The sequence below is a fragment of the Castanea sativa genome, chromosome 9 (assembly GCF_040712315.1).
Source record: "Castanea sativa cultivar Marrone di Chiusa Pesio chromosome 9, ASM4071231v1".
NCBI classification, from domain to species: Eukaryota; Viridiplantae; Streptophyta; class Magnoliopsida; order Fagales; family Fagaceae; genus Castanea; species Castanea sativa.
In genome coordinates, this window is record NC_134021.1 from 37,987,780 (window position 1) to 38,042,869 (window position 55,090).

Below are 55,090 nucleotides of genomic sequence, written 5' to 3' on the forward strand. Positions count from 1 at the left end.
TTTCACAACAAATTTAAACTTCAACTTCTAATAAATCAAAATAAAATAAGATTAAGTTTCAATCCACAACTCAAAATAAGATTGGTGTAAATATATTGTGAGATTTCATGGTGCCCAAAGACTTTTGTCTTCTAGTAATTTTAGTCCACAAACTTAAACAGCATTTTCTTTTCTATAAATAAAAAAAAATAAAAAAAGATACCTTGGTTCTAGATGGGCAATTTTAATCAGACCTAACGGTCTAGTGCTCTTTTTGTATTAGACCCAAGCTAAGTTTATTCGAAATTAAATACATGTGAGAATAACTTCTTAATAAAGAAATTTTTTTCCAAATAAATAGTTTTAATTATTAACGGGTGTTTGGAAGAGGAGTTTGAATTTTGTTATTTGAGTGTTTTTAATATACATATAAGTAAAAAATTGTGTAAAAAAATATGTAATGTTATTTAAAATATGTAAAAATGTGTTACAATTAGCTTGTCAAACCCTTAAGCTTCCTTAAAATATTTTTAAAAAACAAAGTCATTGTAGAATTTGGCATTGCAAAATAGAAAGATGAGGCTAATCCTTTCCCACGTGTATAGAAAGAAGAAATAATATATAGCATTGAATTTGGGTTGGTGTTGCAACTAGTAATCTCTGACAAAATGCAGCTTATTATGGTGGAGTTGATGAGTATAGGAGTACTCTCTCTCTCTCTCTCTCTCTCTCTGTCTATGAGATAGAGCCAACTAGCTAGGACCAGTGTCGAAGCCGCCGAGTACAGACAAGCCCAGCTCATCAGCCCCGGTTCTTACTTCTTACCATAAAGTATCTTGACGTCATCATACCACCTTGTCATGACGTCACGACATCTAACCGGGCTTTCGGCGATGGGCACGTGGATGGATTATTGATGCAAAGGTAATATTAGAGATCAGCTCTGCCCCCACCTCTTCCACTCTCCCCCTTTTCCGCGTGCATTACACGACCATAAAAAATTGCTTACTAATTAAAAAAAAAAAAATTGGAGTCTTTTGAGTAAATATTGCAAAAAATTGAGTTTTTTGTTATTATAGGCACTGTTCCAAGTTATTTAAGGAAATGAGGAGAGAGTGAATTTCGGCAACATTGTTGCCGAAATTCTAACAAAAGTATGAGAGCAAAAAAGAAAAAGTGAGAGAGAAATTTTGAAATTTCAGCAACACTATTACCGAAATTCTTTCTGCCCAGCCCCTGCCTGAGTGACTGTGTGCCCAATGCCTAAAGTGTGTGCCCAAAGCAAAAAAAAAAATTGTTTTGTGATAATCCCATTGCCGAAAATGGAGGGAAAAAGTAAAAAAAAAAAAAAAAAAAATTTTGGCAATGGTATTGCCGAAATAGGGGGAATATTTTTTTTTTTTTTTAAATTTCTCTTTTCCCCTAAGCAATACCATTGTCAATTTTTTTTTAAATTTCGGCAATACCTTTGCCAATTTTTTTTTCTTTTTCCCCCATATTTCGGCAATATCATTGCACAATTTTTTTTTAGAGATGCTATGTCCACAACATTTTTACAATATTTTCACAACAAATCATAGGTGGTTAGTTGTTATTGGTTCAAATTTGAACTTAACACGAAGATTACTTTTTTGCCCCAATAATAACAACCAGTAACAACCTATCACCTATGATTTGTTGTAAAAATGTTGTGGACATATTTTTTTTTTCTTTTTCCTCTTATTTCGGCAATACCATTGCCAAATTTATTATTATTTTTTTAAAAGTTTTTCCCTCCATTTTCGGTAATGGGATTGCCACAAAACTTTTTTTTTTTTTTGCTTCGGGCACGCGCTTTGGGCATTGGGCACGCACTCACTCACTCACTGAGGCAAGGGCTGGGGCAGAAGGAATTTCGGTAACAGTGTTGCTGAAATTCCAAAATTTCTCTCTCTTCCTTTTCCTTTTTCTCTCTCATACTTTTGTTAGAATTTCAGCAACACTGTTGCCAAAATTCACTCTCTCTCCTCATTCCCTAAATAACTTAGATCAGTGCCTATAACAACAAAAAACTCCATTTTTTGCAATATTTACCCAAAAGACTCAAAAAATTGCTTACTAATTAAAAAAAATTGCATTAAACATATTGTATTGCATGTGGCTGCTCGCTAAATAGTAAGATCTGTGCTTAATGATCACGTAAGATCGTGTTTAAGTAGTTATGGACTTATGAACTAGACTTAGTATTGGATAGATTAATAAAAAGTTTTGTATCTCAGTGATATTTTGTGCTCTTCTTCGTAAGAAGAATTAGAGGTTTAAATTTTCTTTTAGTCATTATCATAATTATTAAATTGTATAAAAAAAAATTATAAGAGGGATTAAGAATCGGAACTTTAAGGGTAATGATAGTAATTCTAGTTAAGTTCTAGTTAAAGATGTCCATAACCTTTCATCTATTTGAAAATATATCATAGGTTCTATGGTGGGACCTATGATATATCATAGTTTTTAGGCAATGGCTCAACCTTCCACTTGCGAACAATTACAACCTCATTAAGGTTTAGGCTCTTCAAGCATTGATTAGTAAATGGCTAAGAACTACTATGGTCATGCTCCAAGCCTCCAATAAGTGGTTGATTGCCCTCTTATATTTATTTGAAAAAATCTTATAAAATGCCTAGAATTTAGAACATGTTTTATATTCAGTCTCATGTTTTTAATATTAAAAATTAAAGTACCAAATTCCTGAAACTATTTTAATTTGAAACACCTATTCATCTCTATTATTCATTTTCATTATTATTAACTATAACAAAGTAGTGAATAATAATAATAATAATAAATTGATAAATTTATATGTTACAACTGAGTATAATAAACTTTGATTTTTAGGCCATCACTTTCTCATTCCACCATTTTTACTCAGGTTCTTTCAGATTGAGTTATATGAACAACTTCCAGATAAAACACAAAGTTGAATCAATAGTATCTTATACTTCTTTACTCCATTATTATCCAAGATAACAAAAATAAGTGACACGGATGGACAACCTTTAAATTAAAATGGTTTCATAAATTTTTTACTTTAACTTACAATTTGAAAAAGGGTATAAACTTTGTCCTTTTATGTAATTTTTTATTTCTATTTCTAATTATTTAAAAAGGCATAATCTAATGTTAAGGTAAACGTAAGAAACACGCGCCATGGTGGCGTATGGGAATAGGAAATCTACGCCATAACTTTCTTGTTAGTTTCCATTTGCTGTATCAAAGCTTAGCTAAAACTATCAATTGTTTTTACCTTCATTTCCTCTTTATCTTCTTTTCTCACCATTTCTTTTTTTCTTTCCAAGACTTCTTTTGCAGCCTCAAACACCATCCATCTTTTGCTCTCTCACCCAATAATCTACTCTACTTTCATGCAAAACATGTTATCTTTTTGAGCTCCTCAAAAAACCCCCCTCTTTTTTTTTTTATATCTCCAACTACCAAACATGGAAAACAACCTACTAACAAGTGTGCACCAAAGAAAACCAACCAAGAAAGCCAAGCAACCCAAGAAAAACAACAACAACAACCCCATCAAAGTTGTGTACATATCCAACCCTATGAAGGTCAAGACCAGTGCTTCACAATTCAGGGCCTTGGTTCAAGAACTCACTGGCCAAAATTCTGAATTGCCCGACCCCACAAAGTTTTCAAACAAATATGAACATGTCGGTGGCCACCAGCATCAAACGGCTCCCGATCCCATGATTAATGATGACAGTAAGATGGATGGTGGTGATGATGATGATGATGATCATTCACAACAAGAGGAGGTGCCTGCAGTGGATCCCAGTACTAGTCAAGAACAGCCCGAGAGTTCAAGCTCTCAGTTTGAGCCGTACGATGATGTTTTCACTCCCCAGATGATTGAAAATTTGTCTGGTTTGTTGCCCAATACTGTATTCTATATATGATTCTCCTCAAAACTCGATGTGCTTAGAAGGCTGGACACAGTACTGTAAAAATTGAGTAAGCTCTCTCAAGCTAAAGGCCTAAGGCCTAGAATCACTGTACGTTACATATCTATTGTATTTGTAATTTTCTATGTTTTGTTTTTTGTTTCTTAATTATTGAATTATATTAGTATTTTGAGACCCTTTAGGCTTTATCCCATAAATTTCATATTACTGCTGGGTCCAGTCTTGAACTTCTTCTTCTCTGAAAGGGAGGATCTAAAGGACTAGAACTATCCTATCCGTACGGTACGGTTATTGACATATATGATATTATTGTATGTAATTTGAACGTGTTATTTTGTTTCTTTTTGTATCAACTTTGTTTTATTAAATTCTAGGGTTGTAATTGTAAGTTTGTAATTAAGGATGTGCTTAATTTGAATAACTTTGATTTTGCACTTTTGATTGTGGTTAAGTAAGTGCTAAATTTGGGTTGGGGTTGAATTTGATAAGCAAGAAAAAGATGTGGAAAAAGTGTAGGAGGCAATATGGGTCCCAGCTTATTTACACTTGTTAGGTCAAGTACACATCATGGAGTGATGGGTGCAGTTTTTGTTGATGAAAAACCTAGTCATGAATCCAAACGCCATTTCTCTTCGAAGTTGATGGCAAAGAGCCATACTGTATGGTATGAAAATGTTCATGTTGACCAGTTGTCCGTGTGGAAAATGTGATTTGGAAAGTAAAGCAAAATTAGTGGTTCAAAATGATTCTCTCTTTTCCCAAGAGCAAGATTTTATAAAAAGGACGAACTTATTAACTGGAGGGTGACTTTAAGCATACCTTTATAATGGAATGGTAACACTTTTTTCTCTAGTAATTAAGAAGTGTGCAAGGTTATTCAATGAAATATAATGGAACCATTACTGAAATAGATCATGACAATCATAAAAAGAAAAAAATACATGAAAAACCAAAACTATTTGTTCATATAATAACTAATATTGTACATGTGTCTGGGATTTGGGTTGGTGTGTGTGTTTTCTTTTGGGTGGGGTGGTGTCCGCTAATTAATGTGTACTAAATGATTTTGTAAATGAAATGCAGATTTTTGGTGCCTAAATGCTTGTTTATTATTTGCTCAAATGTGACAATGCTAAATGGTGATTAAAAAGAAATACATGTTTTTAGTGCCCCTATGATACTAATGGAACTCATGTATGTAACTTAAGCTTCCCGTGAGTTAGTGCTATGGCTTTCCAGCTTGCAGTATATGTAGGAGATAAGAGGCTTTTGTATTTATAAGGTTTTGTCTTTTGTATTCTTTCTAGGGTTCATTTTCCAAGCTTTTGGCTTATTATGATGATATTATTGATTATCGGAAAAAAATTAGAGGGATGTCTTTCTCAGCCTTGTAGTCCCATGCATGATTTGAAAAGATGCTTTCCTTTATAGAAAGGATATGCATATTACAAAGGCCACCGGCTGCTAGTGGGCACGTGTATGTCTATATATATGCAATTCCATTTTTATATTTTAGTGATCACTCTATATAGGTGAGAATTATATTCAAAATTTGGATTTATTAGTTACTTCTCTGAAGAATAGGTACAAACATGGTCACCTTGAACTTATGATTGCTACATTGAATTTCTACATAAGAGTGGATTTATTATAAGAAGGTACTAGAGATGGTATCTTCTAAATGGAGGAGTTAGGCAATTCTCTTGAAAAGTTAATTACTAATTACTCAAATATATATATATATATATATATATATATATATATATATATATATATATATATTCAGATTTACAGTGCATATGCTGTGTGAGGTAAGGAAGAGAGAGAGGTAAATCAATTTTTCTACTATTCAAGTTCCTGAGAGAGAGATAGAAAGCTTCAGAACCCCTCTAGATGGATAGATAGAACCATTTATAACATAGGATAACAGGTTTAAGTAATTCCTTAAAATTCTTTAAAAAGAAAAAAAGATTTTCGTTCTCTTAGTGACCTAGCTAGTATTCATCCTCCGTTTGGCTCTAATTAGCTTTATAATATGATATATGGCAGATATATTAGAGTAGTTTTAGAGCTTCCTCGAAGCTCTCTCTTTGTCCATATGCATGCATGCATGCGTTTGCACCAGAGAAGATTGTCCATATGAGTCCACCATTTCATTCTCTTGACTTCATTGGTGGTTCCCCCGTAGAAAATAAGGTTAGAATGCAAGTCAAGTCTGCTGAGTTTGTATCTTACCACTACAAATACTTCCAGAGATTCAAGAAACCCTTGTGCTAGTGAAAGTAACAATATTCATTCTTGACAACTATTGTGCCAATAGTGACAGGTCCTTATACCAAAAAAAAAAAATAGTGACAGGTCCTCCAACAAATTGACCTTAGTTTTTATTTTATTTTATTGGAAACAATATTAGAGCTGAGGGTACTAGAATATTTGGGTTGGAGTTGAATATTTAACCACAATAAATCCTATTTTTTGTAAAGTGTGTAGCTATGAAAATCTTAGCAGATCAATGCATGGCTACCTCGTTGAATTCAACCAGTTGCCATTCATTGCATTCTTAATTAGTTTATTCTCATAATTGCTTATATAGCCTATTTTAACGTAGCAATCCACACGAGAAAAAACTATTCATGCCTGTGTGCTATGGCCTAGGATTCCTATGAGAAAAAACTATTCATGCCTGTGTGCTATAGCCTAGGAGCAGGGACGGGGCCAGGTGTTTGGGGGGGGGTTGTTTGGGGGCAAAGTATAAAGCAAGAAAAGGCACAAAAAATAATTTCCCAATAAATTTTAAAACAATCATTAATCGAAAATGAATTCAATATTCTTTTAAATTCTGAAAATAAATTATGATTGATTATATAGTAAACATAAATTTCCTTTTTAGTGTACAAAATCAAATAGCTTTTGATTTATTTATTTATTAAACTTAGTTTTGACAATATTTAAGACTAAATTTGCTCATCTTGTAGTTATAATTAGAAATTATATTCACTTTATAAACAAGTTAATAGAGTGTTTATCTTTTAATACTTAACGGCTGTTTGGCACCAATAATAAAAAGAAAAAAAAGTACTTCTAATCTACTACCGTCCCATCAAAATTTTGAAGGAGAAAAGAAAAAAAGAAAGAAACACGTGCGGACACCTTTACGCACATATGCAAGATTAAGAAACTAACTTAGAATAAAAATAAATAAACAATTTTACTTTAAGACCCTTAGTCTATTATTTCTTAATTTGTCCTTAATTTTCTACCTATTAATCTTTTTTTGCTTACCAAAGAATTTTAGTAGGAAAAAAAAAAGCGAAAAAATATCACAACAAGACCTTCAAACTGCAAGGTCTGTGACGTCTGTCTCATGCGGCCGGTAATAAGCAAGCTGGCAAGATGCATAAGTGAAAGTTCCTACCTTATAGCTAATTGTTTGCTTTATTGCTATGATTGTTACTTCACTAGAATCAATACACATGACTAAGAGAGTAAGAGTCATGCCTGAAGGGCAGTTGGCCGCCCACGTGAGTAGGGGAAATAATATTGTAACAATACTATTGTCGTTGTATGATCATTTTCATTTTCATTACTTAACGGCCTGTTTGGATTGAGGGAGGAGAGAGAGTAGAGGGAAGTAGAAAAAAATTGGCTAAAAATAGAATAATTTTAAGTCAATTTTACTTTACTTTACTCTACTTCCTTTCCTCTCCTTCAATTTAAACGGATCATAAAGAGAGAGGGAGGGGCGGAGCTCATTGGGCTAAGGGGGTTATGTTCCTCTGGCCATAACATGGCTCCGTCCCTGCCTAGAGGGCAAGTTAAGTTATGACTAGGGCGTTTAGTAAATGCTTATGTACTCCAATTCTTCTTAGTATATATTTGATGTGTGACTCAATAAACGCCCACACAATACACATTTATTTAATCTAAACCATATGATTTTGGGTCTCTTTATAGACACACCTTTATACATTTTCATGAACATTTGTGCTCTCTTTTTAAGGGTTAGGAACTAAGCTAGGAAAGTTTGAGTAAGACTATTTAGAGTATTCACATCAATCTGTGTATAATAGAAAAATATGTAAAATTTACACAATTTTATCTAAAAATGACCTACGTCAGTTCATGTATAATTGTGAATGACAATTAATGTGAGTGAAGAAAGTGAAATAATTAAAAAAAAATAAAAAATATATATTTTAATAAAATGTAATGTAAATAGTACGGATAAGTAGCATATGTATGCTGATTGACCTCTCACAGTAGACTTCTGGTATCTCAAATTTTGAATTCTTCTTAATTTCTCTTTTTCCCTGATCTTTTTGTGTGGCAATCAATGATTGAGTAAAGCCATTATCATGGGCTTTTTCATTAGCTCTGCCAATAAATAAACAGAAGATTCAGAGGTAAAATCAGACATGCGTCCTTGCATCCATAAAATAAAGAAAAATTATTGTATAATTCTGGATTATATTTCCTCAGAGGGTGGGTCCAATGGTGAATGGAACTCACCCTCAGTAAGAGGGGGAGTATATTTGGACTATGCAGTAAGAACATCATAACAATTGGTAAAAGTCAGGAAAGAAATTTTCAAATTCACTTTTACTCCCAGCCAAATTTGACAAAATTTCAATATTAGAGCATCCACAGTGGAGCTAAAATTTTAGCAATTTAGCTCTACAAAAAGTTACTTTATCTATTTTACCTATACATTTTACAAAACATGATGCAGCAGTGGATCTATTTTAACTTTCAACATACTAAAATAATATAAACATTACAATAAAATAATATTTCTATTACACTAAAATAATACACTCACAAAACAAAAAAACACCACAAGTCGGTGAAGATCGGCGAAGAGCAGGTCGGCGAAGAACAGGTCGACGAAGACCGGCGACGAACAGGCGAAGAACAGGTCGATGAAGATCGGCGAAGAACAGGTCGGTGAAGACCGGCGACGAACAGGCGAAGAACAGGTCGGCGAAGATCGGCGCAGAACAAGTCGGCGAAGATCGGCGACGAACAGGCGAAGAATAGGTCGGCGAAGATCGGCGAAGAACAAGTTGGCGAAGACCGGCGAAGAACAGGTCGGCGAGGACCGGCGAAGAACAGGTCGGCGAGGACCGGCGAAGAACAGATCGGCGAAGAACAGGCCGGCAAAGCAGAGAGTAGATGAGGGAGAGAAAAAAAAAAAAAAAAGAGAGACAGAAGGAAAAACGAAGAAGGAAGAGAAGCCGGAGAGAGTGAGAAAAAGAAAGAAAGAGAAAACATTTTTTAAATGAAAGAGAGAGAGAGAGAGAGAGAAATTTAATAAAATAATTTTTTTTTTTAAACTTTGAGCTACAGTGCACATCTAAAGATAGATGTGCACTGTAGCTGGAAGCAAAAAATTTTTTGCTATAACTCCACTACTGTATCATCAGTTTTAGTGGTTGAGAAGCTAAAATATAGCAATATAGCAATATACAACCACTGCTGTGAATGCTCTTAAATGGTAGTCAAATGACAGCACAACTTTGACTAAAAAACTATATATATATATATATATATATATATATATATATATAAAATATAATATCTTAGTTGATTAATTAATTTTCTTCCCCCAATATTTGAAGCCTCATCATTAGTCAAACAATGAGAGTACCATCCTTGATGAAGACAGGATTTAAAAACGCAGAATGATCGAGCTGAAACATTTAATGGTTGAAATGTTTATTATGCTTTATGAGTTTAATTTACTAAAAGATTTTTATTTTTATTTTTTATAAAGAATATATAATTTACCAAAAATTTGAGAGAGCTCATGGGAGCTCATTACAAGGAGAGCCCATTGCCGTTATCCTTTAGCTATATTGGAAAAAATTGGTGTTCTCTTTCAACTTTTCTTTTGTTGTTAAATTACTTTTCTGCAATCTGATTTTCATATGAAATGTAAGTCCACAACGAACATAATCTAGTGAATGCAACAAAATAATTAGTTTAAAATAGCATGTTGTATTGATCGCTCTTCCAATCAACGAATTGAATTTTAACTCTAATGGATTGGGCGGTAGAGTTTTTTTGTTTTGTTTTGTTTTTTTTGAGGGAATAATGGGCGGTAGAGTTAAATGATTAAAAGTCATTTAAAAAAAAAATTAGATGCAAGAAAAATGATTAATTTAATTATTGTATATCTATATATTATCTAAAAGCTGAGATCTAACATTTATTGTTACGTTTTTATTGAGCTACATTAATGACGATATTTTCTTTTTATCTTTTTTCCCCTGTTAGTCCACGGGTAAATATTGGGTACCTCCGGAGTACCATAAATACGTACTCCGTCCTCTCACATAACTGTGGGCCTCATTAATTAAATTTATGGTGAGATTCACAATTCATGTGAGATAGGGAGTACGCATTTATAGTACTTCCGGAGTATTTAATAATTTTTCTTAGTCCACACCCACCATTAGAGTATTCATTAGAGTATTCGTTAGAGTATTCATATCAGCTCGTGCAAAAATTTATGTCTATTTTAGCTTAAGAACCTACTTTTTATATTTTACACATTCACTTTTCAAAACAACTCATGTTAGATTATTTATATTACACTACATTTTACTCAAATATCAAATTTTCTTAATTTTTTTAATTGTTCATATTTTTTTTATATACAATAACCACTACCTACTTTCTTCTTTCATCATTGGGATATGTAAAAAAAGAATAAAATAATTAAATGAAAAAAAAAAGTCAGTATAAATTTAAACGGATACTGTAACAAACTTGCAAACTTGTAAATTTACACAATTATACACTTATTGACGTGGGTCATTTTAACTATGTAAATTTTACATATTTTTCTATTATTAGTTTACAATGACAAAAACCTGTAAACTAGCAATAAACATACTGATCACCTGGTCAGCTTAAGTGTTTATTTGCCATCGGGACTCTAATGTAAGTTGTATTATTAAATTATCAATTGTCTCAAAAACTTAAGTTATTAGGGAATATTGAATTTAATTATTTAACTATAGTTATAACCATGGGCAGAACCATAAATTTATGTTTAAAGGCTGAGCTATGTTACTGTTATAAACTCTAATAAGTATATAAAAGTTATCTAGTTTGATATTAAATATTTACACAAACAAAAGAAATAATATCTTTTATCAAAGGTATACTCGATAATGATATTTCATAGAGTAAATTTCAGCTATTATCATGCATATAATTTCATTTTCAATATAAACAATCAAATTGTCATGCAAAGTGATAACAAAATCACAATGGAATCAATTAAGTCTTCAAAACCACAAATAATCTAAAACTTTAGCAAATATAAGAATTAATTTTACAATAAAAATGAAAACAAGAAAACAAAAATAAATTGTCTCTATAACCACTAAGCTTATTAATTTTTTTAAAGAAGATCATGGGATATATTTTGAGGGCTCTATAACTGTACTACTAAGTCTATTACTTTATTTTTTTAAAGATCATAGGATATTTTTTGAGGGGCCAGGTCCTATTTTTCTAAGCCAATTCTTCCAAATGTTATATATATATATATATATTGTGGGGCCATGGTCCCCCAAAAGATACAAGTGGTTCCACCCGATCTAACACCTCCCCTTATATGTGAATGAGAGATTTTTAACATTTCAAATAGGAGGTAGAGTAAAGCTTGCTTTGATACTATATTAAATTACCGATTTTTTTTCAAACATTTAAGCTATTAGGAAATTGTGAATTTCATTATTTAACCATAATTTTAACATGTACTACTATCATAAGATGAAATATTATTATCATCATTATACGTGACAACTTTTATGATATTACCATATCAAGAAGACATACTTGCCTATTAATAAAAATCCAAATATATTCAGAAGCCACAACCAGCTAAAAAGGGATAAAATTGGAAGAAAAAAAAAAATTCATTTAGGAGTTTTCAAACATTTTTTGTAATGAAGCAAGAGTCATGGGAATTTTCAAGATTAATTTGCCCAATCTAAATCTCTATTACTTCAAATAAAGCCTAAGGGTACATTTGATACATTGAATATAGATTACATTAGAAATAGTAATCTTTATTACTAGAAATAGAAAACATTGTAATGAAATAACTATTACTATTCATAAGTTTGGTTGTTACATATGAAAAGCTTGTAAATGATGATGTATAAAGAAACTTTATATTTTTAGAAATATATTAATTTTAAAACCTATTATATGTACTAAGGAATAGCTATTACATCCATTTTAAAGAGGAATAGCTATTCTTCAATTTAAAGAATAGTTATTCCAATGTAATAACTAATATATGTCAAGTCTCCTGGGATATGAACCAACAACTCATCAAGGAATTTTCAAGGGAGGAAGTTGTGATTGCTGTTCAACAAATGCAACCCACCAAGTCCCTTGGACCAGACTGCATATCAGCCATCTTTTACCAAAAATATTGGAATATTGTAGGAAATAATGTTACCAACATTGTCCTTAATGTTCTAAATTCCAATATGTCCATGGCTGAGATTAATAGAACCAATATTACTCTTGTGCCGAAGGTAAAGCAACCCTCCAAAATGACTGAATTTAGACCAATCAGTCTTAGCAATGTGGCCTACAAGCTCATTGCAAAAGTCTTAGCAAATCAGCTTAAAGTTGTCCTGCCTTGTATTATATCTGAAAATCAAAGCACTTTTCTCTTTGAAAGACTTATTACAGACAATGTACTGGTTACCTTTGAAATCATGCATTACCTGAAAAACAAGAGAGATGGAAAAGACAATTTTATGTTTATAAAACTTGACATGAGTAAAGCTTTCGATAGGGTTGAGTGGGGTTTTGTTGAAGCTGTCATGGAAAAATTAGGCTTCCATGAAAAATGGATCAGCCTTGTCATGCATTGTATCACTACTGTCTCCTATTCTGTGATCATTAATGGTGTTGCTCATGGTTGTATTGTGCCCACAAGAGGATTGTGCCAGGGTGACCCTTTGTCCCCTTATCTCTTTATTATGTGTGCAGAAGGTCTTTCAGCGCTCATTAATGAAGCTGCCAAAAACCAAGCTCTCCATGGTAATCTTAATATGCCGAGGATGCCCAAGGGTAACTCATTTGTTGTTTGTTGATGACAGCCTCTTCTTCTGCCAAGCCAATGGGCAAGATTGTAGGAAACTTATTGAAATCCTTGACTTGTATGAAGCGCCATCTGGACAGATGATCAATACAGACATATGTTTAGTTTTTTTTAGCCAAAACACTTCTCAAGCCACAAAGGATGAGGTTCTACACATTCTTAGCCCAATGCAAGATACTACGCACACAAAGTACCTTGGTCTTCCCTCTTTTATTGGGAAATCCAAAACCCAAATCTTTGATGAAATCAAGGAAAGGGTTGGAAAAAAGCTCTCGGGTTGGAAAGAAAAATCCTCTTTATGGGAGGAAAAGAAATCTTGATTAAAGTTGTAGCCCCGACAATTTCCACATATTCCATGAGTTATTTCCAACTTCCAAAAGGCCTTTGTGAGGAACTAAGAGCATGACTAGAAGGTTTTGGTGGGGCCAGAAGTAGCAGGAAACAAAAATTGCTTGGATTTGGTGGAGAAAATTATGTCAACCAAAGCTCAAAGGAGGTATGGGATTCGGAAACTTCCAAGCTTTTAATCTAGCCATGCTAGCTAAGCAAGGATGGAGACTCCTCACCAACCAAAACTCCTTAATGGCAAAAATCTTCAAGGCAAAATACTTCCCCAATGGAGATGTTCTCAAAGCCAACCTTGGCAGCAACCCCTACAATGCCTGGAGAAGTATTTATAATAGCTTGGAGGTAATTCGAAGAGGCATAAGATGGAGAGTGGGAAATGGCAAAATGATCCACATTTGGGATGACAAGTGGCTGCCTACTCCAACCACCTACAAGGTAATTTCCCATCCAAAGGACTTTGATGACTATCCTATGGTTTCTTCCCTCATTAATGATGGTACTAAAAGTTGGAAAGTTAATCTAGTCAGAGAACTTTTCTTACCTTTTGAGGCTGAGACTATCCTAAGAATCCCTTTGAGCTATTCCCTTCCTGATGACAAAATTATTTGGGTGGGAAACAAAAGGGGAGAGTATTCTGTTAAAAGTGCTTATCACATTGCAGTTAACATTGTATGCACAAGTTGGTGGAGAAAGTTCCTCGAATGATGTGAGAGCTCCCCTTTAGAGAAAATTTTGGCACCTAAACCTCTCTGCTAAAATTAGAATCTTTGCATAGAGAGCTTGCATGAATGCCCTTCCAACTATGCAAAATCTTCAATCTAGAGGAATTGCTTTGGAGGAGATTTGCCCTCTTTGCAATCATAATAGTGAAAGCACCTCTAATGCCTTAATTCATTGTGATCTTGTTGCCAAGGTTTGGAGTAACTGGACTGAGTGCCTCATAAAGCTTCAGGATACTATTTTTGACATCTCTGATATTGCCCTTGAATTGCTCAACATTGGTACTGATCAGGACCTTGAAGTTTTGTTCTCTACAGCCTGGTTTATTTGGTATAATAGAAACCAAGTCATTCATGAGGCAATTTTTAGGCCTGCTCTTCAAATTTGGGAGTTGGCACAGAGGTTGTCTCAGGACTTTATTAATGCTAACTCCAACTGCCCTCAGCGAGTCTATCCAGGCCAACTAGGATGGACAACTCCTCTTTGTGGCTTCTATAAGGTAAATGTTGATGGTGCAACCTCTTATGACCACAGACCCTCAAGTATTGGTGTGATCATAAGAATCTCTAAGGGATTAGTTATTGTTGCCATAAGTAAAACTCTCCTTGTGCAGTACTCTGTGGAAGAAGTTGAAGGAATTGCTTTGGAAAATGGGGTACTTCTAGCCCAGGAAATGAACCTCACGGACATCATAATTGAATCAGATGTGCTTTCTGTTGTCCAATCCATCCAAAAGAAAGAGACAAATGGCTTTATTGGTCACATCCTTTAGGGGACTCTTTCAACTCTCTCTACCTTTCGTGGAAAATTCAGCACTTGAAAAGGGAGTCCAACAGGGCTGCTCATGAGCTTGCTCAACTAGCTAGAGCTAATGGGGTAACTTAGATTTGGAAAGGGATTGATCCTCCTTGTATTCAGTTTCTGCTCAGGCAGGAATGCCTTTAATTGTCTTTTTCCCTTGTACATCTCTCCCTGTTGTACTAAAATTTCTTTGTGAATGAAACTCAGTTTCCTCATAAAAAAAAAAAAAAAACTAATATATGTAACAAAGATGCAACCAAATGGCCGAATTGTTATTATACATGAATAACTATTCCATTACAGGAGCTAATACAGCATACTAAACGTAGCCTAAGTCATTCCAACATCAAGTTAAATAAGAACATGTCATCACAAATACTAATTATACTTGAACTTTTAAGGATGGTTTTTTTTCCCCCAATACTCATTTTATGATATGATTGCATAGTTATTTACATTAGCAACTGATGGTCCAAATGTATCATCTAATCCAGTGGCATTTCATTTTCACTACTACACAAATTGAGACACCTTTGGGATTTCAAAAGTGCTGGTCATCCATCCACTCAAAGACTTCCCACTACTGTACATTGAAGACAATTATCAATATCTAAATCACCTTGATACAACTACTTGCTCACTCCCAAATGCAGCAGATCGTAGCAATATAATTCTCGGAGTACCGAGGTCGAACCACGAGGAGTAGGGTAAATTCAAAGACAATATAATTAAACAAAAATTTAGGTGAAGAAGAAAAGTACTTTGCTAGGTGATTGTTAACAAGAATAATAATAAAAACTGATTTAGCTCAATAATGTAAATACTAGGGCATCAGAGTGTTTTTCTATATCGATATGAGATTTTTTGTGATCTAAGAAAATATCTATTTCATTATTGATTATTCTTATACAATTAAAAACTTATGATTCGGTTGAATTGAGACAATTCAAGAACTCATGATAACCTCGATTAATAATGTGGTTAGAAAAGTTTTTCAGAAAAACCCATTCACTTTAAAATCTGATTTCTATTTGAAACTATTAGAAATTCATCTAAACAATAAGAAAAACACGATTGAACTTATTGAAAGTATGGAAGAACTAATACATCAAAAGAAATCTAATTGAACAATCAAATATATCGTTGATAAAACCCTAGAAAAAATCACATTGAATATTCATACCGTATAGAAGAATAACCCCTAGCCCTAGCAAGAGTTTAGGCTGCCATTAGAGAAAGGAAAAAACAAGGTTTTCTCTGCCCAAAATTTGTTCTACACAGCCTCCCTTCAAAACCCTAATGTCTAAGTGTTCAAAGAAAATAAAACTTTTACTATTTTAATTTCCGTCTAGGTTTACAGCGGTAACTTGTGAGTTAATTTCGGCTTTCAAAACTTCAGAATTTCGAAAAACTCAAAACTGGAAAGTTGTAGATATTTAAGTCACGGTTTCAACCCATCTAGCTTTGTGTCAATTGGATTTTTGAGGAGAGAGATACGCCCAAAATACTGATTGGTGCTCAGATCAGATTTTCCCTTTTCAGATTCTGCCTCTTTGATTTCTTTCCTTATTTGAAGTTTCCAATTATGGTAGGTGATATGAGCACTCCAGCTGCACCTCCTTAGACATTTAAGCATGGTCCTTTAGCTCCACTTAATTCTAGTTTGGCCTCGATCCTCTCACAAATTCCTGTAAACTCATCTTTCTCACATGATTTCCTGAAAGTAGAAAATTACACACAATGAATGACATCTTATTCAAGAAATTATGTAAAGATAAATAATAGGGACCAATGCAAATCATGACTTAATTTATACAAATTAAGCATAATAATAAGGAGATAACGCCCACATAAATATATAACAAGTATACATTTTAAGGCATTATCAACAACCCATAACATTTTTTTTTAAATTTAATAAATAATTTTCTAGGATGGGACTATCTAAGAGCTCTAATATCCTCACAAAAACTGCCATTGTCATCCATCCACACACATAATATTAACCACAAAGTAGATATCATGTGATTCATTTAGAGTATGTTTGGTTGGAGATGAAATAGGGAGAATGAAAAAAAAAATTGAGAGAAAAGTGGAGAGAATATTTTAGTGGGTGTTTGGTTTGAAGGAGGAGAGGAAAATAATTCGGTGGGACCCAGATATTTTCCACCCGAGCCCACCAAAACAAGATCACTCCAAATCGGAAAAAAAAAAAAAAAACTGGGAAGAAAACTAAGAATGAACCAAAAATTTCCATTTTGTCCTTCCTTACCAACACTTGCTTCATATGCTTATTTTTTCTCTCATCAGATCAAAATCTTCTTCTTCTTTATTCATTCTTTGACTGAGCTTTTCTCTTTCATCGCCTTTGCCTCTTTTTTTTTATTCTTCTTCTCTCTCTTTGCCTTTCGTTCTCCGCCAGTTTCTAGCTAAGAACAAAAGAGTGCTAGTCATTGCATCTTTTTTTTATACAAGATAGAAATTTTACTATTACTTTACCTAAGTATATATGTGTGCAAAGCTCTTTCTTAGAGACTTGAACCTCGACCCTTGCCCCCCATTGAATCCAAATTTTGATGTGTCCGGATATATATTAATTGAAGATGAAGATGTGTTTTGGTTTTTTTATACGTGGTTGTGGTTTAATTGGAGCCAATCACTACTTTTTTTTAAAATAATTTTTTGTTGAGAAACGTCAGCCACTATTCTTCTCTTCTATTTAACCTTCTTTGCAATATATTTTACTCTGTCATCACAGTTTATTGACATTTTTTACGATTACAAAGTTAAGTGTCCATACAATTTTTTTTAATAAAAATAATGTGTTTCTTTTTGTTTTATTAATAGGGATATAATTGTAAATCTATACCAAATTTATTTTTCACCCTCACATTTTTCTTCTCAACCAAATAAATAAGTTTTCATCTCCTATAAAAATAAAAATAAAAAGTTTTCATCTCTCCACTTTTCCTTTCTCCTAACCAAATACAAATGAGAGAAAACTAAATCTCTTCTATCCTCTCACCTTTCTATCATTCCATATTTTCTGTTCTTCCACTTTTCTACCCCTCCAACCAAATGGACCCTTAAGCACAAACTCATCTATACGAAATCGTTCCCTCACATCAATTAGGTGACAGGAAGTGAAGAGTCTAATCCTGCCTTCCTCAAAATTTGTACTTTTAGTAAGCAAATTTGGGCGTAATGCTGAAAGCAATAATGGCTGTGCATATATATTATGCCAGTTATTGATGCAGATGACCAAAAATAGTAATAACCATCGTAGTTATACATGGTTTCAAAGCCTCCTTCAATTGGGTTAGGTGTTATGGTTCCTTGCACAAACCTTGCAGATTTTTTTATTTCATAAGTTGCAAACTACCCAATCTAATTATCTCACCGAAGTCATAGGGTTGATCCTTTGTTTTTTTAAATTCATTTGCAAGCCTATCATAACATAAAAGGTTTTTGCATATGGCTACTCATCATGTATTCAAAATCATCCATATAAAAACTATGATGGGTATGATCTAATTCTGTTCTTAGAGGGGGAAAAAAAAAGGTATGATTTTCTTTTCTTTTTTCATCTGCACTTTAGGCTACAGTCATGTTTGACATTATGTATTTGAACTAATCAATTAGCTTGGAGTTTAGACGCATAAAAAATGTCATTCTTCATTGGAACTGTATGAACAGTTCACCTATAACTCTTTGAGTATTCCAATAACCCAAAAATAAATGCAGACCAGTGAGGAACCAAGATACTGAAAGTCCAAAGACAGGTCATGCCCTACTTCCTCACAAAAGAGAGAGAGAACGTACTAGATCACCAGCTGAATTAAACAGTGACCAAGTCATATAAAGTTTGGATAACTGCAATACATGAAACATGAAAGGAAAGTATGCAGCTTTCGTAGGTGATTAGACAACCTGATGGCATGAGATAAGTTAATTTTGTATGACTGATTTACACCTCCCTCCCCCTCCCCCTCTCCAACAAAAAGAAGACTACGCAGCATACATAGTTGCAGCACAATGAGTACTATGGTATAAATTTAGTACCATGCAGTTGGTTCATAATAGATTTAGGTTACTTTGCTTCTCTGCTAGAAAAACAACACATGCTTGGAAGAAAAACTAATAAATGGAACTCCATCATATGGATTCCCTTCTGATATACTTTCTGGAAGTACTCTGCATTTGAACTTGCTTCCAAAACTCATTCTATTGACTACTGTTAGAAGAACATGAGGCTAAGGGACTTTTGCACAAACATGACAGCTCTTTTTTACTTCTGTCTATGGGTAATGTGAGATACTTTACAGGTAGCAGAATGTTCATATAGATAACTATATTCAGACTCAAAGAATGTGAGATACTTTAGGCTGACTTTGACATACTACTACAGACCACACTCAAAGATTTATAAGGCTAGAAAATGGACACATGATTGCCTACATTACTAAGATGAAACTAAGAAGGTTGATACAATACAAGTGTGATGCCCCTTTTGCCACACATTTATAGACAAATTAATTTATATATAAAAGCATAGACATGGGAGAGTTCATGATTTATATATATAAAAAAAAAAAAAAGTTTCCTTGAGAAGGCTACAAATATGCAATGAAGCTTCAAACTAAGCTTTAATATCTCAAAATAGATATGTTTCTTTACTCTAATTTAGGTTACTTTTTCTTTGTAATATATGTACAACATTCTTCAAAACCGTTTTACGTAAAATATTACAAAATTATCCGTGTATTGCATGAGCAACTTACTAGTTTACATAATTGGAGAACTCAGATGAGTCAGATTTATATAGTTATTTCACTATCCTTCTGCAATAATGCAATCTACAAATAGGAGCGTCATTGAGAAGGTACAAATATGAGTAAAAACTAAAACACAAGTAATAATCAACAAGCCGGACAAAAAATCTTAAGGATAAAGAAGAGACCCTGAAATATTTGACCTAGGGCATTGGAAGACCAACAAATAATACCTTCATTTGTTTTTTACCTATTTTATGAGACAGATTGAATCTGCTTTTGCCAATTCCTAGTCTTCAGACAGGTTGTCTCATCATCCGGGACATATAGGTCAAATTAGACGTAGACATGGCCCTTGGAAATCAATTGTGTAAATTAATTATAAGTCACCCACAATCATTCATTCACTTCGAACCTGATTCTAAGTTTCTAACTAAAGTAAGGCGTAAGCACACAACCACAAAATACACGACCACCTTACTTGAAAATATGAAAACAATCTCCTCCATGATTTGGTAACGATAAATCTGCTCTAACTTATACACCATTCTACCGGTTCCTCAAAATAAAGAAAAAAAAAAAAACACTTACATCACCATCAAATTCAATTAGTAAACACAGTATTAAATGGTTAAACAACTCAAGCTTTGAATGTCCCTGTTTTCCAGTGGCAAATAAGTAATTCATGATGTCCACCTCTTAATTCTAATAAACCAGGCAAAACTCCAAAATAAAAACAACAATGAACAGATTGGAAACTAGAGACGTCCATATGTAAGATGCTTTCATATCATAAAAACAGTAACTTTGTTTCAAAATCAAAGAAGACTAAATTAAAATGAACAAAAAAAAAAAAAATACAAGTTACTGTACTATTCTATCAAATAATGATTGGACTTAAAGTTGGCAGGAGTTCTGTCCTAGGGGTGTTTGTAAAAAAAAAAAAAAAGGACAATCAGAGAAGTCAGCAGCATACATTCCCATCCGCGAACCAAGCAGAAGATCTACACGAGACAGTGGCTGCTGACTAATATCAGAAAGACCAGAGATTGTGTCATCAATAAGATGGAGTCCATCATCAAATCCAGACCCATCCTCTTGGTTCCTTCTTGTGAATCCAAGAATTGGAATTGTGAATGATCATCAAGGGGAGCTAATCTTGGATTTTCATCAAACGGGTATTGATCATCAAAGGCAGCAAGCAAAGTCTTGGATTTTCATCAAATGGGACTTGATCATCAAGGCAGAAAACCTTGGATTTTCATGAAATAATTTTCCAATATGTATAAGAGTAACTAATAATTTTTCGATTTGTACTCATTCTGTGCAGATTAGATTTGAATACTTGACTTCGGCTATGCAAAATGTTTTAACCCAATTTTTTGGGTTATGTAAACTTGGCTTCCAAGTTGGCAATAAGAGATGAATGAGAGAGAGTCAAGAGACACCTGGGCTATGTTGTCTAGTGGTGTGGCACTGATGTTGATACAATGATGATGTTGCCTATGGTTGATGTGGCAAAACGTCGTTGAGACACATGGCTAGATCAAATTTGCTGCACTAGGATTAGCTGGAAGTGTAGTGAAGGGGAGATTGTCAGATTCATGGAATCAATTTCAAGAATGATGAATATCTGTGAGATTGAGCAATGAGGAAAGGAGTGTATTCAAGATTGCTGCGGTGGAGAAAGAGAGACTATTCTATGCTCACTGTTTGGAGGAATATTGACTTGCTCAATATCCCCATTAGTATCTTGCACAATTCTCAAACCAAACATTTGGAGTTGAACACAACAGAGACTGCCTAGAATTTGCTTACCCCTTCTCAGAAAAACAACATAGCCATTACGCGACATTGTCCATGTTTTGTCAATTAGCATGCCGACTTCCATCCTAACAATTCAACATCTTTCAATTTCCCTTATCCTCCCCCCAAAAAATAAATAAAACAAAATAAAATAAATGAACAAAGTTTATTGAACAAAGACGACAAACAATATCATTCTCAGAAAAAGAAACAATATCATTCTCAGAAAAAGAAAAGAAAAAAAGAAGCTATTCCAGATGCTATTCACTTTGCCACAAACACACCAGTAATGCATCAACATGGTTACCATCCTTCGAACTCAACTCTTCCTTCAATCTTCAAGTATTAGAAGCCAGCCATTCAAGTCCTAAAGTATAGAAACTAGCCATTCAAATCTTCAAGTTTTCATCAGAGTCTTCATTAGCCACCATTAGAACCTCTTTTCACAGACCATTTTCCCTTAGTTCAATTCACATTCAAGTCTTCAAATACTGAAACCAAGTTGAAATTATATAAAGTTACCAATTGAGCTCCTTACTTACTAATGTTAATCATCACTTTGACAAATATTCATTACTGGAATCCAAAAAAGTTAAAAAGCTACAAATTTAAAGAAAGCTATCAAAAAATTCTCAAATAAAAAAGAGGTTCAACCAAATCACAAGCCCTACAAGAACCAGAAAATCTTTCATTTCCAATTGAAATTATATACTCCATTGAAGTCAAAATTACCAAAAAATCTCCAAGAACACTTAAAGATTTAGCACTTAGTTGAAACCCAATAAAACTTTCTTTTATAGAGCGACAAAATTGAACTCCAGAATACAAACAAGAATAGAAACCAAACAAAGCAAGAAACTAAAAGTTATCTGCACCTTATCATTATTCATGAATTAAACAAGAGCAGCACAAAGAATAAAAGCTCGTTAACGTATTTCCAATGCCATCAATCAGAGACAATTTGAGAGCAAATGAAATGAGGATAAAGATCCATTTCTTCACATTGCCAAACGTTCAAAATAAACAATTAATGCAGCAGGAAAAAGAAGGGGTAATAGGATAAAACTCATCAAAATATTGAAAGTTATCAAGAATGTTAATTAGAGGATAAAGAAGCTGTACCATTTCCACGTAGCTGTACATGGTGATGATGAACTTTCTGTTTGCAGCTGTAGTACTTGGTGAGCAAGTCTGCAAATAAAAGCAAATAACAGATTCATAATGACATAATTTCAGAACAAAAGCCATAACTGACATTGAGAGGGAGAGAGAGAGAGAGAAATTTTCCATGGGCTTTCTTGAAATGTTTGAGAAGAGTCCAGATGCTTGTCAAATTGAAATATAGAGTAGAAGAGGTTTTGGAGATAGATTGAAATATGAAAATGTTCTACAAACCCAGAAAATTTAGCCCACAAAAATCAAATTTTCTAAAATTAACCTGAGATTATACTACAGGAATGGTGAATTGAAGCACCCCATCAACCCATCTGGGTATCAGAGTGAGAAAGATCGGGTATCAGATGCAAAGAGTGAGAAAATAGTGGAAGCAGTGGTAGAGAACATCAGGCATTAGCAACACATGACACCAACGGCGGTGCAGCACTGCACTCTCTGCTCAGAAACTTGAAGAAGAAGCTGACTGGGGGATTACATTGGAAATTTTGCATTTTTCAGTGAGATTCCTACAGGTTGGGAATAAGAAAACCACCAGAGATGGTAATTTAAGATTACCGCATGAAATTCCTAGGAATATTCTCCAATTCCCTGAACCAAAAGGCCCCTAAGAAACATTATATTACATCATCCACTTCCTGCAAGAAGAAAGAAATAAGAACTGTTAAATGACAACAATATAAATATAATAGAATTGATAACAAGTAAATCATATAAAATTAAATCGCTTATACGTTGTACTTAAGTTTTTCCAAAAATATATACAATTGCACAACTTTCGACTAGATTTTTTTTTTATCCATCCTGTTTTTACCTACAAGGCTACAACTTTCCTAAAGCACATTCTTGCACCTATCTCAGGCCAATCAGACTTGTTATACGACAAGTACCCCAGTCAAAAACATAAGCTTTATATAAAATAAAAAAATAAAACCCAAGTGCCCAACTCTTGCACAATTCTCATACTGTCTTAAAATGCTGCCTTTAATTGTCGTTTAGCAACAATATTTCATTGCATGACTCGTTACTATAAGGGTCTAATTTGAATAAACAAAGTTCAGCGTCTAGACGATGAAACAAAGGGATTTTCATGATGGAAACTTGATTAACAGGAGCACCAAAAAGGGTTTGCAGACTACATTCACAAATTAACAACACTGTTAGCCTTTTAAGTACTTATAATCCAAAATGATGCCATGCAAGCTTCACTTCTTCTCACATTAAAAAGCGATAGGAAACAAATGGTTTTCTCCTTTTTTTTTCCCCTTAAATAAAAAACATCCAGACCTTCCTCACCTGAGAACCATCCTTCAATTATTTAACTCAAACTAGGTAGAACTTAAGGAGCCTCTTCCAACATTATAACTGAAGCACTAGAACACAAAACCTTCAAATAGAAGAAAATGAATGTATCATAAAAACCACAGGAATTGACGAAATTTAACCTTTTCCTATAATTTGGAAAATATTAAGAAAAAATATACTGATGCAAATACCTTTGGTGAGGTACTTCTACCATCTCCATTAACCTAGTGTTTAAAAGATATATCCTGGCGAAAGCTTAACCCTCCTTACAGTCTTATCCTTCAATAGCTGCAAATCCATTTGCGACAAGATAAATGCAATGAAAAAGATAAATCAATACAATTACAATTGCTAACCATAAATATAATATTTATAAGAGCATGCTTTACATTTTAAAACTCATGCATCTCAGCTTGTAGCACATATTTTCATAAAATTTCTAAGCAACCCAAAAAAAAAAAAAACTTGCAAGGAACAAAGACTAATTCAATAAAGTTGATAACCAAAATTATAGTACTAAATTAGAGGTTTTAGGGTTGAGAAATAGTCTTCCATTAGAGAGAACAAATACAGTAGCTAGTTTTATACAATTTATATCTCAACCGATGCAGTTTAAGCTTTCATAGTTTGGTATTAACTAAGTTAAATAAGCAAAGTGATCAATGTTTAAAATATAAACCATCAGAAAATCCTGAACTGACAACACATCATAAGAAAAAACCCAGAAGACCAAATAATTAAATACGATTGAGTAGGCAGAATAGAAACTATAGATAACAATATTACCTTCAAGATACCTGCCAAGAGCTTTGTAGCTCAGTGGCATAGCCTGCTCTCCATTATTCCAGTGTTTGAATCCCCCCTCCTCTACTCTTGTAACTATTGAATTATAAAAAAACAACCTTCACGATGCCTGACAAAAATACAGATGAATCTCTGATCTATGGAGAAAAGAACCTGTACCATCAAATGAATCTCAACCCACTGAAGCAGCCACATCAGAAAGGTCCTCAGAGCCAGATGTGCCCACAAACAGATCATTTTCCAAATATCCTTTTAACAATAAGCTCCCAACATCTACTTTCAGAACTTGGACATGTTCATCAGATAAAGGCACACAGATTGCATTAGCTGGTATCAACCTGAGATCTCTCATCTCAATTAAGAGATTAACAGCTGAATTAGAATTGTGGGGTCTACAAAGGAACTCACATAACCTAAAGTAATTATTACAACTGAGTTCTATCCTTGCATCAATCATCTCTTGAAGCAACTCTATCACCATTTTAAGATCTCTTTCTCTACAAAAAATATAGAGCATTACATTATATGTATGTGCATTGGGAGTTATATTGACCTCCTTCATATGGTTATACAGGGTGCAAGCCTCTCCAAATCTACCACTCTTAAGAAGTCCACGGATAGCAACTGTGTATGATACAGCATCAAGTGGATGCTTCTCTACAACTGCTTTCCTAAATAATCTAATGGCTTTATAAAATTTACCAGCCTTTATAAGCTCATCTGTAATTACAGTGTGGATGTAAGCATCCTGACCAGGATAATTCATGATGATCCCATAGTACACATTAACTGCTTCATCAACTCTTCTCGCTCCACATAGTCCACTAAGTAATCCAACAAAACTATACTTATCTGGCGTTAAACCTCTATCAAGCATATCACTATATAACTCCACAGCAAGACTTGGAAACCCCGCGTTACAAAAATAAATTAGCAGTGCATTACAAACCACCAAGTCTGCTTCTATGACCAGTCCATGGACTAATTTGGGTAAGAGAGAAAACCTCTTAGACAAACATATGGTAGACAACAAAGAACAAAATGTATAAGAATCAGGTGCCATTTTTTGAGTTTCTAAATTTACAAAAACATCAACCGCATCATCATACCTTCCAACCTTGGAGAAACAGTCTATTAATACATTACAAAGAACCAAGTCAGGGGCATAACCTTTGGATTTCATGATATTTAAAACATGGAATGCATCACCAATCATTTTTGATTCCATAAGCCCCTTTATTAAAGTAGTATATGTTACAACATTTGGAGAACAACCAGTCTTACCCATCTTCTCCAACAGACTACACGCAATATCAATTCTACGCAGCCGGCAAAACCCATCAACGAGTATACTCCATGCATTCACAGATAATGGAATGCCCAAAATAATCATTCGACCCAACACTTGATATGCCTCCACTAACATACCCAACTTGCAAAAATAATTCAAAATCATCTCAAATGTCTCAACATTCGGGTAATACCCCATTCCCAACATCATTGTAAAAATCTTCCGAACACAAACCAAATCATTCAACTTACGAAAATTACACAATGCAATATTAAATGTCAAAAAATTAGGCAACTGGGTCTCCTTAAAAACCTTAATGGCTACATCAACACGCCCAATCTTGAACAATACATCCATAATTACATTACGCGCAAACGTGTTAGGCTCAAAACCAAAGCAACCCATTTCCTCAAAAGCCTCAAAAACCATGTCATACATTCCTCCACGCCAATAAATCCTCAACAAAAGCAAAAAAGTTTGTGCCTTTGGAACACACCCAATACTCTCTAACCCCCAAACAACCCCTCCAACCGTCTCATACCGTTGCATAAGGCGGTTAACCACACCAACCATGTGGTCAAACGCAGTGGTATTATGGAAATAATTGGGTTGCTTAGCACACCATAGAAAGAAGCTCAATGCAATCAAATCAGAAGTGCAGTTCAGTAAGGTGGAATGTACAATCTGGTGAGTGAGAGTGATAAACAGCTTGTTATTTTTCTCGGGAAAATGTCGATGATTTTCATGGAATTTTTTATGCTGGCTAGTTGGGTTAGTTACACATACCGTTGCTGGCGAGGAGAGAAAACGAAGTGGCAGAACTGGTGCAATGAAGAAGAGGCGATTTGGGGTTGACTGTAAGAAACTCCATCTATAATACCTCCATAACATTTCCAGGAAAATTTTTATTTTCCCAGAAACCAAACGAAGCGAGTAGAGAAGACGAGCATGGTGGGCGGCTAGAGCTACCTCCGGTGTGATAAGTGGCCTAACCCAAGTAACCCATTTATCTTTATATATTGAGGGGCCAATAATTAATATATGAAAAGTGCATATCTATAATTGCAAAAATGAACACTAGCGATAGAATTAATAATTTGTAAAAGTTAATAATTTGAATTAATTATAATCTGAGGTTACTACTGTGAGGATCCGAGGACTCAAGAACCCGAAGACCCGAGGAAAGGAAGACCGATATACATTAAATAAGTTGAAGCAAAGGAGTAAGGGAAATTACCTGGGGATACCCGAAGATGATGTGGCATGGGCACTGCTGACGTAAGGGTTACAAATATCCGAAGGTGGCAGGCTAATTTAGAGGGTTGCATTAAATGCCCGGCAACAACCATTCTGGCCGCATTAATTGGAGGATACCAATTCAATCCGTTGCATTAATGTGGATATGACCTGAACAGTGCTGAACGTGAAGTTAGAGCTCTGTTTCATTACCGACAAACAGGTGTCAGAGGGAAAAGCATAGTAGATTGTGAAGTGTAAGGTCACGATGAAAGGGGCAAATGATATAAATAAGAATCAGGACACTACAGAAAGGGACTTTTGTTGTTGAACCATCTCTACCAAATGTATTGTAAAAGGATCTTGAGTAAATAAAGCAGGAAATTGTTATATATATTTTTGGTCCTTACAACTACATTTTTTAATCACAAAAAAATCTAGGGGTTTAATGCAAATTATTAACTTTTATAAAAAAAAAAAATAGAAGAGCAAATTATTAACCTTCACAAAAAATTATTATTATTATTTTTATTTTTTTATTGCTAATATAGTAATAATTTTTTGGACAGAACCTGATGCAGGAAATTTGAATGGTTCTTCTAGGACTGTTTGGTTAGAGTATTCTGAGATGGAAGAAAAGAGGAAGAAATAAGAGAATTTTAAATGGCGTCCTTGTTTGATTGGGGGCTGATTTTGGTGAAGTTCGGGTATTTTATTTCTAGGACCACTATTTGTAAGTGTTTTTGTTTTCTCTTCAAATTGGAAAAAAAAGAAGAGCTTAAATGAGAATTTACCGGTGTGTCTCTCTCTTCAAATTGGAAAAAAAGAAGAGTAGTTTCATCTACTAACACTAATATTTGGGTGAAAGAGCTACCCAATGACTTGGATAATGTATTCCAATAAGATTTGATTCAGTAATAAAGATTTTCTTACCTTTCTCTCAAAAAGAAAAAAGAAAAAAAAGAATACGAGAATAAATTTATACAAATATCATTTTCTACTTTTTAATTTTTCTTTTCAATCAAGCAAAAAGTTTTTATCATTCAAATTTTCTATCCCGACCAAACATAAATGAGAAAAAACTAAATATTTTCTATCCCAACCAAACGAAATTAGGCATTTTAGGCATTTTGGTTATTTACCCAATTTTCTAACAATTGGACAGGGAAGCTTGTTTAAAGAAAGAGAAGCATTTATATGATTTTTCAAATGAAATCCAGACACATTTTAAAAAAATTTAGATATATATATTATGACATTTCTAAATAAAAAATACTTCTACTTTGGTATATTTTCTCATGATTAACTTATTATGTTAATTCATTAATGAAAATGTATTATTTTGATTATTATTTTTTAAATCTTTTTATTTTGTGTAACATTAGCATACACTAGCCTCATCACATGCACTTCGCGCATGCGATGAGGCTTTTTTTTTAGTGGTCCTATTTTGTAGAAAAAAAATGTATTTAATTATTTTATATATATATAATTTTTATTTTAAAAATCTAATTTATAAGTGAATAAATCAATTTAAAAATAAAGAATAGAGTGGTCATATTTTTTAGACAATATTTTAGTGGGAGTTAGAGTTGCATATCTACCGGATTATCTTTTAGTTTTGTCTTTACTTAAACATAGGACTGTAGGGGCATTTTTGAACTAAAAAATGAGGAATCCAAATAGGGGAAACTTCTTAAATAGTAGTATAGATACCCATAGTAACTATAACAATGATTGTATACTGAATAACCCAATCTTGAACATTAAATTTATGTTGATTACCTATATAACAAAGAAAGATATATTCAAAACTATTAACCAAAAAAAAAAATCAATCAATCAATAGTTTCTAAAATATGAAAAACCATCAAGGGAAATTTGAGAACACTCAATTCTAGATGCGAAAAAAATAAATATATTACAGTTTACATTTATTCATCATCACTTTTTGATGCTGATTTTGACAATGGACCTCTCTAGTAAAACTGTAAAAGTACTAGAGTCCAGCCTCAAAATTTAGAGTATCAGCAAGCAGGAAGCCAGAAATTTGAAACCATTATAACTTTAGAATGCTATACTTCGCCATTGCCTCAAAAATGGGCCTATTAACTGCCTATACCTAACTTTGAAGGAGAAAAAGCACCAAAATCAACTTCACAAAGGTGCTCTCTTTGTCAATTCTGAACTGGGGTTGAATCAGGAAAAATTAGAGGATTCTCTTCTTTTGAATTGCATAATATTTGATCAGCATGCCACTTTGAGAAACCTTCAAGTGACTCTTGCATCCATGGATACTGGCAACACTCCTTTGCTTTAGGGACTGTTAGCCAACTTCTCTGACGAGTGTTCTGTTCTGGCCAAGACTCAAGTTCCTCAGTCACAAGCAAGGCAAACATGGCAGCTTTGCACAAACCATCTGGACAAAATATATCTTGCAGGGTTTTGCTCTTAAAAATGTAGTCCCCAAGAAAATGCTGGGGAAAAAAGACAGCCTTTATTCTACATACAAATGGAACTGCTGGACAAAATATGTCATTTCCAACTAAAACACACAATTATCTTTTGTTTCCCGAAATGGCATTAAGGGATATAAAGCAATATGTTTTGCAGGAATATTAGAAACTCCCTATTTTCTTTAATAGTAGAGTGGTTAAACAAAGAAAGAAGCACTTCATTAATTTCAAAATTTCCTTTTAACAATAGCAAAAGCAAGAAAAAAGCAGCCAAGAAACCAATAAGGTCATGCTATATTTATACAAATATTGAAATCTTTTTTTTTTTTAATAAAATTTTTGTTAGGGAATAGAAAAAAAAGAAAAAAGAAAACCCTCCCTCTTAAAAGTAAATTTACTATTCTATAACAATATATGTATGTACACAAAAGTACCCACAAACATGATTGAATATCAACTAAATGCCTCCAACAACCACAATCATTCTGAAACTCCAACGTAAACTTCTTCCCATAAGCCATGTCTTCAATTTACGGCTCCATTGCCCTTGTTATGGGTGGCAAAGAAGAAAGGTAAAAATCTATTTAATGATAATCCAGGTCAATGGATTAAAAAAAAAAAGGATTTTTTTTAACAAAAATTTACAGATGGATTTGAGAGAAAAGGACACTTCAGCAAAGAAAAGGAGAAATAAGAAAGAGATTCAAAGATGGAGGAGAGAAGAAGGTGAGAGGCAATCCCAATAAAAGATTAGACTAGAGGTTTATGCAAGGACCAAATATTTAAGGTAATGGATCCACCCGTAAACAGGGATTCCACCTCACCTTCCATTGGGCAACATGAGGACTAACTGAATACACAACCAAGATATAGGGAGGGGGCTATCACAATGTAGTTGTGGCATGTGACTCCAATGTATTTCATGATCAGATATGCTTCCACAATGAATTTAAACTAACTCTTGCATTTTGGCTCCCTTATTGTGCACCCAAAGCTCACAATTGCATGCAGCACTACTAATTCTTTTCCATGTAGGCTTTGATGCCTTGAAGTATTTTTCGTTCTTTTCAATGCAAAAAAAATTCTTCCTTGATGTCCTTGCACATAAAGTGACGCTCTTGTCTTTGATTGATTGATCAGACAATAATTTCAAGCTGGTAAGCTAATATTTTTGTTGCATTTGAGAATTTGCAGGTGTATTACTGGGGAACAACTCAATGTTTCAAAGATTGTAGTGCAGTTGGTGTTTGTTAAATCTAGGAAGTCAGACTGGAATGTGACCACTGACCATAGCTTAAAACACTTGTACTTCAGGACTTACATTTTATTTGATAGATATAAGAGATTGAGAGTCTATGTGCGCACTTGTACACTTAAAATATTTTTTGAGGAATCGCACTATTAATTGTGGTGGTAAGATATTAACTTAAATCTTGGAGAGGAATCACAGTATGTAAGAAAGAGATTTAATGCGATTGACATCTAAAGGCTGCACTTTATCTATCTCCAGATTGACACATGAATACTAAAGCCACAGTCTAAGCATGGGTGTCATGCTGGGAATGGCCATTGTCATACAGGTAATGGCCCTTTTCATAAAAGAGACCTTTGATTGAATTTTACATACACCAAGCAATAGCGGGTTTCAAGAGGTTATAGAGGGACACCAGCTGATGAATAACCAATAGGCTAATGGGCCTCCAATGGACCAGAAAAATTAGGGAAAGAAGTAAGGTCAATATATCTTTTCATACACATGAATTGCTTAGAATTGCAATCGAATGTTAGCAAGATACATTGCAAATCAAAATTGTTTTTTTAGGGCACATTTGATAGACTGTAATAGATACTGTAATGTAATAGCTATTCCTGTAGTTTAGCTATTCAATAGTTTGGTTATGTTTTTATTACAATGAATATTCATTCCTTATGAATAGCTATTCTTTAAAATGAGGAATAACTATTCCTCCCTAAAAGGGTTGTAATAGTTATTCCTTAGTAGATGTAATAATTTTTAACATTAATATATTTCCAAATAAATAAACTTTCTATATCCACCTAACAATTATGAAAATAAAAAATTGTCAAAAAATAACTCATCTCTATAAAATTTAAAATATATTATTTTCTAGGAAATATAATTGTATGAATGGGATATTTCCTAAAATAGATCATAAATTTTATTCTAATGTAACAACTCCCAACCAAACTAATGAATAGGTTTAGTTATTCCATTACAACACATTTTATTCCAAGTAATAAAGATTACCATTCATGTTGTAATCCACATTCAGTGTACCAAACGCACCCTTAGTTTTCCATAAAAGGTTATGTGTGACTTTTACTAACAGGTGGTAGATGTCTTCCATGAATACATATCCCATGCCTATGTCATCTATTGAAGAAAAAGAACAGGATATTCTAACTCTTTGTACTTCCACATAATCCTTAGGGTACTGATGGGAAAGTTTCCAAAGTGCTTAATGGATATCTAGTCTAAAATTCCTACATGAATATGTTAATCTATGAAAGGAAATGGGGATTTCTTAATCGAATACATGTGTCAACTCATTCACACTCACTAACACGTGTGCACAAACAAACACAGTTCCACAGATACACACAATCAACTTAATAAATTACAAACTCTTTCAGCCTCCTAAAATAGCAACTTTCTCAAACCATTGAAAAATGATAATACGATTAAGACTTGAAAAATAGCATACATAGAGCAAAAGATAACAAAGTCATTTCTCCATACCACTAAATTGCCTCGAACTCCAGCCTCTTCTAAAGCTTCACGTTTTGCTGCCTCCTCAACCGTCTCATCATTTTCCCAGCCACCCTATGACCAAACAAATTGCAACAGCAAAAGCACAAATAGTACTTTATTATTTCTAATTCCTTTAGGGAGACAATGAAATATAAATACTAACTCAGTCTGTAACAAATCAATGATTATCACTCTGTTATCAACATTTCACTGTATGTTATGCGTGCAATTAAGACTATTATATAATAAAATTTACAATATAAATTTAAAAAAAAACTGTGGAACTTGGTGACCATTCAGACATAAAAAACTCTATGGAATTCAGTTTTGGCTCTAACAGTAAGGGAGAAAGACAGATGATTTTTGCCCAAGGATAGGCAAACAGAATTTTGTAGGAGGTGAGAAGTGCTTAGGATGTGGATGTAGGGAAAGCCAAGATGACTTGTATCTTCATTCCTTCTCTTGCTGTTGCAGTCAGGGGAAACAGAAGGTGGGGGGGTTGGCAATGTTATTTCAAGCAAAAGTGGGATAGAATATGAATAGAAGGGGGATGTTGAAATGTTAAAGACGTTATCTTTCATAGAGCTCTGAATGATTAGGAGGCAAAGGCAGTTTAAACATTGTTTGATGAGTATATCATGGTCTCTGTTGTGGAAGAAGACCTGTACTAAAAGTGAAACTTTGAAGCCTTGGCAGACAATTACAATATGAATTTTTCAACAAAACAAGATCCAGGTTCAATGGCTCTTCCAGGCTGACGGCTTATTGCACAAATTTATCATAAAAGCTTACCTTATAAGTAGAAATTGGAAATCTCTAATAAAAGTTGCAAGTGAAAGGAAGGGGAAGAAAATATAAACAATTGTTCAAGGTCTTTGGAACATCTTAATGTACCACTTTTGGTGCTTTTGTGCTTCTAGAAGTGGATACTAATTACTGGTTTCTTGCTAGATTGGTGAGATCCAATAAGTTCACTTCAAAGTCTTGGAATGTGGTCTGCTGTGTAATTTCTGATACTTTTCTAGAAGGCAAAATGTTAACATTCTCAAAATCACCTAAATACTTGTTTCAAGAGGAACTACTATTAAGGCTCACATTCTTGGGTGCTAGTATTGAAAAAGCCTGTAAAGTTTCTCATTGGGATTCTTGGGAGCCATCTGTTCAGGATGAGGCACTTTTAGGGGTAGAAGGGCTTTGCATTTTAGGCCATTTAATCTTTTTTGGTATACATCTTACCAAACTGGATTCAATTCATCATGATAAGATTTATGCTTTCAACAAGAGAGAGAGAAAGATTTCTTAAACACCATTGATTTCTATGTGTTTCACAAATTGAATGACTAGCTTAAACAGTTGCTTTTGGCAACCAAAAATTAGTTACAATTTTTTAGTGTATCCATTCCAAATTATATTCAACATTCCTTTCTAGAATTTAATGGTTTACAACAAAAGTTATACTTGCTCTAAAACTATTTGAAGCCAACCCCAGCATGATCGCCAAAGTCATGCCATAACAACATCAACAAAACCTTAGTCCCAGAATTTTGGGGTTGGCTATCTCCAAACTCATGCCATTAACAGTTAATTTACCCGTTGTCCATGCATTTGTGATGTGCACTGCAGTAGACTTTTACAAGGACTTAACCACCATACTCATCAATCAACCTAAAGAAATAAGTTGCCTAACACCTTCCCACTCTCCGATCTAGTTTCCATTTCCTGCATCTATCAACAAGTCATTTCTTATAATGAATATCATGGCACATCCTAATCTTCCCCACCAAAAAAAGAAAGCATCGACATCAAAAAAAAAGTTTCGAAACATTCCGTTTGCTGTCAAAAGGCAAACATATTACATACAGAAGTGTGTCTTAAATCCTTAGTATTTATATACATTCAAGCTAATTGAAAAGTGAAGACTTTCATGGACAACAAATACGAATAAAATCGTTATATGCAAGTATTCAATAATACACAGCTTTACAAGACAACAAAAGAAAACATAACACAATCGGAGAAGACAACAAAAGACAAGTGACAACGGCCAAAACTAATCAATCACAATAAAAAGCCTTATATTCTCTTCTTCTTCTTTTTTTCCTTTCCTAATTTAAAATTTTAATATAACAAAGATTCTGATTCTCAAACATAAAACTATATTCATAAAAAAGAAGAAGAGAGAGACCAAAATGTAAAAAAAAAAAAATATATATAAACCTTAGGGAAGAGAAGACCACGTCCACTAGTTGAATTGATCATGAGTAGCTCCACAACATCATTATCCAACGTTCCATCACTATTTTTACTAATCTTAAAAGGTATACACCTGCCATATTATATATATAATACATAACCAAATTTGCAAAAGAAAATTTTAGCAACCATATATAGCCAATATTATTTTTGAAAGACAGAAGTAAAAAACAGCAAAAACATGAAGCAATATATATATACCCAGCAACAAGCCGGCAGCCGTCCTTGTAACGTTGCAGATGGCGACCAGTACGAGCCACCAATTCTGACATTCTTCTACTTCCCGCCTGCTGGCCTTCTCTGTTCTTTCCTTCAACTTTTAAAGAAAAAATAGTAAGAAAAATTTAATATCACTACTTTTACTTTTTATATATGGCAAATTAACACCCGCCACGAAATGACAAATAAATAATACATGTGACCGACTTTAATTAATTAAACTATTGAGAAATCATAGTCTGACTGACTCCAAAATTTTGTGAGAGTTTTTGTTGCATCAAACCAGCTTATTAGCTTTCAAAAAATCCAAAAACCAAAATTTGTTTTTTTTTTTTGAAAGAAAATATGTAGGAATGGGATGGAAATAAATATGCATGCAAAGCACGGGAGGCAACTGGCCAAGAGAGACGGTGATAGGTCAATAGTGGGGTCCACGAAGCTTTAGGTTGGTTCTAGGCTTTTCTCTGTTTTTTTTTTTTTATTTTTTTATAAATTTAAATTTAAATTTTTTAGATAATAACCCATTTAAGTACTGATTCTCTATTTAAATTTAAATTTAAATTTCTTATTATTATTTTAAAAATGATAAACTGAAAATTTTTAGTAGACTTTTTTAGAAAAGAAACAAGGATCATGATTAGGTACAAATTTTTTTTCCCTGGTCATGTTTAATGCATTGCTGTATTTTACTTTTTTTTTTTTTTTTTTAATTAGATAGAAATTATACTCTAATTTAATTTAAGTATATTTATATGTTAATCAAACCAAACGTGAGCATACTTACATTACATTTTCAAGCATCCAAGTTTAGAGATATTACATTTTTAGAAATCTAAATATGAGAATATATCTTTACTGAGAATATCATTGCTCATTTTTTTATCTAACATTTTGGGATTCAGATCCTCTAGATTTCTTAGGGTACTCTATTAAATAGATTTTGTTTTAAAAATTTTAACCATTATTTAATGATTTAATAATCTAGATTTTGTCATGTTAGCATTCCGCTAATAATAATAATCTTAATTGTTTTGTTTGCAACATTATTTTATTATTTTAAAAGTATTATTAGTGGAATGCTAACATGACATAATCTAGACTCTTAAATTATAAAAGAGTGGTTATGATTTAAAGAAATTTATTGGTAGAGTACCTTAGTAAATCTAGAAGATTTGAATCCAACATTTTGCTAGAATTTATTTATTTATTTATTTGGTTAAAATATAGGATTTTAAAATATCATACATGAGCAAATAATTTTTTAAAAAAAAAAAGAGATGTTGGCAATGTTGAAAATTTATAATGAAAAAAGTCTCATACACTATTCTACCTTATTCGTTGGACATTTTGCATGCTGTGTCATTTGTTACACAATGATACAAATCCCACTTTCCAATTAGAAGACTATGACTATAGTATATGTCATGTTTGAAAATGATTATATGTCTATATATATATATATATATATATATATATATATATAGAGGTGGCTTTATTTATTCAAAATCCGCAATAATGGCCATAAATAGACTTCAACTTGGTCCAGTTTTTGCGGTTGCATATATGATACCAAATAATATATATATATATATATATATATATATATATATATATATATATATATATATATATAAATAAAGAGAGGTGCTATGTCCACAACATTTTTACAACATTTTCACAACAAATTATAGGTGGTTAGTTGTTATTGGTTTAAATTTGAATCTAACACTAAGATTACTTTTTTGCCCCAACAATAATAACCAGTAACAACCTGCCACTTAGGATTTGTTGTAAAAATGTTGTAAAAATGTTGTGGACATATCATTTCTCATAAATAAAAGGAGAATATCATGCCTTGCACTTTCATTAGAATTTTTTTTTTTTTTGGTTGAGAAAGTTCATTAGAAATTTGTTAATAGTGCCAAAAACCTCTGTGGAATGAATTGAATTCCCTCCATTTGAAACAAAATCAAAATTTTTTTTTTAATTCTAATAAATATTATATAAATTTAAAGATGTAATTATAAGGCGAGCTTGAGTTTAAAGCCTATATGGTGAAGAAGAATTAAGTTTGGGGATAATAATAATAAAATGAAAAATTATATAAAAAGACCCAAAGTTTAAACCCTAATTCAGGTCATAGTTTTTTGTTTTAAAATATATTTTTTTCTATAATAAAGTCATTTTTTCTATATTAAAGTCCATGGGCGGCTCTAGGTACAGCCTAGGGGGTTCAAATGAACCTCCTGAGCTGGGCCAAAAAATAATTTTATATATTTTTTATTTGAACCCCCCTAAAATAAAATTTTGAACACCTTGGATTTAATTTTTTTAAACCCAGCTGAAATAAACTTGAATATGATCATCTTGACAATATCTTGGTCTTCTTAACACAAAAAAAACTCATACCAAATCAATTTGATCTAAAATATTGGGGGGGAGGGAGTGAAAATAGTAATCCTAACAACAAAAGTATAAATTTGTTCATCTTAAATCTTAAAAAAAAAAAAAACCAATTTAGATCTTAACAAATTTGAAATAAACTAATACATAAAATTTTATTGTATTTAGATCTCGCTTGGAGTTCATTTTATAGCAAGAATTAATATGTTTATTGTATTTTAAAACAATAGATGATTTCCAAGATTTAATCTTAGCAACAATAATTAGTATCTTCATTGTATTAATAAACAATATGCAATGAACTTATATCCTAAAAATATATCCTAGAGCCGCCTAAACAATATGCAATAAACAATATGCATCTTCTTACTAACCCCCTAAAAATATATCCTACAGCTGCCACTGTTAAAGTCTCATACTTATTAAACAATTTCAGTTTGAATCTAATATCCATTTCCTCGTTGTTCTATGCAATAACTAAGTAGAGAAAATGGCGAAACTTTTGATAAAACTTAAGCAATTAGTTTTGATTTTCTAGCCATCACTTCCTTATACTAAACAAAACTTTCACTCTCTAAGAGGAGTTTTCTCTCTCTGCGCTCTTTATTCAATAGCTACTAAATTTATTTATGAACAAGCTCTGAGTAAAACACAGAAGTTAATCAATAATTTCCCACTTTTCTCTACTTCATTAATACCCAAATAAACAAAAATGAACAAAAACTTCAAATATGTATAAATGATTGCATAAATTCTGGATTTTAATTGACAAAATTAAAAACCTAGGATTTAATTCGAAAAGGTTCCGTATGAGCAACAACAAACCAGTGTCTACTCCAGTGAAATTGAATGAAAAACTACACTCAAATGATGTTGCAGAGAAATATTACATAAATTCAGAACATTTTTATGTAATTTTTCCTAATAATAATGGTAATAAGTTGCCTACTTTGTCTTGAAAGTGGAATGCAAAGTTGTTCCACCATGTTCCAACACTCACCTTGGTTGAATCTTCGTTCATGTTCATTGATTTGGAAAACACCAAAATCTTGATTTCTAGAGGCCTTTTTGACACACTAGCAATTCCACTCACATTTAGTGCTTTATTATTTTTAATATTTTGGATGAGTTGTTTGGGGCTCTCTTGAACTAGGGTAATGCCTTTGGCTTAAGGCTAAACTGAAAGGCCAACTCTGAAGTGTACTTTTACCAGGGAATGATGAATGCCACTTCTATTCTAACCAGAAAACATTCTTAGATTTATTGCCCCTTAACATGTCATTCTCTGATTCGTCAAAATTAAAGAGCTTTACTTTATAAGAGGATTTGGTTGCAGGGTAGGACATGATATACGATATGAATTGAGAATGAAGACAAAAGGGTATCTGAAATGCCATCTATAATTAGATGCTACAAACTCTATGAGGAATGGCTTTATTGCTTAAAATAACCTAGCGTACAGATTTAGAATTGCTTTTCAGTTAAAAAGGTCCATGCTCTCTTACAACACTAGGTCAAAAGACTCAAAACACTAGCTTTTAGTAAATTAGATACACACCAAGACTTGTGTGCACACAAACACAAAGTATTAGAGAGTAAAAACAAAAAGGGATTGCCTCTACGCACCCTTGATACGATGGTCATTTTACAAATATAAGTGCTTGTGAGGTGTAAGAGTCAAGGGCCAAGATGCAAGTTTCTATGATGGAGCTTTATATACATATACACTTAGATTATGCTAAAGTAGAATTTCTATTTTGTATTAAAAACACAAAAAGGGATTGCAGTAAGCGAAGGACATAATTACCATCATTACAGAAATTACATCTAGAGTGACTGCTGATCTTCTTCAATGTTACAAATGATAACATCAATGTATTCAGTACAAAAATTACCATAAAAAATGTGTTTAATACAAGTCCTTAAAGGCTACATTTAAAGATATAATGAGTTTCAGCATTCAAAAGGTCTAATTGCTGGCTATAATCTGAGACTTGAATATTTGGTGTGATGCAAAGAGAATGCACGTACCACAGGGATGGGTATTTACCAGAATTATTGACATGTTGAACCATTTGAATATTTCAGTAACTGTTCACAATGTCTGACACTGAAGAATATGTTCCAACAGCTGCACAAATGACACCCAATACAGCTATTGTGGTACTTGAAACAATCTGATTATGTAGGTGAAGAGAAATAGTGTCAAGAAAGGAAGGAAACCAATATACACATGAAAAGAAAAAAAGAAAGAAGAGGACATGATAGTAAGTAAAGATAAACATGCAAACATAAAAGGCACTGGCTTTTCTGGAAGAGTGCAAGCAAATAGGGGGAAAAAAAGAATATTGAAACGTGTTTTGTATATGGATCCCTAATAAGTCTCCTATGTGGTCTTACTGTAAGAACCAGTCTTGCATGGGAAAAATATAAACCAGGAATAACTGTCTCAAAAAATTTTGTTTTAAGAAACCAAGAGGGACTTGAAGGACCAGTTTGATAGCTTCTTTGATAAATCTCAGGATTCAGGTCTTACTTATTGCCATTACATTTATTCAGCCTTAAGATCCTCCTAAAACAAATTATTTTCCTCTGATTTGAAAGGCACTTTGCAGGGGGATAATCAATGAATTTAAATTTACATTTGCTATTGAGTCAGTATTCACTGTCCTAACCACTTTCATTGTTGAAGTAAAACTCACCATCTTATTAAATTAGTTTATTCTAGGTCCACCTAATGGCCTTCTTTTCTTTTATTTTTTATTTTTATTTTTCCCATCATTAGATTTCCCCATGCCATAAAGGAGATATTTTCATGTATCATTTTGGGTTCCACTGTTTACAGCTAGTAATGGGCATATTTTTAAATTTTAAGGAATTAGTCCTATCAGCAGTAAACAGAGCCCACAACCATAGTCTTCATATCAGCCGTTATCTAAAGTGACATGGTATTGTGTAGCACCAAATTGCTGTCAGATTCTTCCCCCATATGTATAGAATAATTTTCTTCCAAGATGATTTTGAATAAAGAATATATATATATATATATATATATATAGAGAGAGAGAGAGAGAGAGAGAGAGAGAGAGAGAGGGTGAAACTCTGCTTACCTGTGTCCTTGTAGCTCTATGCCCCTTGATTTTTAAAAAACATAGAGCTGGCACTATTATTGACTGGATCAAAGACACATCCATCCATTAAAACATATTATGTCATGTTGGTTGGCATAACTCAGCATTTCAGAAACAATGCAGGCTATACACCACAAACCAAGTGAAATTGTGTTTTGCAAATGCGGAAACATTTATATCAAACTACAATGGCTTATGAAAATTAATGATCTTTTGCGTCATGTTGCCCTCCAGAATCTTTGTTTAATAAAGTCAAACAAAATTCCTTTTCTTTAAGTAAAATTTTCTTTACAAGAGTTTTGTGAAGAATCATCATTAAAATATTTAGAATTATGGTTGTCAAAATCCCGAACTAGATCCTACGATCCTACGATTTTATGATCTCACCCACCCAAAATGATTCGGATCTTTCAAGAATCTTTTCGATCGTTCAGGATCGGTAGGGTCGTACGATTCTGATGATCCCAAATGACCTTGGTTTGTTGTAATTTTCTTTAACTTGATAGAAGACTCAGTTGAACCTAAATGAAAAATAAAATTTCAATAGACTAAAATTTTCTACTCTAATGTAGAGAGAGTGTCAGTTGGATCCAAATAAAAAATATCCCTATAGAGTGTCACATTTTGAGGTTTTTAGCCTCTTTAAATGTTGCTTACAAATGGATGTAGTGATGTATGGTAATTATATCAATGACTGTATAATTTATGTGATTATTTAAAATACCAATGTATATTTTTTGTTTTTTTTTCTCAAATAATGTAGGATCTCACGATCCACGGTCCACGATCCACGATCCGATCCTACGTAGGATCCCGATTTTGACAACTTTGTTTAGAATGATATAAAAAACTGATTGTATGGAATTCTTAAATGAAATTGATGTGGACTACAACTATGCATATATTGAATGAAGTGAAAGCTTACCACAAGTATACTGAAGAGAGAACCAATTAAAGCCATAACAAGACCTGCAACCATTAAAAAAAGAAGAAGAGACTATTAAGTAATTGAGTTCACTTGATAGCCCAGGAAGTTGTTGAAGCTGGAAAAGAATGAATCAGATGTTGCAGCTATTTCCACCAAATCCTTACAGGTTACACCTATAAAACGTTTCTAAATTGAAAGCTAGAAAAATTAATTACAAGAAACATATTTAGATGCATGATTATTTATGTTTTGTATATAAATTAGTCAGCAGGATAAAAACTGAAAATTGCAATGTCTCCAAAGTGGCATTAGCTAAAAAATGACCTAGTAAGAATCAACCCCTAGCTGATCTAATTTAGAATTTAAATTAAATCCAACCTTGATCCTAATCCATTTATAAAAATGCCAATCCAATTGCATCAGGGTCAGCGAAGGACAAGTTACTTGACACCACATTGGAAGTACATGTAATATAGAACTACTTATATTTAATTAAAAGGATTCTTGCAGGACTGCAGCACATACTTCATAGCTTGTGCAGTGATTAAGCAATTCATTACATATTGCAAGGTCCTCTAGGCTTGGTTCAAACAAAATGCTTCATAGCTTTGGGCAAGAGGCTCAATCCGACTTGAATTGCCAACCCTTTAAACCCCAGAACATTTAGAAAACTACAATTATTATCACATAAGAATAATTATCAATAATTCACAGGAATATCATTAGCATCAAGCAATCTTGTACCTTCTATTCCACTGTGAAGTGTAATTGACTCTAGAATGTAATGTAGTTATCATGTACGTTGTCAAAATGCAAAACACTTAGCTGACCACTCATTCGTTTCATCAAAAGTAGTACAGATATACAACCTTCATCTATTTGTTTTGATTTCTTATGAAATCAGATAACATGATTTCCCTCAGATTGCATAATTCGTGATCAAGTTAATTGCTGACTAGGTTATATTCCAACTGTACAATCAAATAACTTAAGAAGACCATGTGCTTTTATGTCGAACAAAAGTATATTATATTTAATTGCAGGATATGGTAGACGAGTTTTATGTCCAGAACCAAATCAGTTCGCTGATAATATTTTGATAACTTTTACTGTCTAACTAATAATATAAAATGAAACTAAGAACTGAAGTATTTGCCTTAAGTCAGATTATTTACCAAAAAAAGGAAGAAGAAAAGCCACACAAACTGAAGAAGCGACAAGTGCTGTTCTTAAAAGAACATAACACCAGAGACTATTTGAAACTCCAACCGGCAGCAGCTCCTCTATACTCCTTGCCAAAGGGTTCATCAATAGTGCATATTTGTTCAATGTTAAGAAAACAAAAATAATAAAAAGAATGCAGATAATGATTTAAAAAATGTAGCCTAATTTGATATCAATAAATAAGTAATATTTGTAAAAAGGATATTTAGTGCACGGATTAATAACCTGCAGAAAGCAGGAAAGCCAAGCTTAGATTCCACGTAAATGTTCATGACCCAAGTTCAAACACAAACATTGCATTTCCATGACAATCTCATACTTACTGTTGTCCAAATTGCAACTTTGGAAACAAAAGCGTCTGGTGGCATATTCAAAGTTATCTGGGACAACGTATGTTGACCATAAATGAGATACCCCATCACTGCAACACCCCCGTATATCAAGACACACAAAAGAAAACTGCACAAAAAGATGAAGTCAAGTCATGTGAGAATAGAAGATAAGTACAATGTGAGCCCAATCTAAACAACAAAGTTGTTTACCATATTATCAGTGCCTTGCTAAATTTTGTCTTGTCAGCCATTGAGTGGTAGATATTTGGAAACACAGAATGCCCAGAAAAGCAAAATCCATATGCACCAATGACAAATGGAATGCCACTCCAGTTCACTACTTGAGCAGTTTGAGGGAACTCAATTCCATCTGTTGTACCAAGGAAAAGTACACATAGGGCTATCAAAACTGTTGCAAGGACCCCACCAGCTGCAAAATAGATGACAAGATTTCAGATATCTGTGCAATTTCAAGAACCAATGGAGGCCTGCCAGAACATGTTTGCAATACCTGAAAGGTATGAGATCACGCGGAGATCCCTCAACCAAACGGTTGGCAGAACAATCAGGGCAGTTAGAATTCCAAACAAGTGCATGGAGTCCAGATGAACACCAGCCCAATCCAATGATGTTCCAGGGAATAGCTTGGTGAGATTATCTCCTTCCAGAATAATAAATTCTACACAATAGGACTGAAAATATGGAAAATAAGTGGATTAACTTGACCAAGATTGAAGGGAATATAATCCAAGGATTCAGAATCATGTGTCACTTACATATAATTCACCATACAAAATGATCTGCACCAGGATAACAAAAAATCAATAAGATCAGAGATATTGGACACAAAACAAATCAAGAAGATGAGTAAAATAATTCATTTTCATCTCCCAAGATTAACACTTCAAAAAAGTTCATAAGAGAATAGGGCTAAACAATAGAATTCAAAATAAATTAATTGTAGACAAATTATCATGTCTGTATATACACAATGAACTAACCAAACATGAGATTAAATTGAATCCATCCATTTATACTAATCGATGTTAATTCAAGAGTTAAGATGTTCCAAATAAATTCTTAACCTGTAAAGGAGGAAAATATAGAGAAGCAACAGTTTGGTATCAACAACTATAAAGAACTAGCCTGATCAATTTAAAAACAAGATATCATGCTTCCATTTGAAGTTACAAGCAACTCACAGCTATGAAAAGACGTCCATATCTTCCAAAAGCAGCTTCTCCTAAATCTGGGTAGGTTATGATGCCTTCTTTGCTCTCAAAGCAGTATCTCAGGAGGGAGGCAGTGTAATAACATACAACTGCAAAAAAAACTAGGACTAACAAACTTGCCCAGCCACCTTCTTTCACCGTGTAAGGTGTAGAAAGAAGCCCAACTCCAGCCAGCACATTAATTCCTGCCTCAAAAAAAGTGACATTATAAAACTATTCCAAAGACGGTCAGAAGATAATAAGTTCAAATTATAAAACATACACAGATGTCAAAAACTTCATTCATAATAATTTCAGTAAGTTATGTCATTACTTGAAGTTGAATCTCTGCTTCCTGGTATCTAGTAAGGATAAATGAGAACATAATAGATAAAAAACTATTAAACTTTATATTATTCATCAATCATTCTCTTCCGATGATGAGTATTGGTTATTTGATACCTTTTCACATATATCAGGAATTGCTCCACCAGTACTAGAACGTATGATGTATCAAAAAGAGGCTCAGATCAGATATCTAATTAATAGTAACAAAAACACTAGAATATCATAGCTTACCATTGAAGACAGTCTGAGTAACGCTGCAACCATGAGCAATGGGTAACTCCCCAGTAACCTGCTTATGAAATGAGGCTTTCTCTGACAATGATGATTGTGCCCTTGAGATCCTATCCAAGTCTTGCTTCTGATAACTTCTTTCATAATCAGACAATAAAGGAGACTTTCCATCAAGGTCTAAATTACTTTTAGAATGACTGTCAAATCCAAAAGACGTAACACTTGGACCAAGACCAAGAAATCCAAAACTTGGTGATGCTGCGATGGTATAAGAATCAGTAGTCTCTCTGCAAGAAAATGACCAAAAGACGAAAAAAAAACATTGAGCACTTGAGTGTATCCAATCTATAAAACATGACTTAAAATACACATTGCCTCACTAGTAATTTGTTTTTTATGTATGTACTTTACAACATCGTACTTGATAATTTGTTCAGATGAACTCAAAGTACATACACATGCTTTGGGTGTCTTATCAATTTAACCACCAAACTGTAGGACATATTGATGTGGCAATTGGAAAAGCTATCTAAGTTACTTATTCTTCTTTTCATGTGTGTGAAAAAAATCATTTTCAATTCTATAATTCTAGAATTTGCATCACATTGCTTAGTTCATGTGTGCAAAACATTCGTTTCCAGCTTTTCATAGAACATAGAAACTGACTGAAAAAGTATCTCAAGAACGTAATTTCCAATAAGTTCATATTGGCCAGCACCTTGTTTTGCAAAGACTAGATCCTTTTCAAATATCACATGCCAGCAGATGGAGTCATCATAGGTACTCAAAATATTCTTTCTAGATAGGTGGATAGATAGGGCTACTAGTTGCTTGATCAGGACCCTAGCTTTATAGCAAGCCAAAAACCATGACGAATTCCCCTTCCCTTTCTATCCACAATATTAGAAGCAAAGGACTTCCCTACACCCAAAATTATATGTAATATAATGCTTGGTATGTATTATGTATCATATGAGCATGATAAATATTTGTACTTCCTATGTGTCATCAAACGCAGCCTAAAATATCCAAGAGCACTCTAACCAATAACCATGATAACCATTTGTTGCCACATAGGTTACTGAACTTAACATATAATTGGTGGAATGTGATTTCCTAAACCCATCCTCCATTTTAAGAGTGTTGAAAATTAACACATAAGCAGGCTATGGACAGTAATACATATATATATACATATATATATATATATATATATATATTTCACAATATTCACCAAGCTATTCAATATTGACATCTTAAATCTCATCATGTTCACCAATATCCTTGTTAGGGTAAATTATGGTCCCTCTAACATAGGCAAATTGACTTAACAGAAACATCATCCCCTAAACCACAAAGCTTTGATGCAGTCTAGTTATATGACCTTGTAAATGGGCAAGCTCCTCCTTCCACACACTTCCAAGGGGTAGCAATGACACTTTTGCCATTCTAAAAGTTCACATAAGACAACCTGGACACATGTTTGGATTGAAGACTGAAGAGTATGAAATGAAACTCCATATATTTCAAACTAAATCTGAATAAAATATACAAAATTATTTGATACCATAAACTATTGATTTTAGATTATATTGTAAATTCGGTTCAGCACTATGAAATGAAAACTCGTAAATTGAAATGAAAACTCCATGTTATTAATGCTTAAAATAACATGTAGGCTAAGGTTGAAATGAAAACTCATAAGTTGAACAGGATTACTGGCTAAAACCAAAACGCAAGCCTACTAATTAGACAATCTAAGCTTAGTTGAAATCCCCTAGTTCCAAAAAAGCATAAAGTGCGGACATTACCTAATTCTTGATAAATGTTTTGGAGTTTAAATGTTAGTGACCATAGAACATGTCTGACATACTGGCTTATTTTCATGCATGTCACGCAGAAAAGCTAGAAGGTACCACATATACACGTGACCTTATTAATGACTTATCTGCCAAACTATTAGTCCCCACTGTCTGTAACTACCTAGGCAGTCCTCGCATTATTTGTTCATTAACATTGATTTGAAAGAGTTTTGTGGGCTAGTTCTTTGTGCAACAAAAACTTTTTATTCAGAAGGGAAAAAAAAAAGTAACACTCAAAAAAAAAAACAAAACAGAAACAGTAAACTACACAAACTCTCTTTGGTTCAATAGAAATTATTATCCAATATTGTCTAATGTCCAAATAAAAGCCCTAAATAATTCTCAAAAAAAAAAAAAAAAAGTACATACAAGATGTTTTTCATTCCAAGTGAAAGAGAGAGAGAGAGAGAGAGAGAGAGTCAATTTTCAGTTAAAATTCTATTTTAGTCAACAGAATTTTAAATGACGTTACACTGAATATATAAAAACAAAATTAAGTTTTTTGAAATTGGTATCTTCTTGACTGTTTCAAATTATTAATTTTTATGCAAAACCAAACGGAGAAGATTGTGGAAAACACTTACCTATAACTCTGTGGCCATTGCTGAGAAATGAAAGAATTAGAAGGAGAACCCTGTAAACCTCCTTCAACATTTTCAATATCACTGCTGCTAATATTACTACCAGCACCAGCATCACCAGCATCACCATAACTCTTGTTCAATTCAAAAACATCATCACCACTCTCGTCCAACAAAAACTGTTCAGCTTCTCTCTCCTTATCCTTTTCTGCAGCCATTTTGCACTATCCACTGGGATGATTTCTCTCCAGCTACACACAAAACCAAGCAACTTAAAAAGGCTGTCCTTTTTGTCTTTTGGGAAATTTATAGTATTGAGAGACATATAGTCGCGAAGGATCCAGAGTGTACTTGGAAGCGGTCCAAAATATAGGAACAGACAAAGCCTTTTCTGAGTGAGTTTGGGTTCACGGTTCACCGCAACGGGTTTTTTTTTTTTTTTTTTTAATAGTTCTGGTCGTATTTAAACCACCTCAAATTTTGCCCCAGCTATTTTATGTGTCAAATTATTGATTGTTTGTTATTTTCATGTAGATCAATTACTGTTTTTTCACCGCTTATAACCTACCATGTCAACCGTTGTGATATAAGTTATTATGCAATTTTACGTGTTCTAACAATTTTTCCACATTTTAGACAAGTACTATTTGGAACAATTCACTTTATGAACAAAACGCGAGTTGTGAAAAATTTTGTCCTCTCTTTACCAGGTTGTTTTTTTTAAAAATAGCTTAAAGTTTCAAAATTAGTATATCTAATTATAGTGTATTAGACTATTAGTAGCTTATTTTATAATTTTAAAAAAGCCCTTTCATTTATATTAGTATTTTTTTTAGAATAAACACCATAATTGCTATTAAGTGGGGATGGCCAACTCTGCCAAAATTCAATAGAAATGTGTGGAGGAATATCCCCCATTCACACTATGAACTCGCTAACATGTCTAGCAATATTATATGCGACACTATTACCATGCCTCCTGGTATGGCTAGACTCCACTATTGCAAACTGGCTTACAAGTAGTTTGACATCCTCAATCAAATTAGAGCATCCCCATCCGAAAATGCCATCCTATCCTATTTTACCATCTCAAAAAGTTATGTTTTCAATTATATTATACCATTTTACAATACACGTAACATCCCAACCATTATTTTCTTATTCTACTCATTAAAATAATATATCTACACAAAAAAATATATTTTTTACTTTTTAAATATTTTTTTCCCAATTTTCTCCTCCACACGTGTATACATCTTCCAGACTTTTCTTTACTTTTCACCTTCTTCCAGACTCCTCCACACGCGTATGTAAAGGCAATGAAATATATTCCTTTACTTTTCACCTTATTCCAGACTCCTCCAATCCTTTATCTTTCATCTTCATTTTTGTTTTCACCTTCTTCCAGACTCCTCCATTTCTTTTCTTTCTTTTTTTCTTTCTTTGTGCTTCTTTTTGGTTCTCACTCACTCTCAGTTCCTCATCAACAACTTGTCACCGCTAATATCAGTGGGTCTCACAAGCTCATAAGCTCCCTCAACCTCTAGCACCACGCCTCCACCATGCCCACCCCTACCCACTACCCACTGTCCACCAAAATCCCACAGGAACAAAAACCCATATTAAAAAAAAAACCTAGATCAACCCCGATAAAAAACCTAGACAGTTGTTGAGCAAAACCTCGACCAAACCCACATCGCACCGCCACCACTAGATCAACATCGCCACCGCCGCCGCTAGATCAACGTTTCCTCCATCATTGATCAACCCATCATTGGCGAGAATCACAGTTATTGGGCTTTGTGGAGTCTAGTTATGTTTGATTCGATTGACAACCCAACCTGATCCGACCTGACCCGAATAATGTCGTGTGGTTTTTAAAAGGAGATTTTTTGAGGCTTAGTCCATGGCCCAAGTTGTACTTTGTATTTTTCCCTGATAATAGTGAAATATTTGCAACTCCGTGGACGTAGGCAAATTGCCGAACTACGTACATACTGTCTTGTGCGTGTAATTATTTTTCTTTGACATGCGTTTTCTCTATTTTTTGTTTCTCACAGGTTGGGAATTTCGTGGTAATTCCCTACAACAGCGTCACAACAGGGAAAAAAAAAAACTAGAACTCCAAAACCTAGGACACAAAACATGACCCGGATCACAACCCACAGGAAAAAAATGAACCACTGTGATGTGGTTTTGCCTTTGAATCAAGTTTTGCTATTTCAAAACTAAGTTGGGTTGCCGTTGTGTGGTGGCTATGGGTTTTAGGTCTGAAGAGAGAAGGAAGAGAGCAGAGAAATAACGAGAGAGAGACAGAGAGAGAGAATTGGAATTGTTTAATAAAAAGTAGGAGAGAGAGAGAATTAAATATTAATATTTAAGTTTACCATTTAGCTACAGTACCATTATACATTTACGATGGTATTGTAGCAGTATAACAAAAAAAATTGGATTTTTACAAGTTTGCACTTTCGGATGCTGAGCTCCTTTGGGCTAAATGCCAAATTTTCCTTATATTTGGTATTTTGCAGGCCCAATACGAATGCTCTTACCAAACTCAGAGTATATCGCAGGCCCAGTACGAATGCTCTTACCAAACTTAGACAGCGACGGAGCATTGCTCTTTGGGCTGAATGCCAAATTTTCCTTACATTTGGTATTTCGTAGGCCCAGTACGAATGCTCTTACCAAACTCAGACAGTGACGGAACATTGCTCTTAATACCTTCAATTGTCATCTCCGAATCTCCCTCTAATAAAGGTTTTTTTTTTCGAGAGCCCGTTAATAAAGGTATTTTTATATATAGCTCAAAATGACAGTTTTAATACGATTAAAACGTCAATGTTTTGTCCACGTTAGTAAAAAAGTTATTTTAACATTTTACTCTATTCCTATTATTTTTATTGATTTATTTTTACTTTCAGTTTCCTTTATTTGATTGTCTTAGGAAACACACACATGCTGACATACATACAAAATGATCAAAAAATGCTTCACCTCGTTGAGTCTCATGCTCTCCTCTCAAATATTAACAAACAGAAATTCACGACCATTTTCTTGGCATTCAAACCGAAACCCAACAAGAAACTAAGAAATCCAATAATAAACTCACTTAGAAATCGACTTAAAACTACCAGTAAACATTAATCTCCAACCATCGCAAGCATCCACAACCTTAAAATAGTCTCATTCACCACATGTTCGTTCATTTTCTCATTTACCATATTCTAAGATTAGGGTGACAATTCGTATTAGTAGGGTCATGTTCGTGTCACATCGATATATGGGTATTCGAATAAATGGTTTAACCCTAAACCCGACTTATTTAATAATCATGTCAAACCCCCTCAACTCTATCACAACCCTTTAATTAAGTGGGTTGACATGACACAACTCATTTCAAACCGTTTAATACACAATCTAACAAAAATAAAGTAAAAAAAAAAAAAATTTGGGTAAAAGCTTCAAGGATTTTAGAGTTTCAACTAAGAATTTATCAATATAACCATTAAAAGTCTTTTAATTACTAAATTTTATTTAGAATTCAAATTTATTTTAGAGTAAAATGACATTAATTTTTGTGAGGACCCGAGGACCTAAGAACCCGAGGACCCGAAGAAAGAAAGGCCAACATTTAGAATGAAAGATGAGGTCTCTCCGGGTGTGCCCGAAGATGAGGTGGCGTGGACGATAACTACATAAGGGACATGTTACAAATATCTGGATGTATTAGGCTGATTTGGAAGGTTGCATTAAATGCTTGGCAACAACCATTCTGGCCGCATTAATTAGCGAGCATCACCTCTATCCGTCGCATTAATGTGGACATGACCTGAACAGTGCGGGATGCAAAGTGGAATCTTGTTCCATTGCCGACGGACAAGTGTCACGGGAAAAGGACCGCAGATTGCAAGGTGTAAGGCTACGATGAAAACAGAGAATAGTATAAATAGGAATCAAGAGACTACGAATAAGGGTTTTTTGTTGTTGAACCCTCTCTACCAAATGTATTGTATGAGGACTCTTAAATGAATAAAGCAGCAGTAACGTTTGGAAGTTGATTTTATGAGTTTTTCGTCCTCACAATTTTTATTAAGCAAATTAACATGAAATTAACCTATTTATTAACCGTGTTAAAGTGTGTTGACCAATTTTTTGCTCTAATCTACAAAAATACCGTGTCATATTCATATCGTGTTAAATATTGACACCCCAAACAACCATACACAGAAAATTATACAGTCCACATCACTGCGAAAACTTCGGACCGTGAAAAGCACTTTTTAACTACAAGGCCATAATCATAAATAGATCACCCATAAATCCCCACTAAGCCCCAACGCAAACCCATGGCCTAAATCAAACCCAAACTGATCTGCTACCTAAAGCTTCCAATAGTGACCACGCAGTAGCGACTCTAAGAATTCTTTTTAAGGGGTCATTAGCAAATTTAAATTAAATAAAATTTAATAGAAAAAAATACTTGAATATATCGAGTAAAAAAAATGCAAATATATGAAATTTTACAACTTTTACGATTTTTCATATTTTAAAATCATTACATGATAGTTCATTATCAATTTTTATTATCTATTGTCAATGTGGCTACGTGTGGCCTTTTTATTTTGTTAAGTTTATATAACACTTATTTATTTTTATGCACTTGTCATTATTTTTATAAGAATATTTTACACTAAAATGACAAAATGCAACTCACTGACACTATATTATTTATTAACTCACACATTCATAACATTTATCTACAGTATTTTCAGTAATAATTTTTCAGTTTCAGCAAAATAAGTGCTATCCAAACACATCCTAAGTGTCTAACCTTAACCAATCAAATATTTGAACAATTGCTAATTTTACTATTCTTTTCTTCAATTACGTACTAACATAAATAATATACTAAGTGTCTAATTGTTGTTTAGTTTTAGGTTGTACTGATCTGTGATTAGAGTGTGTAAGATTTCAGCCAATGTATGTAAAAATATTTTTAAGTGTAAAATAAACTAATAAAAAATAATTATATATATATATGTATTGTTTTTTTTTAAGCCACCCTTGAACAAGTGTTGCCGCCCCTGCCACCACGCCTCTCTGCCTTCAACCACACGCCACCGAAACACCAAACTTTATAGCAATTTCACCCAAGTCCTTACTGTGGCCTTATACCTGTGGCTAAGGTGGTTGAAACCACCATTTTCCAAATCAACCTTTAGCCTTAGACCTGCTTATGAGCGACCAAAGAGATTATAATAATAGCTTAATTTTGTATATTTATATCTTTATTAGAAAGTATTATTATATTTATTTTGAGTTAATACATGAATTTTATATTAGGTTTTGGAATAATATTGAATAACTAATTTTATGCTTAAATGAATTTTAATATGTAAATATGTTTATTTATTTATTTATAGGAGAATGAAATTAAATGAACGAGTTTGTGTAAAGAAAAAAACTAATGGACTTTATTTGTACGGGGCCATATTGAAGTTAAATAAGGTCAACCCAATTAAATTTGAATCCAATTGGAGTAAGAAATCAGATGAAATTTGCACAAAAGTCCAATTTAGATCAAGATTCTAACATACACATCTGTTAGTATTTTGGGCATAACTTTAAGCTCAAATATCCAATTGAGATTGTAAAGTTGTAATTTACAACTATTTTGTGTTGATTTAATTTTGTGCCAATTTTTATTGTAATTTCTTCAATCATTTCCTTGTATTTATGTGGGTTTTTAATTGTAAGGGATGAGTGTGAGAGAGTATGAAGACTCAAGCTTAAAACGATGAAGAAGTGGATTTCGAGAGTGCCTCGCGACAAGCTATCCCGCAAAAGAGCCACGTGTAGAGCACATGACTAGAATGCAAAGAGTCATGCTAGCCTGGAGTTTTCATGAGTATCTCGGGGTAAGGCCTTCCCGCGAAATACTCGTGAAACATTCTGTTTTGCTAATTTGTCATGTTTTGTTTTACCAAGTCTTTATTCACACTATATACACCCTCATTACCTACATATTGTATGGAGTGCTTTTCAGAGAGAAAAACCCTAAAAAATACACTTGAGAGTTAGATATTGTTATACCCACAATTATCTACACATTTCCTTGTGGTTTTCTTCTACTCCTACCTCTCCATCTCTAAATCCATGACAGGTTGATAGCTCAAACACTTACCACACCCAATCTGAGTGTCAAGTGAGATTTTGGTGCTGTTGGGAAATATTGAAAGGAGCCATTCATTGGCGGATGCAATCGGGCTGAATTGCGGGATCCGGGAAAGTTAGAAAAGACAAGGTTCCGAGAAGCCAATTGGTAGTAGGAGTTTAGAGGGTTCAAGTACATTGGGTAGACCAGGCTTGGAGGGTTTTTGTTATTCGTGTACTCCAACTTATTTTCTAGTGGATTGATTTACAGCTTGGAGGGTGGCAAAGAGGTTTTTCGCCGAATTCTTTGGTTTTCTCTTCGATAATACATCGCGATGTTATCTTGTGTTTACATCTCTCTTCCCTACTCTTTAAGCTTATCTTTTATTGTTGATATTGTATGAATATGGCTTAGGATAGTTGTATCGGTTGTTTGCGATCATTTACTCCTATTCCGCACTTAATTTAAGTAAGAGTAAAAGCAATCTAGCCATAATTTTTATTTGGGGGTTTGAACAAGCTCTTGAGTTTTCACACAAATCTGAGCTTTAAGAGATGCTTCAAGTTGGGTTGGAAAGATACATTAAAGGGCAACAACTTTGTAGTTTACCAAAAGTCCGAATTTTGAATTTAAAAGGGCAAAAATGTCGGTTAAGTGAGGCTTGAAACCCTAAAATTTTCTCCAAATGGGAATTCAACTTGTAATAGGATTACTTGGCCTATTTAAAGGCTCTTCAAGGCAAAATTCAGAAGGGAGATGCCCTAGAAAGAAAATTAGGTTTTCTTAAATTTTCTTTAGAATTTTTAGAGTTTTATTTGGTGTAATAGCTTGCTAGAAGCCTTGCTAAGGCAATGGTTGAAACCAAATGGTTTATTGGTATGTTCTTAACAATTATTTTATGGTTTTAATGCTTATTTTCTTGTGTTTTTGATTGATTTAATTATCTATAAAAGTTTAGTTCTATATAATTTTTGATTTAGCATAGACTCTAGGTACGTCAAATGCTTAATATTCCTTGCGAATTAATTCACTAATTTGTTTTGCTTAAAATCAATTAATTTTATAAAACTGCACTAGAAAATTACTTCTTGAATTCTTATTTCTAAATAATCCGATTAAGATAATCTACTATATGAATTTTAGTTGAGTTATTAAATAAATATTGTTAATACTACCAATAGATGTGTGTGTGTGGATCCCTAAACTTTTTTTTTTTTTTTTGAGAAGGTGGATCCCTAAACTTTAGTGGCTTAATATATTGTTATTTTCTCTCAAACCTAAATTTTATTACCAAGCCATCAAAATTTCTCTTCAATATAATTTTACTATTTTAGTTTTATTATGTGGTTTGTAATCAATTCTTTTTTCCCCGTGAATTCGACCTCGGACTCTCCAAGTTATTACTTCGCGACAATCTAGCACTTGGGAGCAGTATTTAAGTCGCAAACTGTTTTCGGTACCGTTGCTGGGTAATAGGCGTAATGGAAGAAGCATTCCACTTTTTTTTAGGGAGGTTTTGATATTGAATTTCTTCACATATTTTGGTACTATATCTCCAACTTTTTTTTTCTTTTTTAAGTAGTTTAATTTTCTTTAATGGTGTATTATATATATTTTTCTTCGTTTTATTGTTTTAGGTGTTAATTTTATTTTTCTTTCT

The 55,090-nt window shown here is 33.3% G+C and overlaps 4 protein-coding genes across 14 annotated transcripts; 1 reads left to right on the forward strand and 3 right to left on the reverse strand.

Annotated features, from left to right (window-relative positions):
• The first annotated feature begins 3,271 nt into the window (after positions 1-3,271).
• On the forward strand, positions 3,272-4,350 carry LOC142610034 (uncharacterized). Its single transcript, XM_075781751.1, has one exon. The coding sequence runs from the start codon at positions 3,456-3,458 to the stop codon at positions 3,921-3,923; it is 468 nt and encodes a 155-aa protein (XP_075637866.1). The 5' UTR covers positions 3,272-3,455; the 3' UTR covers positions 3,924-4,350.
• Positions 4,351-21,660: 17,310 nt separating this feature from the next.
• Positions 21,661-27,056, reverse strand: LOC142611277 (putative pentatricopeptide repeat-containing protein At1g16830). Of its 10 annotated transcripts, none has more exons than XM_075783359.1 (6): positions 24,954-27,056; positions 24,777-24,869; positions 24,182-24,278; positions 23,982-24,072; positions 22,635-23,323; positions 21,661-22,003 (listed from the first exon to the last, which is right to left on the reverse strand). In XM_075783359.1, exon 1 carries the CDS (start codon positions 26,974-26,976, stop codon positions 24,967-24,969), a length of 2,010 nt encoding a protein of 669 aa, XP_075639474.1. In that variant the 5' UTR covers positions 26,977-27,056; the 3' UTR covers positions 21,661-22,003; positions 22,635-23,323; positions 23,982-24,072; positions 24,182-24,278; positions 24,777-24,869; positions 24,954-24,966. The 10 variants fall into 10 exon arrangements, with proteins under 10 accessions (XP_075639474.1, XP_075639476.1, XP_075639472.1 ...); XM_075783361.1 differs by having other exon boundaries at positions 22,635-22,703; positions 23,244-23,323; positions 24,777-27,056; XM_075783357.1 differs by having other exon boundaries at positions 22,635-22,703; positions 22,951-23,323; positions 24,777-27,056.
• A 2,152-nt stretch (positions 27,057-29,208) lies between these two features.
• Positions 29,209-35,309, reverse strand: LOC142610816 (nudix hydrolase 16, mitochondrial-like). The gene is made up of 4 exons (XM_075782758.1): positions 35,005-35,309; positions 34,768-34,876; positions 32,539-32,622; positions 29,209-29,798 (listed from the first exon to the last, which is right to left on the reverse strand). The coding sequence occupies exons 1-4, from the start codon at positions 35,073-35,075 to the stop codon at positions 29,499-29,501; spliced, it is 564 nt and encodes a 187-aa protein (XP_075638873.1). The 5' UTR covers positions 35,076-35,309; the 3' UTR covers positions 29,209-29,498.
• A 3,897-nt stretch (positions 35,310-39,206) lies between these two features.
• LOC142609795 (amino acid transporter AVT1A) lies at positions 39,207-47,645 on the reverse strand. Of its 2 annotated transcripts, none has more exons than XR_012839685.1 (12): positions 47,277-47,645; positions 44,831-45,117; positions 44,243-44,457; positions 43,817-43,840; positions 43,552-43,732; positions 43,251-43,470; positions 43,032-43,167; positions 42,914-42,933; positions 42,660-42,797; positions 41,482-41,525; positions 40,536-40,598; positions 39,207-39,602 (listed from the first exon to the last, which is right to left on the reverse strand). XR_012839685.1 is itself a non-coding variant. In XM_075781515.1 (12 exons), exons 1-12 carry the CDS (start codon positions 47,489-47,491, stop codon positions 39,510-39,512), a joined length of 1,644 nt encoding a protein of 547 aa, XP_075637630.1. In that variant the 5' UTR covers positions 47,492-47,639; the 3' UTR covers positions 39,207-39,509. The 2 variants fall into 2 exon arrangements, 1 of the variants encoding a protein (XP_075637630.1); XM_075781515.1 differs by having other exon boundaries at positions 42,660-42,801; positions 42,910-42,933; positions 47,277-47,639.
• Positions 47,646-55,090: the final 7,445 nt, after the last annotated feature.

What these genes read in the sequence shown, in the direction of transcription:
- LOC142610034 (XM_075781751.1), top strand. Translation starts at nt 3,456, where the DNA reads ATGGAAAACAACCTACTAACAAGTGTGCACCAAAGAAAACCAACCAAG.
- LOC142609795 (XM_075781515.1), bottom strand. Translation starts at nt 47,491, where the DNA reads ATGGCTGCAGAAAAGGATAAGGAGAGAGAAGCTGAACAGTTTTTGTTG. An exon ending in TACTCAGACTGTCTTCAATG is followed by an intron (nt 44,458 to 44,830) that starts GTAAGCTATGAT and finishes TTTTTGAGGCAG; the next exon opens with GAATTAATGTGCTGGCTGGA. An exon ending in TTAATCCGTGCACTAAATAT is followed by an intron (nt 42,802 to 42,909) that starts CCTTTTTACAAA and finishes TTGAACAAATAT; the next exon opens with GCACTATTGATGAACCCTTT.
- LOC142611277 (XM_075783359.1), bottom strand. Translation starts at nt 26,976, where the DNA reads ATGTTATGGAGGTATTATAGATGGAGTTTCTTACAGTCAACCCCAAAT.
- LOC142610816 (XM_075782758.1), bottom strand. Translation starts at nt 35,075, where the DNA reads ATGTCAGAATTGGTGGCTCGTACTGGTCGCCATCTGCAACGTTACAAG. An exon ending in GGCTGCCGGCTTGTTGCTGG is followed by an intron (nt 34,877 to 35,004) that starts GTATATATATAT and finishes ATAATATGGCAG; the next exon opens with GTGTATACCTTTTAAGATTA. An exon ending in GTGGTCTTCTCTTCCCTAAG is followed by an intron (nt 32,623 to 34,767) that starts GTTTATATATAT and finishes GTTTGGTCATAG; the next exon opens with GGTGGCTGGGAAAATGATGA.